At 38.8% G+C, this 66,243-nt stretch overlaps 2 protein-coding genes across 13 annotated transcripts in view; one reads left to right on the forward strand and one right to left on the reverse strand.

The window, feature by feature from the left end:
* RASGRP3 (RAS guanyl releasing protein 3) overlaps window positions 1–18,371 on the forward strand; it is a 93,348-nt gene extending 74,977 nt beyond the window's left edge. For 10 of the 12 annotated variants that reach the window (XM_006069507.3, XM_006069506.3, XM_006069508.3 and 7 more), the window contains 6 exons: window positions 2,878–2,993; window positions 6,400–6,547; window positions 11,839–11,875; window positions 14,058–14,183; window positions 14,522–14,886; window positions 16,415–18,371. In XM_006069507.3, coding sequence (XP_006069569.1) covers window positions 2,878–2,993; window positions 6,400–6,547; window positions 11,839–11,875; window positions 14,058–14,183; window positions 14,522–14,886; window positions 16,415–16,423 — 801 coding nt within the window. In that variant the 3' untranslated portion in view covers window positions 16,424–18,371. Of the gene's footprint in view, window positions 1–2,877; window positions 2,994–6,399; window positions 6,548–11,838; window positions 11,876–14,057; window positions 14,184–14,414; window positions 14,887–16,414 lie in introns of those variants that run through there. The other 2 variants (XM_044925820.1, XM_025260866.2) reach the window with 2 other exon arrangements.
* Window positions 18,372–40,396: 22,025 nt separating this feature from the next.
* FAM98A (family with sequence similarity 98 member A) lies at window positions 40,397–56,384 on the reverse strand. Its single transcript, XM_006069513.3, has 8 exons — window positions 56,219–56,384; window positions 52,808–52,956; window positions 50,529–50,663; window positions 46,796–46,980; window positions 45,693–45,773; window positions 45,040–45,156; window positions 42,330–42,497; window positions 40,397–42,239 (listed from the first exon to the last, which is right to left on the reverse strand). Exons 1-8 carry the CDS (start codon window positions 56,359–56,361, stop codon window positions 41,529–41,531), a joined length of 1,689 nt encoding a protein of 562 aa, XP_006069575.1. The 5' UTR covers window positions 56,362–56,384; the 3' UTR covers window positions 40,397–41,528.
* Between the last annotated feature and the right edge of the window lie 9,859 nt (window positions 56,385–66,243).

Genomic DNA, 66,243 nt, shown 5'->3' on the forward strand with positions numbered 1-66,243 from the left:
GGTTGACCCAGTTTTGATAGGTTGAGTACCACTAATTTAATCAAATAGGTGACTGGGTTTTACTTGAATTTCCATAATGAGTTTTATTCCACAAAAAATCTTATACTCTCAGGATAAATATGGGTATTGAATGATAAATTGTAAGCACTCCATAATAGTTAAATTTTAAGCAGTTTTGATTTAAATAAGTATTGAAAGTGAAACTTACAAAAAAGTTCAGTTATCTATGGATAAACTTATAATGAGTGCCAGTCATATTTTAATGAAGTAATTTGTTCATTTATACATTGTATACTTCCCAAAATACTCCTGAAGCAGCCTGCAACCTAAGGCAATACAGATAAAATATAATAGACACCACAAGGGAAAGAGAGAGAGATTCATTGCAGCTAGACTTGAAGTCAAGTATTTGCATACATGTGTTTGCAGGGAGAACTCACAATTTTTTTTTTTTAAATCTTAAGAGGGCAATAGAAAATTCTTTTTTATTTTTCTCTGATTATAAGGAAAGCCAGGGGGATTCTATTGGAAGTCCAGTGGTTAGGACTCAGCACTCTCACTGGCCCCAGGGTCAGTGCCTGGTTGGGGAATTAAGATCTCATAAGCCACGCGGTGAGGCCAAAAATAAAAAGGCAGAAACATTGTGAATATTAATGCATTACATAAAACATAGAAAGTAGAAAGTTTTACTTTCAGGTCTTGGTATTTCTTCTGCCTAGGGATAATCACTAATAACTTGTAGATGATCTTGTATGACTTTATTCCACTCCCTCCATACATACACACACACGCGCATGCATATATACATATCTTTGAGCAAACTTGTTTGGGAATTCTGAGTTCTTACATATATATATATATATATATATATATAAATCTGTTTCTAGACTGTACTGTCTCTACTGTTATAATACCATGTTGTTTTGGCTAATGTAGCTTTGATTTCTGATAAGGTACACTGTCTCTCATGACTCCTCATTTTTTTATTTGAAGATAATTGACCTTCTAGGTGTTCTAGGTATTTGACATTTCTACACATTATAAAATGATCACCATAAAAAGTCTGGTTACCAACTGTCACAATACAATGATATTAAAGTATTATTGACTGTATTCCCCAAGCTGAGCTTTCCATCCCATGTCATTTGCAACTGGAAGTTTTCACCTCTTAATTTCTCTTGCCTATTCTTCCATCCTCCCACTCCCCTCACCCCTGGCAACCACCTGTTTGTTCTCTGTATCTATGAGTCTGTTTCTGTTTTATTTTGTTCATTTGTTTTTTGAATCCTACATATAAGTGAAATCATATGATATTTGACTTTCTCTGCCTGACTTATTCTGGACAAGGCAATGGCACCCCACTCCAGTACTCTTGCCTGGGAAATCCCATGGAAGGAGGAGCCTGGAAGGCTGCAGTCCATGGGGTCGCTGAAGGTTGGACATGACTGAATGACTTCACTTTCACTTTTCACTTTTCATGCATTGGAGAAATAAATGGCAACCCACTCCAGTATTCTTGCCTGGAGAATCCCAGGGATGGGGGAGCCTGGTGGGCTGCTGTCTATGGGGTTGCACAGAGTCGGACACAACTGAAGCGACTTAGCAGCAGCAGCAGCAGCCTGACTTATTCCACTTACCATAATATTCTAAAGTCTTTCCATGTTGTCAAATAATGGCAAGGTTGCATCCATTTTTTATGGCTGAATCTATTCCAGTTTATTCATATATCACATCTTCCTTATTCATTTATCTATCAATAGACACTTAGGTTGCTTCCATATCTTGGTTATTGTAAATAATGCTGGAATGAACACAGGGGTGTATACATCTTTTCAAAAACAAATATTTTTGTTTTCTTTGGAAAAAATACACAAAAAGGAATTTATGGATTGTATGATAGTTCTAGTTTTAATTTTTTGAGGGACCTCCTTACTGTTTTCATAGGGGCTACACCATTTTATAATCCCACCAAAACAGCACATGAGGGCTCCCTTTTCTCCACATCCTCAACAACAGTTGTTGTTTGTTGTCTTTTTGATAATAGCCATTCTGACAGGTGTGAGGTGGTATCTCATTGTGGTTTTTATTTGCATTTCCCTGAGACGAGCGATGAGTGATATTGAGCATTTTTTCATATGTCTGTTGACCATCTGTAAATCTTCTTTAGAAAAATGTCTATTCAGGTCCTCTGCCTTAAAAAAAAATTTTTTTTTGGTCAGTTCTTTGTATGTTTTGAATATTATCCCCTTTTTAGATGTATCATTTGCAAATACCTTCTCCTATTCAGTATGTGGCCTTTCCATTTTGTTGACGTTTCCTTCCCTGTGCAAAAGCTTTTTAGTTTGATATAGTCCCAGTTGTTTGTTTTTGCTTTTGTTTCCCTTGCCTGAGGTCATTACTCCTCATCTTTAATAATTTTAGGCTATTTTCAACATGTTACTTCTATCAGAACTTTAGAATTAATTTGTTCATTTAAAACAAATTCCCACTGGGATTTTTATTGGAATTGCATTACATGTATACTTTGATTTTTGAGATAATTTAACATTTCAAGTTTCACATTCTATTGTCATGGTGTTGGTATTTGTATATTTACCAGCCTCACTCCTACTCAACCTAAAGGGCTTGGTTTAGACCTTGCTTTCTTCAGGAAATATTTTAAAATTTCCTCCCCACCTCCCTTCATAGCATTCTGCCTTTATCTTCAGCATTGCATTTACCTCATTATACCATAAAGGCTTCTCAATTTTGTTATCTCCTACTAGATTTCAAGCTCATTGATATAAAAAGTAATATGCTAATTATGCTTTCCCAATAACAAGTTCAGAGGCTGCCTCATAAATAGTCATTCAATAAATATTTGTCTTTCCTTTGCAGTCTGTGTTTAGGAACTATGACCATGACCATGATGGGTATATCTCCCAAGAAGACTTTGAAAGTATAGCTGCCAATTTTCCCTTCTTGGATTCCTTTTGTGTGCTGGACAAAGACCAGTAAGTTTAATTTTGTTATATTATAATGTAGCTGTCCTGAAGCAGAAAATTACTATCAAAGGAGAGCAGAGAAGTCTATCTCTAATTTATATCCTGAAAGCATCGATCCTAGTGATTTGATGAGATGTGTCTAACTTTTTGCTGATTTTTTTCTTGATGTCCATGAACATGACTGGTTGGATGGAATCACAAAGCAGATCACATCATTAGTGTTAAGTAAAAGTTCATTTGCAAATTAGCCCAGATCTCCATTTCACATATTACTGCTACTACTTAGCAGATGAACTATCCTCAACCCCAAAACCTCCATCAATAAAAGAATAGAGACTAGAGGGGGAAACAGTAGAAACAGTGTCAGACTTTATTTTTGGGGGCTCCAAAATCACTGCAGATGGTGATTGCAGCCATGAAATTAAAAGACACTTACTCCTTGGAAGGAAAGTTATGACCAACCTAGATAGCATATTCAAACGCAGAGACATTACTTTGCCAACAAAGGTCCGTCTAGTCAAGGCTATGGTTTTTCCAGTGGTCATGTATGGATGTGAGAGTTGGACTGTGAAGAAGGCTGAGCACCGAAGAATTGATGCTTTTGAACTGTGGTGTTGGAGAAGACTCTTGAGAGTCCCTTGGACTGCAAGGAGGTCCAACCAGTCCATCCTAAAGGAGATCAGTCCTGAGTATTCATTGGAAGGAATGATGCTAAAGCTGAAATTCCAGTACTTTGGCCACCTCATGCGAAGAGTTGACTCATTGGAAAAGACTCTGATGCTGGGAGGGATTGGGGACAGGAGAAGGGGACGACAGAGGATGAGATTGGCTGGATAGCATCACCGACTCGATGGACATGAGTTTGGGTGAACTCCTGGAGTTGGCAATGGACAGGGAAGCCTGGCGTGCTGCGATTCATGGGGTTGCAAAGAGTCGGACACAACTGAGCGACTGAACTGAACTGACTGATAGTTAGGGCTAGTATAGTAGAGTCTTCATCATCAATGGACCAGGGAGTAATCTTAAAAATCATCAAGTAAGTAAGATTTTTTTTTTTAGATTACATATGGTGTTCAGCTGCAGATGACAGGTACGGATAGCCAGAAAGTGTCCATGCTTTATTTCTTTGCTAGCTCAAATGCTGTCTTGAGAAACAAAGGAAAAAAAATGTTTCTCTTTAGCTTCAAACAATTTGTGAGAGATTAAGTAAATTTAGAGGCTAAAACCCGGATCATTAAATTTTTTTTTAATTGGCAAGAAACTCTGACATTAATAATTTTATCACTTCATGTTTAATTATGTGAGATTAGTTCCTAGTTTAAAAATAATCTGTAATGAAATACTGGATTTTATATTGGTCAAGTATCCAAATTATATCATATTAAAATCCTCTAATATTTGTGTTGGTGTGAGAAATTTTTAAAAAGTTAAACCTGTAAATGATTCAGCATAAGGAAAGCCTTGGCAATTTATCATCAACATCTTAAAACCTTAATCTATCTTCACTGTATAACTAGATCAGAGAAATACTTTAAAAATACTTATATACTTTTAAAATAAATTATTAGAAACATAAACTTCTCTTATTAAATCAAATTTAAATTATCTGCTAACTACCTACTTCTTCTCTGTTTCTTTCTGTCAGTAACATGTATGTAGAATATGAACTTAAAATCACTTTCCAGTCTTCATTTTCTTGCTCTGCCATTCTTTAGATGGAACTGAGTCTGTCCCAGTAAATACATATAGTTTTTCCTAAAAATATAATAATCTTCCCTAAAAATGAAGGTTTAAAGTATCCCTACATGATTTCCTGCCAGACATGCTTAGATATGTTGATTTTGAGAGGAAAGTGGACCATCCAGGAGAAGATTCTATCAGGTTGTTGACGATATGGCACCAGGATTCAAGAGAACAGTCAGGGCAGGAGACGTAGATTGTCAGGTCTTCAGTCCGGTGGTGTGAGCTGGAGTCCCAGGAGTGTTAGCACATTCTGATGGGAAAGTTTATTATTTTAATTAAAAAAAAATTCTTATCTTTTGGCCCCACTGCACAGCATGTGGGATCTAGTTCTCAGTCCAGGGATCGAATCCACACCCTCTGCAGAGGCAGCACAGAGTCTTAACCATTGGACCATCAGGGAAGTCCCTCTGATAGGAAAACTTAGAGGAACATGAGCATGGGGCCTGGGAATGTGGCTTCAGGGACTCCTCTCCCCACGTGCAGAAGCTGAAAGACATGGATCCTTCAGAAGAGCTAGAGAAGGAGGAGCAGAAGAGGCAGAAGGGAGCCATGGTTACATGGAATCACCGGGGAGCATGGAGAAGGGATGTCCAAAAGGGGGAATCCTGTCCCCATGTCACGTGCTGCCAGGAGGTCATCAAGTTCAAGGAATGAGAAAAGGCCACTGAGGATGTTAACTGTGACAGCTTCAGTAGAATGGTGAATTAGAAACCTGATTATTTGGAGGAAAAGAGTAATTGAAGGAAGTGGAAAAAATGTCTACTGAATACTCCTCCGAAAAACTTCAGGAGTAAGAGGACAACTTCAGGAGTAAGAGAGAAAAGACAAGTGTTGGACTGGAGGCAGGAGTAAGGAAAGACCTTTTCAAGGAGGAGACGTCCTGAGTGTATTTGTAAACAGAAGAATGAGTGGCTGACAAGATGGAGCAGAACTTAGAAGGAGTAGTGTCCTGGAGAGTCAGAGGGCGGGGTTGGCGGGGAGGTGGAGGTGGGAAAATGACCCCAAGAAAGGACAGATGAGAGATAAAGGAATTCTGAATCAGCACAGAAGGGTGTGATCTTCAACACATGCTGATGTAGCCAAAAGGCAACATGAAGTTCACCTATGTCAATGAATTTGATGGGGTCTTCCGGTAAACAAGGAGTCAGGGTGTGCAGTGATAGGTGGAACCAGAGGTTCTATGTGAAGAAGATCTGGGAGAATCACTCTCATGGTCTGTGTGCCAATAAGACATGAATGAAAAGGTTACCAATGGTAGTGATCTGGACAACATCAGGTGGAAAAATTTGAGAATGGTGGGTCCAGTTATCATGGTTTTATTCCTTTCTCCAGCAACCTGATTCTTGCAAACCCTCTTATGAGGCAAAGGCTAGGAAGGAGATGCCCTTCTGGAAGCTTGTTGGTAATGAAGAAGACTTTCTGTGCTACAGTGCACAAGTCACCCTCCCCCCCACCATACACACACACACACACATGCTCTGCTTACTAAGAAAGCCTTTGGGACTGAAAGCTGTCCTTTGAGGTCCTCTCCTTTTGGATGTGAACATGTGAACAGGATAGTGAATATTCCCACCTGCTTTGGTACAAAGGTTTGGGAGGCGAGTGATTTAAGTGTGGGAACTACTGAGTGGCGTGTGTTTAAAGAGCCCTCTGTTCTTGGTTCTCTTCGCAGGGATGGCCTAATCAGTAAGGATGAGATGATGGCTTACTTCCTGAGAGCTAAGTCCCAGCTACACTGTAAAATGGGACCAGGATTTGTCCATAATTTTCAGGAGATGACCTATCTCAAGCCAACCTTCTGTGAACACTGTGCAGGATTTGTAAGTCTGTTTTTCAGTGTTTTCACTTGTATGTAGTGATTTGTGCAGTATTCTGAGAATGTGGGAAAATGGTCCACTATCAGAGTCCATGGTCTGTCTTAGATCATGTACACCACGATGGCTCCCTGAAATGAAACATTCGATTAAAAGCAAGATCTGCAGCCGTCTATGGGGTCACACAGAGTCGGTCATGACTGACGTGACTTAGCAGCAGCAGCAGCAGGTTTAGCTACACTCTTTCTAGGAATTCAGGGCTGGCAAAGACAGGGAAGGTTGGTGAGGCCTATTAACTTGAGAGAGCAGTTTGACTGTTCATACCTGCCAGGGAAAGGTTCTGCCCAGTGAGTCCTGGCATTCATCACTAAGTGGGTACAACTAAGTGGGGGTATTTCTCATAGCCAGCTCCTCCCAGTTCTTATTTTATATGGTGTCAATCACTAGAAGTCTATCATGACATGGCTCAATAATTCATAGCTCAGAAAGGAAAGAAATCTTTTCAAAGATAAGGTGGTTATAATAATAAATAATATTTACTTGGCATTTGACAGGAATAAACTATTTAGAGACATTAGTGTAATTGATCCTCATAACTAGCCCACGAGGTGGGCATTTCACTCTCTCCACTTGTGTGTGAAGGGAGGGAGGTCCAGGGTGGATAGCCCAATTCTCCCCAGATTTCACAGCCAATAATGACTAGATCTGGGACTTAAATGCAGGTATTCTGGTTTACCTCCACCACTGCAATAAAGGAAGGTTATATACATCATTTCCCACATTTGATGATTCTTTGGCAATTAAGATCAGGTTTGGCCTTGGTATTCATCAAAGACCCTTGAGCTCTGAACATCTTCTAGTTGATATCCTAGTAATAAAAGATAGAAAATGTGGTACCTACACGAGGGTAGCCCAGCAGCCAGGTGAGTGGCATTTGTTCAGGTGCCAACTCAGTTTTGTTAGCTTCATGTCCCGCTGTGGACCCATATGAAATTCATAGCTGATATCATATAAGCTCCCACTAAATTATATTTTTCCCTTTCATTCTTTTTAAAAAATAGTTGAATATTTATTTGCTTTTTGTCTGTGTCAGATCTTAGCTGAAGCAGGCAAGTACTTCACGCCACACGTGGGCTTCTCTCTAGTTGTACCGCATGGGCTCAGTGGTTGCAGTGAGCAGGCTTAGTTGCCCTGAGTCATGTGGGATCTTAGCTCCTTGATCAGGGATTGAAACCTCATCCCCTGGACCACCAGGGGAGTCTTTACCACTGGACCACCAGGGGAGTCCCTCCCTTTCATTCTTGAATAACTGGCTTTGAGGAGCCGAAGGCAGGAGTTTCTATTCAAGCATCCCTCTGAGAATGGATAAATTAGAGGCAGTGGTTACATCAAAGATGGCCCCATGTGATCATAGCAGCTGCTATGGTCAAGGGGCAAGGCCAGCCTGACAGCTCTCTCCGCCCACCCCAGGGAAAGAGAGGTTCTCCTACCGGCTACGGCACTGGGATTGTGTCACCTGACCACTTGCTCATCAAACAAATACATCTCCTTTTTCATGTTTCTCTCTTCTGAGAGGAACTTTTGCCTGTGTCTAGACCAGAAAAATGCTCGAGTGGGATGGAACTGTGTGCAACTCTCTACTGCAGAGGGAGGCCCAGGGAATTTCTTTGGCCAGGGCCTAGCTCAGCCAAAAGTCAAGTTGAGGCTTCTGACCCTGGCATGCTGTGAGAGTTGGTAGGTGCTTATCAAATCTCAAGGTCGTATCTCTGCTCCCCAGTGCTTCTGGGTGTCTCTCCCTTCCATGGAGGCACAGGTTCTGTAGAAGCAACAAGGTAGGATTCTCGGAGCTTCCACACTCCCCTCCTCAACTCATCACAGTGCATTTGCTGCACTCGTTTTTAGAAGCAGCTGTGATCAGGTAGAATGCTCTGGACTTGGAGTCCAGAACCCTGAATCTCAATTCCGCCCTTAACTCTATGTCCTGACCAAGTTATTGATCATCTAGGAGTCTCTACTTTCCTCTTTGTAAGATAGGGTTAAGACTTACCTGTCGTGTTGTGATGATTAAATATCAGACGTTGCATGCCACAGAGCTCAAAGTAAATCCTTCTCTTCGTTTTTTAGTGTGCCTTGATCCTTTTGGAGTTTAATTGAAATGAACTCATTTACAGTTTTAATAGCCATTTTTACTTTCCAAAATACACTGAATTTCATTGCTACAATATGAGTTGATCTTTACACAGGCATATGAAGCAACAACAACAAAAAACCTCATTGGTTTTCAAAGGGATTTATAAAATATCATGTTCTAGATGGGCATTGAAGGGAATTATGGGGAAATAGAAGGAAATATTTTTTAGTGCCTGTACCACATACTTTTAAAATAAATTCCATTTTGAGGGTAAGGAAGGCAAACAGATACTGCTTGAAATACACTGATTTTAGAATTAGAATCCCAAAGCTGAAAGAGTTTTGCTAATTCCCTTACTTTGAACTCTGGAGAAGTTAAGTGACTTCCCTAAAGTCACATGGATCATGAGCAGCAGAATCATGACTCACATTCAGGTCTCCTGATGCTCAGTCCACTGCTCCTTCCACCACAAACAATCACTCCTGCAAGAGCCTGCGATCTCACAGTCAAAGGGCTATGGGAAGTATCCTCTCCTGTCCTTGGCTTGTATGCTGACCCAGAGCCTCTTTCTGCCTCCTGGTTCTTAAGTAAGCATTAGAAAGCAATGCTCTGACGTACCCTCCTCATGGGTCTCATGCTTGACTTTATCTTTTTCAGCAGTTCGGCAGTTTCTGCAGCTGTGCTAATAACATAGCTGGCTATTTGATTATAGCCAGATAATCAAATGCTTCTTAAACCTTATCCTCTTTTGTCCTAGATCAGTGCAAAACACCCAGGATCCATGGCATCCTGTCTTTCCTCAAGTGACACATTCTTCACCTTCTTCTTTCCCTACTGATTAGCTATGAGATCTTGTCAAGTGACTTCACCTCTCTGTAGCTCAGTCTCCTCGTCTATAAAAATGAGAAAATTATCATTACCTATCTCATAAGGATCTGGAGGAGGGCTTGGCAATCCACTCCAGTGTTCTGGCCTGGCGGATCCCCATGGACAGAGGACCCTGGAGGGCTACAGTCCATGGGGTCGCAGAGTTAGACATGACAAGCGACTAAGCACAGGGATATTGTGAGCATTAAATGAATTGCTACCCATAGCTTACTCATTACTCAGTTACTTTGTGAAACTGCCTTTTACATAGCAAGAGTTCACTCAATGCTATCACTGTTATTTTTATTACAAAGACCAAGGGCTCTGTGAGGAAACATTTTCTCATACCCACAAAGTTTCCCAGATGTGGGACCTTGCAAATTATTTGACTTCCTGCATCATGACACTCACCTTTTATAAAAGGGAAGAAAACTTGATTATCATAAAGATCCTTACAGCTCTGACAGATGTGATTGGCCTACCTACCCACTTCCTTTTCTGCAGTAACACCTCCCCATCCCTCTTCCAGTCATCCGAGACACCTGAGGCCTTGCTTCCAGTTAGTTGTCTTAATAATCCTTCCTGTCTCCGGGGCAAAATGTTACCCTGTCCCAAGAGACATTTGTAATGTTTTCTGAAGGAACAAATTACTTTTAAGGCCCAAAGGAATCACTCTCCACTGGTGGGATTTCCTTGTCAGAAAGAGACTAAGGAGCAACCTTCCTACCGCCTTGAATCAGCAGCCACTTACTCTTCTCCTAGGACCATGATGCTCACACTCAGGGCATTGTTCTCCTATAACACATTGTGCACAACACCCCCGTCAGTGTCAATAGCCCCTACCATCTCTGTTTCTATCAAAATGATTTTGTTAGGTAGATATCAGTCACTCAGCCTAACCACGAAGAGGTTACGAATGGAGTTTCTCCAACTTTAGGGCTAAGCCCATTTAGTTCATCCATGTTCCCTGCTCCTGAAGTCCCTGGTTCCCATATGCAAGTGCTGCAGGAGGCCTGAGAAAGAATGTGGGAAGTGCCCTTCTTCACGGAGGTTACAGCGAGGCAGAGGCTTGTGAGGACACTGTCACCACGATGATAATCCTCAGCTGCCTGGGCAGACACTCCCTTGTCGCTTCCTACATCCTACTTCTACCTGGGTTGGCACAGCCCTGGCACAGACCAAACACTGGGCACATGGAGAGAATAATGACATGAACACATGCAAGAGCTTTTCCTCTTATGTGTTCCATCAAGGCAGAAATGCTTCTCAGAAAATAACCAAGCAAAATTCAAATGCTTCAGTAGGATGGTTTGCTTGGGTTGCTTAATTTCCTGTGCTGTGTGCTTTGCTGTGCCTAGTCGTTCAGTCGCATCCCACTCTTTGTAACCCTGTGGACTGTAGCCCACCAGGCTCCTCTGTCTATGGGGATTCTCCAGGCAACAATACTGGAGTGGGCTGTCATGCTCTCCCCTGGGGGATCTTCCATCCCAAGGATAGAACCCAGGCCTCCCCATTGCAGGTGGATTCTTTACCGCCTGAGCCACCAGGGAATCCCAAGAATGCTGAAGTGGGTAGCCTATCCCTTTGTCAGGGGAGCTTCCCCACCCAGGAATCAAACCGGGGCCTCCCAAATTGTAGGTGGATTTTTTACCAGCTGAGTTACCCGGGAAGCCCTTAATTTCCTGTAGGGGGCGCCAAAGCAGTGTGAATTGGAAGGTTGGGAATAGATGTGTGTGCACGGCCATGTGTGAGACATACAGCTAGTGGGGACCTACTGAACAGCTCAGGGACCTCAGTTCGGTGCTTTGTGGTGACCTAGTTGGATGGCATGAGGAGGAAGGCTCAAGAGGGAGGGGATATATGTATATATATTATATAGCTGATTCACTTTGCTGTACAGCAGAAACAAGCATAACTATGAGTTGTAAACTAACTATACCCTAATTGAAAAAAAAAAAAAAAAAAGGAAAGAAAAGCAGAGGGATCTAGGGCTTCCAAAGGCAGAGGGACAAAATCTTTCTGTGAATTTTGCTGAGAGCGCATTACAACAGAGTCCAATAAATTCACCAGTATCAGCTTCCCATCCCAGCTCCCGTTTGGCTCCCAGAAAGAAAACGGAAGCCAAACTCCTGTTATTGCTCCAGCTGGAGTGGGCTGGGAGAGGGTCCTTCAGTCAGACAGGAAGGGTGTCAGGAGCAGCTACATCCTGTTTGTGCTCCACCAGTCATCACGCTTCCCAGGACTTCCTTCTCTGTGGCCTTGTCAAATTCCCTGACATTCTTTTGTCTTTTTGTTACAGCTCTGGGGCATAATCAAGCAAGGATACAAATGCAAAGGTACGTAAATGTTATTTTGTTAAAAATTTTAAATGTGACTTTTGGGGCAGAAGTCATAATTGTCTGATGGAAACTTTAAAGCTTTCCGCATTGGAGAACCAGAGGCTTTGGGGCTACTGGCAACTGAAGAGTTAATGTGCCCAGGAAAGGACTCCCTGACAGTTCATTTCCGACAGCCCAGGCTGGAATTTTATCCCAAGCAAACTACACTTATCATCCCACACACATCTAACCCCTATCTCTAAGATGTCCTGCTTATCATTAGCACACATTCAAGGTGGGAATTCTGAGGAGAGCAAGCCCAGTGGAAATACTGTATATAAGAACTTTGTCCTTCAAGGGAAAAAAAAAGAACCCATGCACATTTCTGTAATACATATACATCTCTTTCGGCTCTCACATAGCTAGTCCTGTCTCTACTAAATCACAGATGACGATGAGAGAAGAGGAGACACCTTTGCCCTTTTCAATCAGTTTGTTCATATACTCCCCCCATTTAATTGAAATTTACAGCAATTGCATAAATATATATTTAATAAATACAAATTATAGATACTTTTGTTGCTACTTGTAGATAAAAGATTTTACATATTATGTAATATGTATTATGCAGACTGTTCATACTGGTTCTTTTAAGAATCTGATAATGCTCTTGAAAAATATAATAAAACCACAGAGGGAAATGTTGTAATCACAGAATGCCTTCAGATTAATAATGTTCCCTGTGATGCCTTTTTTTCTCTGTCTTTCAGTATTTGGCTTTCATTTTACAAAGAGTAGGGAGCTTCCTTAAACCTCTATGGGAGTCACCCTTTAGTGCTCAGGGGAAAAAAAAAATCCCTTTAGTTTTCTGAATCAGTTGTCTTAGTCTAACTTGAATTGTTCCTTGATTTCAAGCAGCAAAGATACTGGTTTCTCCCCCTTATGCCCTAGACAGACAGATAGACACACACACACACACATACAATTTTATGAATATGAAAACCAATTAAACCCTAAGATCTCTGTTCATATGGTATTTTCTCTTAAAGATACGTAGAGTGAAAAGTCTAATTAAAACAGACCAAACATCATTACAATTTGATCTTTCCATGATGTCATTACAAAACCATTTGAAACTGGACCACTTAGGACTGGAGTCCCCAGGCTGCAGACCAGTACCTGCTGTCAGATCAGTGGCAGCATTAGCTTACAAATAAAGTGTATGGTATATGTAATGTGCTTGAATCATCCTCAAACCACCTTTCCTACCCCTGGTCTGTGGAAACATTGTCTTCCATGAAGAAACTGGTCCCTGGTGCCAAAAAGTTTGGGGACCACTGATCTAGAGGGAAACGGATTTGAAAATAATGAGAAAGCTCCTTTTTGGTGGCGAGAGAGAAATATACCCTTTAAAATGATCGTATCTGTCCAGTGATTCTAAGAGGAATGTAGAACTCTCATCCTAGGAAATAATTGTGCTGTTATCTTCCAAAGTGGCCCAAATTTTCTACCCCAAGTAGCAATTAACATCTACTTTCTTAACTAAAGCATCTCATGGGACGATCACAGGGTTGCTGCATGCCATTTCCAAGCCACAGCCAGTGAAACATGTTTATTGAGTGTAAGCCCACCTTGTTTTCTGTTTCTGTGCCAAGAAAGGAAGTGAAAGATGAAATCACTTGCTCTGGAAAAGGTTTGGGGACATGAAGAAGAATAGAAAATGCAGACAAATCCTGAATGGAGGGATGCCTTGCTATTAATAATGAGAGGCAGCAGCAGGTCCTGGGAGAGAGTAGACGCTGAGGCTTCTCACCCACATTCTGGCTCAGGGAGTGCATTTATGGGGACAGATCTCGGTCTGGAGAAAAGCCCCAGTCCCATGTAATTTACAACTAGTTTTGAGGACAAAGGCAACTCCTCCCCTCAGGCTGCCCCTGCTTGTTGCTCCCTGGCACTTTAATGAACTGTGTAGAAGAAACAACAGAACAAATAAAAGAGAACTTTAGGAACCCCAGGAAGGGAAGAGAGTCCTGCTGGCCCTTTTACTGCCCCTAGACACACCCTGTGGATCTGAGATTAAACACAGAAACAAGGGTGGGGGAGGGGAGTCCTGACAGCCCAAAGACCACCGTGGAAACCTGGTCTGCACCCAACACACGAGGTTCACACTAATCACCTGTGATGCTTTGGGTTGTTTCAGATTGTGGAGCCAACTGTCATAAACAGTGCAAAGACCTCCTGGTTCTGGCCTGCAGGAGGTTTGCCCGGGCACCCTCCTTGGGCAGCAGTCATGGGTCACTGCCTGGAAGTCCCTCGTTGCCCCCAGGTAATGTCCTCTACTTTTTTTCCTACTGTGATTTCTCTCTGTTCACCTTCCAATCCTGCACCTTGGGTGGGTTTTAGATCTAAAACTGGTCAGAGCCATTATTATAAACACAAAGGTCTTCTTCAGGATGAGCAGCAGTGGCTAAAAACCCTTGAACCCTGCATGCTCTCTCTGCTTTCAGGTCTCAATAACTGAGGCCAGTTTCACTCCGCTTCTGATCTGTTCCTCTAGGACCTTGCCCTTCGGACTCCTGTTGTCTGCAAACACTTTGACCGTTTGCTATGAAGCAGTCAGAGGTCAAATAATCACAACAATCACAGTAAGCTTTCCTCTTCCAGTGCAGGATGAGGTGTTTGAGTTCCCTGGTGTCACTGCTGGACACCGAGACCTGGACAGAAGAGCCATCACACTGGTCACAGGCTCCTCTGGCAAGATCTCTGTGCGGCTGCAGCGGGCCACCACCAGCCAGGCCACCCAGACCGAGCCTGTGTGGTCAGAGGCTGGCTGGGGGGACGCAGGGTCCCACACCTTCCCGAAAATGAAGTCCAAGTTCCACGACAAAGCAGCAAAAGACAAAGGCTTTGCCAAGTGGGAAAATGAAAAGCCCAGGGTGCAGGCTGGTGTGGATGTTGTTGACCGAGGCACCACGTTCGAACCTGACCAGGATGAAGCAGACATGGATGAGACCAAACAGGATGGTGAGGTCAGTGCTGGTCAAACCACAAATAAAATCAGAAGAGGGAAGCAGAACGGGACTGAGATGAGCGTTATAGCGAATCCACAAGGCACCCTGGTAGTTTTGAAAGCAGAGTGGTTGTGAATTAAGATATATCACTTTTGTTTTTTTAAAGACATACCACTTTTAGTCTTGCTGTTGGCTAATTATGTGACTCTGGACAAATGGTCTCTTCTCCTTGGACCTCAGTTTCATCATGTATAAAACTGAACCAAGGGACTTCTGGTGGTCCAGTGGTTAGAATTTCACCTTCCGATGCAGGGAATGTGGGTTTGATCCCTGGGCAGGGAGGTAAGATCCCACATGCCTCTTGGCCAAAAAAACAAACATAATGGAAACAATATTATAACAAATTCAACATAGGCTTTGAAAATGGTCTGCATCAAAAAAAACAAATCTTAAAAAAAAAAACCACACACATCTGAACTGAATGGGTTCTAAAACTCATTGAAGACTTTCCTGTCTGTGTACTGATGTGATGTCCAGGGACCCTTGTGTGTATCCAATATATCAGTTCACTATACCCACCAGCTTAGTTTTCCAACTAGAATCAGGGCGCACACTCAGAGAAGGCAGTGGAAGCAAAAAAGTTTGCAGACGGAGAATTGGAAACTCTTGCCCTTACTTAAAAAAAAAAAAAGGCTTTTGACAGCATCATGGGGGAGAGGGTGGTGAATATCAGAGGTTGTGGGGGCTTCAGGATTCTATAAGAGTCTTTGCCTCCACACAAAAATGATGCTCAAATCATCCAAAGCAAATTGGGACGCATATGGAATATGTTACAATAAGCTGAAAATATAAATTGTTTCAAGATGGACTTAGATAAATTTATTAGTCAACAGTCTATAGTGTATTAAGAAAAAGATTTGAGGAAATTGGTGTCATATTCCTAACCTTTAAAGCAATGTCATGGAAGGCAGCCATTGCCTCCCTACTGAATCACAAACAGAATATTAGGTTAGGCAGAGATCCTACTGGATCAAGCCGATGCTCTTTATTCTTATGATTGGACCTCCACATTCCACTTGTCATCAGATCTCAGCACAGTCTCCATAGTTATCTATGATGAGAAAAATGTCAGTGACCTTTAACCAAAATTCCTTCCTCATTGAAGACAGTAAGGATACCACACATGGTAGTCAGTCATACGAAGTTTACTGTAAGTTCCTGCTGAGCCATTGTTTCCCTCTTATAACAATAACTTCTAAAACAGCTTTATTGAGATATTATAACATTTCCCCATCTAAAGTATGTAATCCAGTGGGTTTTCGTCTATTCACAGAGTTGCAACCATCACCACAATCTAATTTAAGAACATTTACACCATGTGCTGGGTGGACTACATGGTCTTTTAATTCTCTCTAAATCATGAGAGCAGAAAATACTGGTCATTTGTGATGTTCCCTCAAAATTATCTGATAAATTGCTTTCTGGGGATAGTTTTATTTTACCAAGAGAGATCCCTTGGTACAGCAGGCTCTGATTCATGTTGCAGGATGGCTGACTTCAGCTGAGGACACTGAAGGCAATTGTGTTGGCATTTGGAAGGAGCAAGATAAGAAACTCTGAAGAACACTCCAACGCTCAGGAAGTTATCTGAAAAGATCCCTGGACATTCACTGGCTTGTGATGCTGTGGGATCTATGACGAAACTATGGGCCAGAGGATTTACCCTATGAACTATTTATTTCCTCCTCCCCTGCTCCTAGTGAGGTGCCACAGAGAGATGTGTTATGTCGTTGGTGATTTCCTCTCCGTTCTCTAGAGCCATTTATATACGGGTGAAATGGAAGCTTTTGGGCATGTACTTGATATTCATTCTCTAAACTCAGACTACTTTTCTGTGAGAATGTTCCTTCAGTGTTTTTATAAACTTCTGAGGGGGGTGTTTAACGAGGAGTCAATTTAATGGTCTTTTTGGGTGCTTTTTGGATGGGACCAGGACTTAACATTTTATTGAGAGACAAGGAAGCTCTTCTAGGCTTGGAATGCAGTGGTTCTTCTAATAATGATCTGTTGCAAGGAGAAGCTGTTTACATTGTTCTTACCATACAAAGTGAAACAAACCACACTTTTATAATCACATGTCTTACCAATTCTGCATCACTAGGTAGCCATGATAGATACATCCATGAAAACTCTCCTAATATTTATAATTGCCATGGGGAAAAATTCACTAAATGCTTGTCCCATCTGACTAGGTTTAGCCATCTTTCCTAAGACTGCTATTAATAAGTATCAATAGCAATTTTAAAAATAAATTCAAGTTTTAGGGAATAAACTTAAGGAGAAAAACAAACCATCCCTCCAACCACATACTGAAATATTTTAAAAACTCAACCAGCAATTTTTAAAACCTCAAAATAGTTTTAAGACTTTTGTTTGTTGAAAAAGAAAAAAAAATTTGGTTGTGAAAGAGAGCTGGCATGTTCTTCCTAAGAAATTGCCATCCATGGTTAAAAAAAAGAGAGAGAGAGAGACATAGAAAGCAAATCACCACAAACTGCCTCTGATTAACATTTCATTTAAACTTTTAAAGTATCAGGATTTTGAATATCTTCCTTTGACTCAGCATTACTAGACACGGGTCTGTTTCTTACATGATGAATTAGGAGAAAGCACTTGGTTCAAGATATTGAAAAATAGAGGTGGGTTTGAGCCTAGGGGTGAGGAGAATGACCTGCTACCAAGTGACCAGTCAGAAACTGGATCCACAGAGGCACACTGGTCTGCATCTGGAAGCAAGCCATGTAAGACTGAGTTTCTCTGGGGGGCAGTCGCTTCAATAAAGAAATGCCTTTCTTCTCACTTTCCATTAGGTAAATGAGGACAGTTCTGTTCAGGAAGCACTTGTTGAGTACCTGCTCTGGGCAGGTCCTGTGTTAGATGCACAAAGAGGAGCAACCCTTCATCTCTCCCCTTGGAGATGAGAGTCTGTGCGTGTTAAGGCAAGGTGGCTCTCGAAAATACTGTTTCAAATTTGCTAGAACTGACTTAACCAGGTCAAACAGATCCAGAGATCAGTTTGCAAAAATAATGCAAATTAAATAAAGTTATTAGGTGAGGGGTCATGATTAAGCTAGAAAATATAAGAACTCACCATTTGCAAGCACCTCAGAAAGCAAACAGCCATTCTCAGCATTGGTTCTATGTATATGCACTCTCTATTCCTATTCATAAATGCAATGAAATACATGTTATCAAAATTAATAACAGAAAATGGCAATTTAAGTACAAGAAAACTTTCTTGTGTGTATGTCTTGTTAAGGAATATTAAGACTTATTTTTCATCTCAAAGCAGTTATTTTACTTGCCATTTAGTTTGTGTTATTTTTGAGATTTCAAATATACGGAAAGTTTTATATGATCAGCCTTCCTGTGACAAAGATACTAAATGAAACTGGAGTAAAAACAAACCAAAAAAAATAATAAAACAAGCATATTTGTGTGTATATATGTATATAAATTATTTTGTATATGTGTGTTTATATATATACATGGCTAGTGGTTAGGATTCAGTGCTTTCACTGCTTCCATGGCCCAGGTTTAATCCCTGGTTGGGAATTGAGACCACTCAAGCCATGCGGCAAAAACAAAAACAAAACCAGTGAGTATTATTAGATACCAGCGGGCTTCCCTGATGGCTTAGCAGGTAAAGAATCTACCTGCAATGCAGGAGACATAGGAGACACAGGTTTGATCCCTGGGTCAGGAAGATTCCCTGAAGGAGGAAATGGCAACTCACTCCAGTATTCTTGCTGAAAAATCCCACGGACAGAGGAGCCTGGAGGGCTACAGTCCAAAGGGTCACAAAGAGTGGGACATACTTGAGCAAACACACACAAAGGAAATATTAGAAATGGCAATTGAGTCTTCATTGAAAGATGTACAAACTGGATTGATGCTTTTCCAGATCTGTCTAAACAAGAGTGATCCTAATTGATATTTTGAACACTTTATGTGGAGTGACTATTTCCTGAAGTAATGATGTCCCCAGATTTCCATGGTAACAGAGTCTTTCCAAAAATCAAACAAGTTTGTTATTTGACAATGAAGGCAGGACACCTACAGAAGGAAGTGCCAAACTGTTACTGATGGCAGGAAGCTTAAGCATCCTGAAGATAAATATCTGGGTTTTTGACCGAGGAGGTAAATTCAGTCAAATGAGATTCCCACAGCACACCTTTGGCATGCAATCCACAGCCAGATTTAAATCCCATCTCTGCCAGTTGTAGTCATGAGATCCTGGGCAAGTTATGTACATATCTTTGAGCCTCAGTTTTCACGTTTGAAAAGGAGAGAATTCACTACCTTCTTCAGCTACCTGTGTGTGTGTGTTCAGTTGCTCAGTCATGTCCAACTCTGTGACCCCATGGACTGTAGCCCTCTAGGCTCCTCTGTCCATGCGATTTTCCAGGCAAGAACACTGGAGTGCGTTGCCATTTCCTCCTCCAGGGGATCTTCCTGACTGAGGGAGCAAACCCTTGTTTCCTTCATTGCAGGTGGATTCTTTACCCCTAAGCCACGGGGAAAGCCTTCTACCTTATAGCGTTTTAAAGATCAAGTCTAATAATACATGTAAAAGTACTTTGTAAAGGCCTTATAAGAATATTATTTTATAGTCAAATAGGGTTCTTTTCTAAACTTGTCTTCAGACTACATACTTATATGACTGTTCTTTGGAGGCTCTAAATCCAACTTTTAACTAAATTTTGTGTCAAAGAATTAAACAAATATTCACAGGGTTTTATTTTTTATTCCTGGCACTGTGTGTGTATAGGGTCAGCTCTGTTCTGTTTTCTAACATTGGTTATTCTCACTCTGTTTGAAAATAGATAGATGAGATTATGAAACCAAATGGGTAAAATGTAAATAAGCTTAGAGAAAAAGATCAAAGTATAAAGGTGCTTAAGAGGTTGACCTTTTGAAAGAATTTATTTTACTACAGGGATACAAAAGGAAAATAAAACAACTTTTTAAATAAAAAGTATTCCATTTATTTGACATCTGCAATGTATTCCATAACTACTGAAGGTGGTAATGATAGGAAACTACTTGAATTTAAGGTTCATCAGAAAACTGCTTCCTCCATGCTTCATCCAAAGCTTGCTTGCTGAAGTTTAGAGAGTACTCAGACCTCAAACAAAAATATTTATTCTCTTCTTAAGAGGTTAATGGCAACCACGTTGGAATTCACATCTATTCAGAATCTAAGTGACTTGCAGTTTACACAAAATAGCATAAGGAAAGCATCACATGGGGCATTCTATAAAGCAGTGGACCCTAATGCTTCAAAAATAAAATGGCTTTAAAAAAAAAAGTAGAAAGAGGGATGGAGCAGTTATGGCTCAACCAAAACCCAAAAACAAATTGAGGTGTTGTAAACATTGATTGGATTCTGGACCGAAAAATAAATAAAGCAGACATTTTGGGGAGGGCAATTAAATATTTAAATATTTAAATTTGGGCAATTAAATGACATATGGAATGAATGTTATTAATTCACTCCAGTCTGAGATTTTGTGGTTATGTAGGAGAATGTCTCAGAGAAGGAAATGGCAACCCACTCCAGTCCTCTTGCCTGGAAAATCCCATGGATGGAGTAGCCTGGTAGGCTGCAGTCCTTGGGGTTGCTAGGAGTTGGACACGACTGAGTGACTTCACTTTCACATTTCACTTACATGCATTGGAGAAGGAAATGGCAACCAACTCCAGTGTTCTTGCCTGGAGAATCCCAGGGACGGGAGAGCCTGGTGGGCTGCTGTCTATGGGGTTGCACAGAGTCAGACACTACTGAAGCAACTTAGCAGCAGCAGCAGCAGCAGCAGGAGAATGCCTATTTTTAGGAGATACCTACTGAAGTAGTTAGGGATGAAGTATCAATATCTGCAATCTACTTTGAAATGGTTCAGTAAAAAGGAAAGCATTTTCTGTAGAGTGATAAAGCAAATGTGGCAGGATGTTAACAATTGTTATATTAGGTAGAGCGTTATGTAATAGGGAAGAACCTTTGTATTCTATTAGAAGCTAATCACTAAAGGGATGTTGCCTATAAGCTTAAATTATATATAATGGTGCATCTCTGGGAAACTTGCCTCCCAGGTAATGAGCATTAAGCTAAAATACCTTTGTTTAGCTCACAGGAAACAACCTGACCAGGCCTGCCTGTGAATGACTACAGGCAGGAAGAAATTAACATCCCTTTAGGAGGCTGACAGGAACCAGGAAATGTTTGACCTTACTTGTCCTCCTTTTAGTTCAAAAGAAGCCTGAATTCTAACTCAGGCAAGATGGTTCTTTGGGACATGAGTCCACCATTTTCTCAGACTGCTGGCTTTCTAAATAAAGCTGCCACTCCTTGCTCCAAAAACTTATCTTTTGATTTATTGGCCTGTCTTGCAGCAGGCAGTACAAACTTGGACTTGATACAAGTTACTACAAATTTTGTTGTAGTCAGTCAAAATCCTTGTTGCTCATGGCTAGCCAGCCCTGGTTGGGGAATTTTCAGGTAAGGCCTTAGCAGGTGCTGGGGTCCCTCGTCCTGAGGATCTTGCCTTTGAATTTCCCTGAGGCAGCACCGGCTGCCACAGTGTTTGGCAGTCAGAGCAAGGAATCAACATTTGGGAGCCAATGGGATACATACAGTATGCTAAGTCATCCTGGTGTAAACAGTTGGGCCTTTATTTCCTCTCTAGGGCTTTTTCTCTGAAAGAGTCAATTTATTTTGTATTTGAATAGGGTACCCTTTTGCTGCTGCTGCTAAGTCACTCCAGTCGTGTCCGACTCTGTGTGACCCCATAGACGGCAGCCCACCAGGCTCCCCCGTCCCTGGGATTCTCCAGGCAAGAACACTGGAGTGGGTTGCCATTTCCTTCTCCAATGCATGAAAGTGAAAAGTGAAAGTGAAGTCGCTCAGTCGTGTCTGACTCTTCGCAATCCCATGGACTGCAGCCTACCAGGCTCCTCTGTCCATGGGATTTTCCAGGCAAGAGTACTGGAGTGGGGTGCCATCGCCTTCTCCATGGTACCCTTTTGGAGAGAGGCAAAAGTGGTTGGACTTTTACCTGATTTATGAACTGGTTCATTTGTATCTTTGGATGCATTTGTGTGTATATTATGTATTTTGCTTGTCATGAACTTCCTGTCTTTAAAAATGGAGAATTTTAAATGATCAACTAATTTCAACTATCCCTAAAGCAAGTCTTCTGAGGCTTATTTTGAATAAGACAAATGCATGGGTGGGAGGATGATAATATTTTATTGTAACAATGTGTGGCCATAGTACCTGTTGGGATCTTCACAAGGGGTTTAGGCAGGGTTATCTTGGGGCCCTGTGCCCCAAATACTGTAACCTTTCTTGTATTAATTATGTCATTTATGGTCTACTGTGTTGTTGGTATTTGTAAAACCCCAAGACCAAACTTGAGGGTTTATTTAGGATTTTGTGTGTGTTCTTTGGGTTTTTCATTTTGTTTGGTATTGTTCTCCATTTACAGCCAAAGAAATTTTGTGATATTTAAGACTTTTACTGATGTCAAATGGAAGAAAGGATCAGGAAAAAAAAAAAAAGGAAAAAAACCTGTCTGTTCTTGTCCAAGAGTGGGACATCCCCAAGAAGAAGAGAAAGGTTCCAGTTGGCTCCTAAAATCACCAAAATCTATGAATAGAAGTGTCTTTTCCATAAATATTATTATAAAAGGGTATTGCCATCTAGAAAGGTTAGCTTGATTTCTCACATCTGCCAGAAACCCAATTTGAATACAATCTCTTTTGTAACTGATGGGCTTTATATTGCTGTACCTGATTCATGACTGAATATCTGGAATGGGAGCTTTAAGGTCCCTGTGTTTGTGTGTTTGTATGTGTATAATAGATGTGTGGCACTGCCAAAATTAATCTGTAAAAGAGCTCTATTTAATTAGTTTAAAGGAAATTAAGCACTTACATAAATACTCAAACATATAAGACATTGGCCAGAATACATTTTAGGTTCATAAATACTCAGTATTGAATTAATATCTGGTATACGCTAAGTTGCTTCAGTCGTGTCCGACTCTGTGCGACCCCATAGATGGCAGCCCACCAGGCTCTTCTGTCCCTGGGATTCTCCAGGCAAGAACACTGGAGTGGGTTGCCATTTCCTTCTCCATTGCATAAAAGTGAAAAGTGAAAGTGAAGTCGCTCAGTCGCGTCTGACTCCTAGCAACCCCATGGACTGCAGCCTACAAGGCTCCTCCGTCCATGGGATTTGCCAGGCAAGAGTACTGGAGTGGGGTGCCATTGCCTTCTCCGAATATCTGGTATATCTGATGTTAAAGTTATCTTGGGCTTCGCAGGTGGCTCAGTGGTAAAGAATCTACTTGCCAATTCAGAAGACATGGATTTGATCCCTGGGTTGGGAAGATCCCCTGAAGGATGAAATGGCAACCCATTCCAATATTCTTGCCTGGAAAATCCCAAAGGCAGAGAAGCCTGGAGGGCTACAGTCCATGGGGTTGCAAAGAGTCGATTGAGCACATATGCAATCATTAAAGTTACCTTAAGCTTTCTGGTTTGATTAATACAGACATGGTTTTACAGTTATGAATTTAGGTATAATACTTTTATTGTACATATGTTTACTAGAAATCAAATAAGACCTTATTATTCCTGTTACAAAATTTGTCAGCAAGAAAAATAAACGATATGACAAAGCTTTTAAGTAAATAGAGGTAAATGAGATAAGAGTTTTCCGTAATCTTTAGGAATATTATGTTTTGGGAATGTCTAACTAAAATAGTCTCTCCAGATTTTTGTAACTTTAAACTAAATTAAATGAAGAGAATTCATTGACTATCTGAGTCATTTCAAATAGGATAAAATAGTGGAACATTAATTGCTGGGCAGGTCTAAGTTTACCTACCTTTGCTTCTTAGGAGAGGAAGACCAAAGCATAAGTTTATCAATCAGTAAATGCTGATATGATAAACAGATACAGTCACTGTATTATTTTTAAAGCTTTTTTTGAAGATTTGTAATTTTAAAAGTTGTGAAACAAAGAAATCCTTACTACTTTTCTTACCAGAATTCATTAGAAAAGCAACAGTTAGAATAAAAAAAAAGCAAGCTCCATTTGCAGAGAAACTAGAAGAGATCTGAAATCTTAGGCCCAATAGAGGAAAGATAACCAAAAGCATCAGAGGTTGATGAGAGAGGCTTGTAGGAGAACATGAAGAGAAGCTGCAGTAGTAGAGAGGGATTCAGCAGCTAAAATATAGACAAAGGAACAACTAGCAGGCAGGAACAAATATCCCTCTCAGCATGTAGGGGCAGATTCCTTTTAAAACAGAAGCAACGATACCAGCAGGAGCTTCCTGGATCTGGTCTGGTTTTGAGAAGCAGTAGAGAATGAGCACACAGATGAAACATTTGTAAGACATGACCTGTCTATTATATAAAGAGACTATATATATATATTTATATTATATATTATATAATATTATTTATAACATATATACTATAAATAAATATTATAAATTATATAAAATATAAAAATGTTATATGTAATTATATAATATACAAATTAAAATTCCAGGGACTGTATAGTCCATGGGGTCACAAGAGTCCGACACAACTGAGCAACTGAACTGAACTGAATTCTAAGATAGTGAACTTTGTCATGGAAAAAAAGAAAATACAATTGACATTCCCTGCCAATTAACCTTTGCTAAATGAAGTTACATGCAAAACCTAGGATGATAAGACATTTCACCTGACCTGGATATTGTCCTGGCTTCATCCCAAAGGGAACTTCCTAAAATTTTGGATTACACACCCACAATTAAAAACAGTTGAGACAAAACAAAAACTCAGGGCTTACTAGAGGGGAAAAAAGGGATAGTTAAATGTGAGACCTCTCACTACAAAAACAAACAAACAACACTGTTAAAAGCTAAGAACTAAAGCCACTTAATGAATTCCTGATCCCAGAAACCATGATAATAATAAAAGCTTATTGTTTTAAGCAACTAAGTTTTATGGTGTTTTGTTACACAAAGTATTCTACTTGGTGATTACACCATAACTTTGGGGTTATTTTCTTTACTGTTCAGAATTTGTACTTCTATCAGATAATAAGATGCAAATGATTTTCTTCTCCAAGTTAACACCTGGGCCCTAATCCATAATAAATAGTATTATCAAACAAAGTTATATTCTCTTCGAAGAGTTTCTCAACCTCTGTGCTGTGGAAGCTTGGGCCCAGCTAATATTTTGTTGGGATGGGGTGGAGGCTGTCCTGTGCATTGTAGTATATGTCACAAGATGCTTGTAGCACTCTGTCTTCCCCACTTGTGACAACCAAAAAATGCCTCCAGACAGTTCCAAATGTCTTCTTTGGGACAAAACTGCTCTTGTCTGAGAACCACTGCACAGGCATCAGACTCATATGGAGGTCTTGCTCAAGCACAGATTAACAGACTCCATCCACAGAGTTTCATTTTTTTTTAATTGGAGGCTAATTACTTTGTTGGGAGAAATATCAATAACCTCAGATATGCAGATGACAGCACCCTTATGGCAGAAAGTGAAGAGGAACTCAAAAGCCTCTTGATGAAAGTGAAAGAGGAGAGTGAAAAAGTTGGCTTAAAGCTCAACATTCAGAAAACGAAGATCATAGCATCTGGTCCCATCACTTCATGGGAAATAGATGGGGAAACAGTGGAAACAGTGTCAGACTTTATTTTTTTGGGTTCCAAAATCACTGCAGATGGTGACTGCAGCCATGAAATTAAAAACACTTACTCCCTGGAAGAAAAGTTACGACCAACCTAGATAGCATATTGAAAAGCAGAGACATTACTTTGCCATCAAAGGTCCATCTAGTCAAGGCTATAGTTTTTCCTGTGGTAGTGTATGGATGTGAGGATTGGACTGTGAAGAAAGCTGAGCACCGAAGAATTGATGCTTTTGAACTGTGGTGTTGGAGAAGACTCTTGAGAGTCCCTTGGACTGCAAGGAGATCCAACCAGTCCATTCTGAAGTAGATCAGCCCTGGGATTTCTTTGGAAGGAATGATGCTAAAGCTGAAACTCCAGTACTTTGGCCACCTTATGCGAAGAGTTGACTCATTAGAAAAGACTGTGATGCTGGGAGGGATTGGGGGCAGGAGGAGAAGGGGACGACAGAGGATGAGATGGCTGGATGGCATCACTGACTCGATGGACGTGAGTCTGAGTGAACTCCGGGAGTTGGTGATGGACAGGGAGGCCTGGCGTGCTGCGATTCATGGGGTCGCAAAGAGTCGGACACGACTGAGTGACTGAACTGAACTGAGGGTGGAAACTGAGAACTTGTATTTCTGAGTTCCCTGGTGATGCTGGTGCTGATGCTGTTAGTTGAGTACTGCACTTGAGAATTGCTGCTCTAGGAAGTCAGCTAACCCTTAAGCAGGCTTGTTAAGACACTGCTCTAAAATGACATCCAAAGGACAACGCAGCCATTCTTTATTTCCAGGTAAGGGGTGAGCTTTCTTAGTAATTCTTTCTAAAGACATAGAAGGTGAACACAATTCTACGTAGTTATAAAGGTAAACACTGGAACAACACTCTAATCTGTCTAAATATTAGAATAAATACAAAAACCAAAGCAAAGAGAACTTCTATGACATTTAAAAGTTGTAAAAATAGAAAACAGAGCCTAAAATAAGACAGAACTAAGTTCAAATATATCTGTCATGTAAATATAAATGGGCTACACTCAACTATATTTTTAAAAAGATTCTCAGACTGATAACAAAGAAAAATCCAATTCTGTGATGTGCTTAAGAGACTTCTTATAAGTGATTCAGATGGTTGAAAAAAATTTTTTAACGCTGGTCATAAATATAACACAAAATTCAAAGCAAAAGGCACAAAAAGAGACAAAGGCAGGCTGATTTTTAATGCTAAAGGATACAATTCACAGTGAAAGTTTAATGGTTAAGTATTTTTGCACCAAATTACAGAGCATCAGCATTTATAGAATAGGAACTAAAGGTGATTCAAAGAGAAATACATGGAAATATACTAATGGCATAAGAGATTCACTGTCATCTGACTTGGCACATGATATATAAAGGACCAAGTACACAAAACATACATCGCTGGACTTGTGCCATCTGGTACAGTAGCCACCCACCACGTGTGGTAGTTGAGCACTTGAAATATGCAAAGTCCAAAGTGAGATGTGCTATTAGTACAAAATCTGTCAGATTTCTAAGTGCACAACAAAGAAGGTAAAATTTCACTAAGAAATTCTGTGTATTGATTATATGTTACAATATAATATTTTGATATAATGTGTTAAAATATTATTAATAATTTTACCATTCAAAAAAATTTCTTAACATAGCTACCATAAAATTTGTAAATTGCATATGTGAATTGTGTTATATTTCATTTGGAGAGTGCTGCTCCAGAAAAATTCTAAAAATTAATGAAGTAAATCTAAATAAAACAGCTAATACATATATGGTGCTTATTTGATTCTAGACACTATCCTAAATGCTTTGCATATGTTAATCCATTTAATCCTTGTACAACCCTAAGAAGTAGATATTATCATTATAGCTACTTTGCAAATGAGGAAACTGAGACATAGAGAAATTAAATAACTTGCCAAAGAGTCCAGTAAAAAATCTGGGATTTGGATACCGTTAGTCTGGCTCCGAGAGGAGCAACCCCACATCCAAGGAGCGGCGGCTGCATGGGGGAGGGCCTAGAGGAGCTACTCCACGTTCAAGGTCAGGAGAGGCAGCCGTGAGGAGATATCCCTCGTCCAAGGTAAGAGAAACCCAAGTAAGATGGTAGGTGTTGCGAGAGGGCATCAGAGGGCAGACACACTGAAACCATAATCACAGAAAACTAGTCAATCTAATCACATGGACCACAGCCTTGTCTAACTCAGTGAAACTAAGCCATGCCATGTGGGCCCACCCAAAACGGGCGGGTCATGGTGGAGAGGTCTGACAGAATGTGGTCCACTGGAGAAGGGAATGGCAAACCACTTCAGTATTCTTGCCTTGAGAACCCCATGAACAGTATGAAAAGGCAAAATGATAGGATACTGAAAGAGGAACTCCCCAGGTCGGTAGGTGCCCAATATGCTACTGGAGATCAGTGGAGAAATAACTCCAGAAAGAATGAAGGGATGGAGCCAAAGCAAAAACAATACCCAGCTGTGGATGTGACTGATGATAGAAGCAAGGTCCAATGCTGTAAACAGCAATATTGCAAGGAACATGGAATGTCAGGTCCACGAATCAAGGCAAATTGGAAGTGGTCAAACAGGAGATGGCAAGAGTGAACGTCAACATTCTAGGAATCAGCAAACTAAAATGGACTGGAATGGGTGAATTTAACTCAGATGACCATTATATCTACTACTGCAGGCAGGAATCCCTCAGAAGAAATGGAGTAGCCATCATGGTCAACAAGAGAGTCCAAAATGTAGTACTTGGATGCAATCTCAAAAATGACAGAATGATCCCTGTTCATTTCCAAGGCAAACTACTCAGTATCACGATAATCTAAGATTATGCTCCAACCATTAACACTGAATAAGCTGAAGTTGAACGGTTCTATAAAGACCTACAAGACCTTTTAGAACTAACACCCCCAAAAGATGTTCTTTTCATTATAGGGGACTGGAATGCAAAAGTAGAAAGTCAAGAAACACCTGGAGTAACAGGCAAATTTGGCCTTGGAGAATGGAATGAAGCAGGGCAAAGGCTAATAGAGTTTTGCCAAGAGAACGTACTGGTCATAGCAAACACCCTCTTCCAACCACACAAGAGAAGACTCTACACATGAACATCACCAGATGATCAACACCGAAATCAGATTGATTATATTCTTTGCAGCCAAAGATGGAGAAGCTCTATACAGTCAGCAAAAACAAGACCAGGAGCTGACTGTGGCTCAGATCATGAACTGCTTATTGCCAAATTCAGACCTAAATTGAAGAAAGTAGGGAAAACCACTAGACCATTCAGGTATGACCTAAATCAAATCCCTTATTATTACACAGTGGAAATGAGAAATAGATTTAAGGGACTAGATCTGATAGAGTGCCTGATGAACTATGGACGGAGGTTCATGACATTGTACAGGAGATGGATCAAGACCTTCCCCATGGAAAAGAAATGCAAAAAAGCAAAATAGCTGTTTGAGGAGGCCTTACAATTAGCTGAGAAAAGAAGAGAAGCGAAAAGCAAAGGAGAAAAGGAAAGATATTCCCATTTGAATGCAGAGTTCCAAAGAATAGCAAGGAGAGATAAGAAAGCCTTCCGCAGCAATCAATGCAAATAAATAGAGGAAAACAACAGAATGGTAAAAACTAGAGATCTCGTCAAAAAAAATTAGAGCTACCAAGGGAACATTTCATGCAAAGATGGGCTTGATAAAGGACAGAAATGGTATGGACCTAACAGAAGCAGAAGATATTAAGAGATGGCAAGAATACACAGAACTGTACAAAAAAGATCTTCACGACCCAGATAATCACGATGGTATGTTCACTCACCTAGAGCCAGACATCCTGGAATGTGAAGTTAAGTGGGCCTTAGAAAGCATCACTACGAACAAAGCTAGTGGAGGTGATGGAATTCCAGTGGAGCTGTTTCAAATCCTGAAAGATGATGCTGTGAAAGTGCTGCACTCAATATGCCAGCACATTTGGAAAACTCAGCAGTGGCCACAGGACTGGAAAAGGTCAGTTTTCATTCCAATCCCAAAGAAAGGGAATGCGAAAGAATGCTCAAACTACCACACAATTGCACTCATCTCACACGCTAGCAAAGTAATGCTCAAAATTCTCCAAGCCAGGCTTCAGCAATACATGAACCATGAACTTCCAGATGTTCAAGCTGGTTTTAGAAAAGGCAGAGGAACCAGAGGAACGGGGGAGTCTGCCGTCTCTGGGGTCGCACAGAGTCAGACACGACTGAAGCGACTTAGCAGCAGCAGCAGCAGTCAAGGCTATGGTTTTTCCAGTGGTCATGTATGGATGTGAGGATTGGACTGTGAAGAAAGCTGAGCGCCGAAGAATTGATGCTTTTGAACTGTGGTGTTGGAGAAGACTCTTGAGAGTCCCTTGGACTGCAAGGAGATCCAACCAGTCCATTCTAAAGGAGATGAGTCCTGGGTGTTCACTGGAAGGAGTGATGCTAAAGCTGAAACTCCAATACTTTGGCCACCCCATGCGAAGAGTTGACTCATTGGAAAAGACCCTGATGCTGGGAGGGATTGGGGGCAGAAGGAGAAGGGGATGACAGAGGATGAGATCGCTGGATGGCATCACCAACTCGATGCACATGAGTTTGGGTGATCTCCGGGAGTTGCTGATGGACAGGGAGGCCTGGCGTGCTGTGATTCATGGGGTTGCAGAGTCGGATACGACTGAGCAACTGAACTGAACTTAAGTCTGGCTCTAGAGTCTGTACGCTAAACCATGGTTAAAAATTAATGCATATACATATTAACTCTGTCCTCTAAAAACAGACTGTCTTTAGTTCTGTCTTCTTCAATGAAACAATTACAAAAATCAACCATAGTTAGGTCACAAGGAAAACATCAGTAAATTTCCAAAGTTTGGAAATAATAGAGATAAAACTTTATCATAATACTATAAAATTAGAACTTGATGGCAAAACTAGAAAAATAAATTCCCTAAATTCCAGAAGTTAAAACAAAAGTTACCTCTTTCAAATCTTTAAGAAGAAATTGAAGAATTTATAAGAAATGATCTTGAAGACACTATACATATGAAGAATTTATAAGAAATGATCTTGAAGACACTACATACTTCCTACAAGTTCCACATAAGCACTGCCCATAAGAGGAAAATATATCAGTCTTAAATATATGAATACATTAATATACAAGAAAGAAGAAAAATAAATGACTATTTAAATTTAGACCTAAAACAAAGGGAAAATAGAAAACCTAGTTAAAATGGATAATTTCTAGGAAAATACAATCTGCAAAACTTGACTTAAGAAAACAATAGTGGGCTCATTGAAGAGTTGCTGTCCAAAGTTATCATCAGACTCAGATAGTTCTACTAAAAACTGTTATCACACTTTTAAATTATAGATTAATTCTGTATAATTTACATAGTTCTAGAACATAATGAAGACTTCGAAAAACTTTAAAGTAAGTCAAACATAATACTGACATCAAAAGAAAACTGGAATAATATCATTTATGAATATCAAGGCAAATCTGAACTATTTTAAGTACAGTGCAAAAATATACAGGTTAGTACTAGGAATTTAAGAATTGTTCAGTATTCTTTTATCTATGAATATGTGATTAGGTTAAAATCTAAAGAGAAAATTATATGATCGTCTTAATAAATGCTAAATATTTGACAAAATTCAATACCCATTTTTATTTAAAACTCTTGAAAATAAAAAACAATTTAAAAAAAGATAAAAACTTTTGAATGTGATTAAAATGTATTTATCTCAACTGCCAAACCAGGAAGATACTTAGAAAACATTGTAAGCATTGTGAGTAAAGCCTTGCCGATGATAAGAAGACCTATAATCATTTATTATCTAACATTGCCTTTGAGAGGTGTTAAGTAATACAGAAGATAAAAAGGGAAATAGGAGTATAAATATTTTAAAGTAGGCAAAAACAATTACTGTGAAGTGACTACATTGAGACACTACAAGTGAATTAACTGAAACTTACTACAAACAAAAAGAAAAACTAATAATTGGGTATTAAATGAATAGAAATAACAGTCATTAATACAGACAGTAATCAGAAAATAAAAGACCTAATATACAAGTGACAAAATAGTTAAGATATCAAGGAGTAAACTTAATAAGAAACAAACAAACTAAGTTTTAAAGTGCTCTTGATAGACACAAAACAAGATTGAAATGCATGGAAAGGTACCAAGTTCCTGGAGAGGAAGGAAACATCGTTAAGATTTCAGTTTTATTCAAGTGAACCTTTGAATTCTTTACTGTGAACTTCAAAAAACACCAAGAGGATTTTTGTGTTTGTGTGTTAGCAAACTGATTTTAAAGTTTACAGAGGAAAAACATATACATAAATAGCTAAGAAGTATATGAAAAAAAGCAATAAGTGAGTACTAGTTAGCCCTGTCAGATATTAAAGCATAAAACAGTTTATTAAAAGGGTATGAATCCATAGAAAAGGACTAAGAAGTCCAAAACAGGAGAGATAATACAGTAATTAAGTATACAATAAAGTGGCCATCTCATTACATTTCAAAAACAGATATTACTCAGTAAATAATTTGAGACAACTGGGTAGCAACTTTAAATTTGGATCGATAGCTGAAAACTTCTATCACAATAATTTCCAAATGAATAAAAGATTTATTTTTATTTTTTTTTTTTGAATAAAAGATTTAAATGGAAAAAAAAATCAAACCACTAGGTAACTATGGAATGATTGTAAACTATGGAATGTGAACTATGGAATGATTATTTTAAATTGTTATCTTGGATAGTGAATGCCTTTTTAAACATGACCGTATCCAGAAATCATAAAAGAGAAGACATAAAAACCAGCTATGTAAAAAATAAATAAATCTGAGTGGCTGTTCCCAGCAAAAGTTTTCAAAAGATAAATTTAAAAAATGTTTTAGAATATTTGCAAGTCATACCACTAACACACAGTTTATTTAATATAAAGAGCTACAAATTCATACAACAAATTCAACATCCTGGTTTCAAATAAAATGGGCAAAGGAACTGGACAGGTAAGTCATACCAAAAGAAATCCAAAGGACTCATAAAACCGTATTACCCTCCTCACAAAAAAGAAATATAACCTTTTTAAAAGTTTTTAAACTACTATGCAATAACTTGTTTTACTACTATGCAATAATAGTTTTCACTCATCAGATTCAAAATTTTTAAATACTTTCTGGGCATGAATGTGGAGAAACATTCTATTCACACATCATTGCTGGTAATAATGTGTAGAATCTCGATTGAAGACTATTTTGGCAATACCCTTCAAAATTAGAACTCTATTTTCTTTTTCACAGTAGTTCCATGTCTGGGAACTTACCCTAAAAATAATGGTGATATAATAACAGTAGCAGCAGCAACCGACACAGCATTTACTCTATGTCAGGCACTCACTCAAGTAGTTTACAGAAAGGGATTCTTTGAATCTTTTCAATACCCTGAGCTCTTACAGATAAGAAATATAAGGCACAGAGAAGTTACATCACAGGCTCCAGGATGCACAGCTAGTAAAAGGTGCAGCCAGGCTTCAAATCCCAGCAGCATGTCTTCAGAATCCAGGCTGTTACTCATGACCTCTCAAGATACACTTGCACATAAGAGAAATACAAAGTGAGCATGTTTTTCACAACAGCATTGTTTGGAATGGGAAACAACTGGAAATAACCCAGTGTTCATTAATAAAGCTTTGGTTAAATAAATGGCTATATCCATATAATGTAATACCATTTAGATGTTAAAACAAAACTATGAAGTGATAATGGTCTCCAAAATAAATATTCAATAAAAATCAAAGTGAAAAATGGTATGTATTGCAGCCATCATTTGTGTACAAATGAGGGGAAAGAATGAATACATTTAATCTCTTTATGTTTAAATGAGAGCACATGAATGCACACACTCCTAACAAATTAGATGTCTGTGAACCAGTGGCTGAGGGGAAAAAGTGAGATTTCTACATTTCAAATTTTGATCCATGTTATTACCTATTCAAAAATTAAATAATCATAATAAAAGAATGGCACAGACCCTCCTTGGGCTTCCCTGGTGGCTCAGTGGTAAAAAATCTGCCCTGCAATGCAGGAGATGGACCCTGAGTTTCCATCTCAGGGTCAGGAAGATCCCCTGGAGAAGAAAATGGCAACCCACTACAGTATTCTTGCTGGGAAATCCCATGGACCCAGAAGCCTGGCAGGCTACAGTCCATGGGGTCACAAAAAGTCAGGCAAGACTTAGTGACTGAGCATGGGAGCATGGACTAACCCTCCTTAGGGTCTGTGTCACACAGGAACAAATTGAGGCAAGGTGAACAGTGACAAGTGTCCCTTTGCAACAAATTCCTAAGAATGACTACAGAAGAATGCATAGTTATGCTTTTAATAATCACTTAATGAAACACAAAAATTACAGAATTAGTTATTAGCAGAACTGAGACAAGAACCAATTTTTTTCAGCTCCTAATATAGTTCTCTTTCCAGTATATCACACTATTACCCTTATTTTTCCCATGGCTAAAATGACTTTAAAGGTGGTGTTCTATACACTCCAAAGACAGAGCTTATATTTTCAAATAGGGGCTGGTCTGGTATATAATATACAGGCAGAAATTTCTTTGGTTCAGGACAATGCATTAGAAATGAATTATTACTCAAACACACATGAAGACATTTATCAATCAGAAATTAGTTCATCAATTTAAGCCTTTCTGGTCATCTGTACTTTTTAAAGTTTTATCATAAGTTTAAATGTTTATTGTTTTCTGTAAAATGAAATGAGTATTGATAGTGATCAGAATACATATCTCATGACATGATTTGATAAAATCAGTTCTATTTTATTTAAGGCATAAAGACCCCTGAAAGTCACTTAACATTTTTCCCGTGAGTTTTAATCCAATGTGTCTCAATAGATTATGTAAAATAGTCTATTTATATATTTAAAAGAATCCATATGATTAACCAGTACTCTTTCGGTTGCTCTGAACTCAGTGTCTCTAGATGGGTCAATTTGTAAGAGGAAGATGTGGGATGTATTTTGGAATTTTTTATTTTTGCCAAGTGGGAGAACATTTTCTCAGCTCATTTTAGGAAAGAATACTTGTGAAAAATGAGGATTTTAAATTTATTCTCTTGCCTAAAGCAATGTGTTCAAGCAGCATATCCCTTGCAATGACTGTGTTTTCTTGCTTATTCCATTTTGGAAAAACATTATGCTAAATCACAGACATCAACTTACCTTCTTATTTTAGATTGATTTTTGATGGAAAAAAAAAATAGATGCTCACCTAGAAGGAACACTCAAAAGAGATATAAAAAGAATTCTGTAACATGAGCCAACGAGCAATGAGTCTCCTAATCTTCGACTCACTCCCTTGGTTTTCCTTGATGATGCTGTTACAAGGCTGTTCTAAACACACACTAAATACATTGGAAAAGAATTCTCGTGTCAGACCAAAAAAAAAAAAAAAAAGAACAAAAACCTAAAAAGCAAAAGGATGCATAATGACTGTCCATCATAGACTCTGTATGTGCAGGCAATTGGGATATTTTAGGCTGTTTTGAAATTGTAGAAGAGAGAGAATGCCATGTACTTCTTTGAAGTATTTGTTTCAAAATAAAACAGGAAGGGAAAAGATATATAATCTCTTAGGTTCTGTTTAAGGTGTTCCAGAGTATTACCTCTGTAGTGATAATTGCTAAACACTGAATGCCTATTACGTACCATACACTATGGTAGGCACTTAACACAGATTATCACACTTAAACCACATACTTGTCCTATGCAGGCGGGAACTGCTATCCAGATTTTCCAGATTGGAAGATTATGTACGGTTTGTTGGTGATGTTGTTCAGTTGCGAAGTCACGTCCTACTCTTCGCAACCCCGTGGGCTGTAGCCAGCCAGAATCCTCTGTCCACAGGATTTCCCAGGCAAGAATACTGGAGCGGGTTACATTTCCTTCCTTTCTTTCCTCCTCATATGTCCTTCAGGGGATCTTCCTGACCCAGGAATTGAACCTGTGTCTCCTGCACTGGCAGGCAGATTCTTTACTGCTGAGCCACTAGGGAACCCCAGTATGGTTTAACTAAATAACTTGTTCAAGGTCACAGAGCTAGTGTACCAGGTTCTGAATCCAGATTACCTGCCTCTAAGGTGTTCTAAATGAAATCGTTAGATAAGTATTTCTTGCAACCAGCCATTGCTTTCAAATTTTAATACAGATACACATTCATAGCTCTAGTTTGTTACAGAGAAAGTGCCTCTGGGGAAACATGTTTTCAATCACTTTTGTTTTTCCAGAGCAAGCACTTCAGTAAATGGATAAGAAGTTAACTGATAGCAGCCCTACAAGATATTAAGGGCTTCTCAGGTGGTGCTAGTGGTCAAGAACCTGCCTACCAATGCAGGAGACATAGAGACGCAGGTTCAATCCCTGGGTCAGGAAGACCCCCTGAAGAAGGGCATGGCAACCCACTCCAGTGTTCTTGCCTGGAGAATCCCATGGACAGAGCAGCCTGGCAAGCTACAGTCCAAAGGGCTGCAAAGAGTCAGACACAACTGAAGTGACTAAGCATATAGCACACACATACAAGATATTAAACTGTTATAGATCATCATCATTGTAAATAAGATTATCAAATAGCCCTTTCTCATTCCTTTAGGTTAGGGTTTACTTTCCAGTTGTTTCATTTGAAATGTTTAAATAAATTTCTGACAATTGAAGATTAGTTAGAATGAAACAAATTTTTCTGTAGTTTCACGTTAGTGAAACCTGTGACCCGACTTGTGACTGGTCTTCTATACCACACACCTGGTCTCTACTGAACCTTCAATTAAGTGAACAAATTATTTAAAAAAAAGAAAATACAGCACACACACAAAAAAACTAGTCACACTGATTTCTTATTCTTACTCTAAACAAAAAAATCCTGTAATTTTACTTCCTAAATATTTCCTGAATTTGTCCTTTTGCTCAATTATGCTATATTAATTTAAGCTCTAAGCTCCTGATTCCAATCTTTTCCTCCCTCCTTAAATTCTCTACTTCTTAGCCAGTGATTATTACATAGAATCCAAAACTGACCAGGCTACAAGCCTCAGCATACTAAGGCACATACATTAGGTTCAATTTACTTAGGAAAGTACATAGAGCCCTCCATAACCTGACCCCTGCAACCTTCCCAACTTCTCCAGGCAATTTCCACCTCATATGAGCAATTCTGACACTGTGCTAGCCTAGCTCCCTGGTACAATATTCAGTTTTTATTATCTTATGATACAATCATCTATTTCTGGCTCTGCCTCTGGACATTTTCCAAGGCAGGGACTTTCTGACCTTTGTGCTTCAAATACCCAACATGGTGCCTGAATAGAGCAGCATTCAAGTGTTTACTCAAGTGCAGGCCTCTCTTATTGAGGAAAGTATAGTAACTTAACATGTACTGGTCATTTTCATAGACTTTTCCCCTAAATATGTTGAATTTCTTTTCTTCTCCATTTCCACCCTAGGCTTCTGCATTTACATTTAGTGAGCAGTGAATGATTTATTATGGAAGTTCTCACGCCAACTGTTAAGTTTATGCAACGTCTTTAGCAACACAATTTTGCAGGTGACTCAAAACACCCAAGGTGAAGGAGAGTTTCAACACTGACATACATACCTGCTTAAACACTGATGTGAACCCTTGGAACACGTTAACCTATACAAATGTGGATGTGTAGCACTGAGCAACACATAGCATTTCTAGTGACTACCATCATGTTAGTGGAAAATGAGAGAAACAAGTAGGGGGAAAAGAGCTTTATATAATATTAGATACCCTGTGATGAATGTATTTTTAGATAAAATTGAATCAAATACCATCCAGGTTACCTAAAGGGGAGATGGTTTTAATAGTATACACACATTAAAAATCTACAATTATGTAAAGTTTAAAAATAAAATAAAATAAAAAAAATAAATAAAAATCTATTTTTCAAAATAGTGTAACACAGGCAAATAAAGTGTCCAAAATGGTAGGATGGGCACAACAAAAAAAAAATCTCAGTGTAAGAATGTAAATGACCTGGGCAGTGGAAAAACAACTAAGTATGCAGGTTTGAATAGCACAGTTGCTGCTAAGTCGCTTCAGTCATGTCCGACTCTGTGTGACCCCATAGACGGCAGCCCACCAGGCTCCCCCGTCCCTGGGATTCTCCAGGCAAGAACACTGGAGTGGGTTGCCATTTCCTTCTCCAATGCATGAAAGTGAAAAGTGAAAGTGAAGTCGCTCAGTCGTGTCCGACTCTTAGCGACCCCATGGACTGCAGCCTACCAGGCTCCTCCATCCATGGGATTTTCCAGGCAAGAGTACTGGAGTGGGGTGCCATTGCCTTCTCCTTGAATAGCACAGGTCCACTTAAATGTAGATTTTTTTTTCAATAAATACAGTGCTATACAATCTACAGCTGAATGCACAGTGCAGAGCGTCAGCAACCCTAACTCCCCCATTGTTCAAAGATCAGCGGTACATAGAAACAAACTTAAATGCTTTTCCTCAGCATGAATTTATTTAGCTCTATTCCAGTTGGATGTGTTGAGAAGAAAGGAATTTCCACCTCTACCCTCCTTGAGTTCTTGCGGACTAATAATAAAATTGACCTAAGACAGATTAGAAGAAGAAAAAGAAACAAATTTTAATTTCTGCATGCTGAGGCCTCACAGAAATGGAACCCAGCCAAAGAAGGCAGCTTTCATGTTTTAGATAAAAGAAAAAAAAATTTTTTTGTGAGGAATTAACAGGTCAAAAAAACTCAGGTTTTGGGCACTTAGTGAAAACTCTAAATAGCTTGGGCTTGGGGTAGTAAATTAAAGAAGTAACAAGGTTGTTTATATGGGCTTCTCAACCTGAATTCCCCATCTTCCACAAGTAGGGTATCCTTTTATCTTTAGGCGCATGGAGTATATGTTTCACATGAGACTCATTTCTTGCTTTCTGTGAGACAGAAAGGAGGGTCAGTGTCCCTCTTTCGTTGGCAGTTTCTTAATTTAAAATAATCAATATGCCACTGTGGTATATTTTGGGAGCAGCCAACAGACACTAGCTTGGTTTGGACCTAGAGCAAGAAATGCAAATGGTAGTGGCATATCTCTGGTAATTTTCACAGAAAATGCTGACATCCTGTTCTAGCTCCTGGTAGAGGTGGAAACAAAACACCAACAGAAGTGTACCGTCTGTCTCAGTCTATTAAGAAACAGTATCTTGAGACTTCCCTGGCAGTCCAGCAGCTAAGGCTCAGGCTTTCACTGCAGGGGGTGGGTTACCTCCCTGGTTGGGGAACTAAGGTCCTGCATGCTATGCAGTGTGGCCAAAAAATATATATATATATATATTTTAAGATTTCACACGTCAAAAATTCCCTCCTAAAAATTGTTTCTCCAAGAAATTCCTACATTCCCTATATCAGTAAGTCATTATTTTCTACAAGTAAAGGTTAAGAACGTATGTAAAATCAACACTCTAAATAAACCTAATAACTTTAATATAACAAAACTAACTAGTGGTTTGAAATATCCTCTTTCTAGAGCACTAAAATATATGTCAAAGAAAAGAAACTAAAAGACAATTCTTTTATGGGATTATAATGTGAAAATAAAGTTCTGATATGAAGCAGAAAAAGTGCATTGTCAAGAAATATATCATTTGTTTTCTTATATGCTCATACATGAAAAGTAATCACATAAAAATGACATAAGAAATGTAAGCTATTAACCATCAAAATAAATCAAAATTCTATTTGTCGAAGGAATGAAACATGTTCATCAAGTACAATGTGGAGTCTGATGCTAGAAAACAGATTAAAGCAAACACAAAGGTAAGTGTTAATACATTCTAAGATACTATTTTAAGATATAAAACCTTGACAATTTTATTTCTAATAGGAAATTCCTATACATACTAAACATATTTAACAGCATAAAGCAGAGACACTTAAAACTTTCAAGATAGAACTTAAAATCTTTAATGATAAATAAAAGTATGTTAAATTATCTTCAAATCTGAACACTTTAGAATGGTAAATTCCAGTTGAAAAATCTAATAGACAGGTAAAATTAACACAATGATCAAGGCTTTTTAAAATGGTTTAGGCAATCAAAAGAATGTGCTTAACAGCAAACAGAATATTTTTAATGGTAAGTTATGAGTTCTTTACTCTAAAAGGCCCAATTTAATAGGAAAAGGAAATACTATTTCTTCTTATAAATATATATTTTGAATTCACTTCATTCAAAATGTCTCTCATTCTAAGAATGGAGAAACAAACAAAAAAGGCCCCTAAGAGATCAGGGCCATTAAAGGACCTTTGCCTGACAGACCGTGTAGCAACAGCTACACCTAGTGGTCAGGGATGAGTAGTGAAGTTATCCAGCTATAAAGTGATAGTAACAGGTAAATTCGGAAATGGCTCTTTTTCAACTTACTTAGGGTAAGGCTTTATCTTTTACCACAAACTAAATGTTCCAAGGAAACACTTTAGAATCTTTGGGGAACAAAGGCCTTAGTTCATAAGCTTGAAGCAAGCGTCCAGAATCAGTTCAGTTCAGTTGCTCAGCTGTGTCCACGTCTTTGCGACTCCATCGACTGCAGCACGCCGTGCTTCCCTGTCCATCACCAACTCCTGGAGCTTGCTCAAACTCATCAGTTTAAAAAAAGCGGCTAAAATAAAACTCAAACCAAACAGAGAACATACAGATACTTTATTGCTCACCTTTCACACAAAGCACACCTCCAGCCGTTTTCTTTCACAGCTTGACAATATTTACGTGTACAAAAACCCAGCAAGAAGCGTCATGTAGATTTCAGTAAAGGTGAGTGTCAAACATCAACTCAGCCAGGCTTTTGTTTTCTGCAGCAATAATAAAGGGCCTCCTGCTCTAAGCAAAAGTCTGTCCTCTTACTCGGTAGTGCATTTCTTTCATTACAAAAAGTCTCCTGCCCAAAGCAAACCAACTTGTATCTGCTGAGCCAGTGGTATTAACTCGTGCATAAAACAAATTTCAGTTTGCTGTTTCTTCTAGCAGATTTCAAGTAAAAATAAAGTTGAAAGAGGAACTTGTTTTGAATGGATGCAGGTCAGTTTGAATTGCTAAACTTAACTAAATGACTACAGGTACTATAGGTTCACAACTTAGTCTGCTTTTATAATCTTTATGGATTTTGGCCGTGTTCAAGGTTTTCAGAGTTGAGCATATGGTACAGTATTCTGTCAAAAGGATAAGGCTACTGAATGTGCTATCTGCAGAAGAGCTCATTTAATAGGAACTGACCTTAAAGTTCTATCATGAAGCTAATGTTGCATAACCTCTCTGAAGAAAAAGCCAATCAGGGCAGAACTGTGCTTGGAAAATAGGCATTAGAATACTTTAAGGAAAACACATATAAATGGATCGTTAATATGAGGAAGGTTTCCTAGTTGTAAATCTAAAAAAATCTAGAAGAATTCTCATTTTTCAAAACTGCATATTGAAAACATGAAAACTACTTGTTCAAGTAATTTCCTCAGAAAAATACACATGTTCTGACTGTGGAATTAGTCTACTGGTCAGTTAAAGGCAGTTTTAATTACCTTTTAAGAAATTCTTCATACAAAGGAGAGATATTGTATGTGTTTCTCAAATAAATGGCATTATGTAAGTCCATTAAAAAAAAACCAAAGGAACAGTATTGTATGAAGACCTACAAATGCTTATGCCAAGCAGGAATCTGCCTGTCACCGGTGGTCTCACATTAATTCAAAATCAATGCTGAATTCAGGATTCTGAAACTAAGTTTCTATTACTTGAGCTCTAGCAAAATGTAAGGTTCTATGTAGCCTCAACTAGTATAATGTCTTCCCTGTCCAAATCCAGAATGATTATACTGGTAACCTCCATGCTGGAAGTGCTGTTCAAATTGCCCCCCTTGATGATAATTCTGGCTCCCTCTTCCTCCCCAACCTCCTCCTTGGCCAGCGCGTCCGCCTCGGCCTCCACGACCCCCTCTCCCTCCACGACCCCCGCCTCGATCACTGTGATGCCCACCATCTTGGTATCTATTGTCCTGCTGATATCCACCACCCTGGTACCCACTTCCTGTGTATGTAGTTGTCTGGAAGCCACCATAACCACCGCCCTGATAGCCACCACTGTGGCCACCGTGATAGCCGCTGGGCTGGAAACCCGAATCTCGATAACTGCCTTCTTGGTAGCCGCCCCCTCCCCCGCTCCCTCCATCTGTCCAGCCTCCTTGGTGCTTATTTCCTCTTCCTCCCCCGCGGCCACCGTGGTCATAGCTGCTGCCGCCGCCGCCGCGGCCACCGTGGTCATAGCCGCCGCCGCCGCCGCGTCCACCTCTCCCTCCTGCTTGCTGTTCATGGCCTCCTCGTCCTCCGTATGAGGAATGTTCATAGCCCCCTCTCCCGCCTCCTCGTCCTCCTGCTGGCTGCTGGGGGCCATCCTGCCTCTTCTGCCATGGTGGCATCTCTGGGGGTGGAGGTTCGATTTCATTGGGCCTACCTCCTCTGTCAGGAACTCTGCCCATCAACACCTATGGGATACGAAAGATATTTTAAATTTTAAATTACTTTATTTTAAAAACATAAATAAATGAGTTTGAAAGAAAAGGTAGTCTTGTCACCTTATTGATGGCACAGGCAGTCTTTTCTCTTATAGAGCCACTGCTCGTCCTTAAGATCTTTGACAAGTCTTGTCTTGCAGCCAAAAGGTGGGCAACAGAAATAGTACTTTTAGGAGACAAGACTGAGCGTTTTGGCTGGTAAACTTTCGCCAGTTTTTCTGTTTGACTCTGAAAGAAAGTGTTCAAAGACAAATGTTGGTTTTCAACGTGACACAGAAACATTGATACTAAAACAAGTTAAAGATTTTCGAAATGTTTGATGACAGTATTTACTAGGCTCCAAATGAGAGAAAAAGTTACATACTCACCACTGCTCCTATCTAGTGAAGAACTATCTTAGAGTATAGCTGTCTGACCTGCTGATACAATAAGGAATGATAAAGGGGACAGAAGAGGGTATGGAGATAAAGGGGCTTCCCTTTAAGACTGTGGAACAAAAAGGTTTCCCATGCCATTGGTCTCAAATGCCTTCACTTTATCTGTATCTTATATTTAAATAGATAAAATGAAGGCATTTCTATTATAAATAAGAAAAAGAGAGTCTACTTTATAACCATTTAGTAGAAGTACATTTAATGTATTTGTAACATAAGATCACAAAAGATGAATGAAAAAAGGATATAAAGAGCATTTACACAAGATAAAATAAAGTTCCAATAAATATAAAACATGTTTTCCAGACAGGATCAATAAATGCAAATTAACCTAAATGCGGGGAAACAACAACAAATTCTTACCTATTAAATTTTGGAAGCAACAGCCACCACTACAATACACAGGAAAATAGCACAAGAACAAAATGTAATTGCTCAGTCTGTTAGTGATGTGCAGGTACTCAAATATTGATGGTAAAAGTTTAAATTATCTTATGTGAAAAGGTGTAAAAAGAGATGTTTACTATGATTATATATGTAAAGAAGATAATGCTAAAAATGAAACAGCTATCGTGGTGAAGACAGTGGGATGAAAAAAGACTTTAAAAAAAATTTTTTTTTCTTTAATAATTAAAAGGCTAAAGAGATTAGCTTGTCTGGGAAATGTTTCCTGAATGTCTTATGTTTCATTTCCTTGTGGTCACTATTGTACCTACAGTAAGGGCTCAATCAATCTTTAGGTGAATAGAAACAAGTTTGAGAAAATAGTTTCATATAAGCTTCAAATAAAACTGATTTTATAATGCAATTTCAAAGTGAGATATAAATACATAAATTTCATTACATGAAACAAAAGTTCAAAGAGTAAACAGAAGCTCAGACACACTGCATCAGAACCCCAGAAGTAGAGTCCACTACTGGCAGTGTTAAGACCAGAGTTGCAGTGTTAATACCTTGGGTCAATGCACATCCATCCATCATTGCATGCTTTTCTAGCTGAAAGTTGCAGGTTTTTGTTTTTGAAGTACAGTATTATGCCAAGAGTGAAATGATTGTTATCATCAAAGATACTTTAAGAAAGGACTGTATTTCCTCAACAACAGGCCCAAAAGAGAACAATTTATTCCCTGTGTTACTACTGACTCACTGTGTGATCTCAGGCAAAACCTTCCATTCACTTGGGTCTCCATTTGTTTTTAGTTGCAAAATGAGGGGAGTTAAGACTGATCTCTAAGACCCTTTTCCAACACTAAGATATTGTAATTCAGTAAATATCTACCCCATCAATTTAGCAGCTAAATAGGACTATAGATCAGCCCTGGGATTTCTTTGGAAGGAATGATGCTAAAGCTGAAACTCCAATACTTTGGCCACCTCATGTGAAGAGTTGACTCACTGGAAAAGACTGATGCTGGGAGGTATTGGGGGCAGGAGGAGAAGGGGACGACAGAGGATGAGATGGCTGGATGGCATCACCGACTCGATGGACATGAGTTTGAGTGAACTCCGGGAGTTGGTGATGGACAGGGAGGCCTGGCGTGCTGCGATTCACGGGGTCGCAAAGAGTTGGACGTGACTGATCTGATCTGATGGTTTAAAGATTTTAGGTGAAACTAACATTTATTGTATTAGAAAGATAATGGGAGAACTAAATAAAAACCTTTTCTCAGTCAATTAAAGTTCAGGAAAAAATCTACTTTTAAAAATGAATCCACCATTAAGGGAACTTTTAACATTTTGGATCAATCTCCACATAAATTCAAGAATTAGTTCTATTTCAGGGTTCTAAGAAGGTCAAATTAACCAATTGTGCCAATTAATTACCACTTACTGATAAAATACTAGATAATTTAATAAATATCTGTTGGAATGACCAAGACCTTTACCTGGATTATCTTATTTAAGCTGTAAGAAAACGAAGTCTTACTGGATTCTCCAATTCTCTATAAATGGGTCACAATATCTGGTCCTCCAAAATCAGTATTTTAAATTTAATTAATTTAATTAGCAAGTTAAACTGTTAGCTTAAAGTACAGTAAACAAGTAATTTAAAATTTTATTATTTTTAGTAATTTTTAGCTACTCTACTTTTCTCTTACAAATGGATACTTCCAGTACGGTTTACAACATATAGCTTTGCTGAAAAATATTAAAAAACTGAAAAATAAATGTTTTCACTATTGCTGAATGGCTCCTCAGTAATTCCCTAAAGAAAAACCCCTACGTGTATCTCCTACTTATTTCTCTTATAGTCTGCACTATGTCTAAGCTGTGTTAAGTATGTTTAAAGATCATGTCCAGAAATACTCTGCTCTTTTCAGTGATTTAATGCGTACCTTAGCTCTGTCAGACCAGCCAAAAGACTGGACCGTGACGTCCAAACGTTTTATTAGCAGCTTTCTCCGAACTTCATATTCATTGGCCACAGCTTGGTTAATTGCTTCTATCTTTTCCTGAAACAAAATTAAAAAGACCAGTTAGAATTTAAATCTGCTTGACCCCCTATTCCAAAAGGGGAGAAACTGCTTCATTCACAACTGAATGCCCAGCACTCAGCACAAAATGATTTAGGTTATATAATAAACAGAATAATAAGTTATAATAAATTAATGAAATGACAGGCATAATAATGTCATCTCAAAATAGAACAAAGAATATGTAAGTACAAAATTCTCATTTAGTTTTCCTATAACACACTGTGTGGAGCTCAGCCCAGTGAAGCTTTTGGCTTGAAGGCAACCCATTTGGCAATTAGAAACATGCATCATACTGAACTTCAATTTAATCAGCTGTGTGAAATTTTTTACATATTATGAAAGAAGTACTTCTAACGTTACATAAAATTATTTTGGATAAATCTTAAGACTTACAAAAATGATTCTAAGGATGTCCACCATATTAGAGAATATAACTTCAAAGCACAAACATAAATATCCTGAGATAGGTAGATGGCTCCTTACAAAGTTTACTCAGGATGCTCACTACTCACCCAGTGGGCCGGTCCCATTGGCTTCTTCAATAAAGGCTTTCCCACATGATTAGGTGGAACTTTTGCTAATGTTTCCTTTAACTGACACAAAAACATAAATGAATGAATAAACAAATCTAAAAGTAAAACACATCCTCCTCATCTTCCCAACTCCCATCATATCCTGCCATCAAAAGAAGATTCCTGACAGAGGCAAAGGTGGAGGATGTTTTGAAATGTACAAGACCCACACGATAAAGACACTCACTTGACCCACTCCTCAGGTGTCTATGGAAGTATGAGTCCTTCACTGCACCTAGAACAGTGCCTGACAACAGTGGGCACTCAATATGAATTTGCTGAATGAATGAATGAACACACAAAAATATGGACTATGGATACACTGCTGCTCCCCGGTAGAGTTCAGCCAAATTTGTGCATCATGGTGTCCATTTACCCCACAAGGCAAATACACCAATTCTTAAGAGTCCAGCAGATATGCATATAGAGAATAACTCTGCTATAATAAGTATCATTCTCTTCTGTTCATTAATTTTTAATTGAAATTGCTTGTTCCTAATCAATTATATAAAGACTCTTAACTGTTGAAAATATGTGGTATAAAAACAATTCTGACTTATTTTCATGTACTAGATTATATTAGCAGTTAACATAACTAGTTTGTCAAATGAAACATGTAAGACTTAAAGTGACTGGATTAAAATCCCAAAACATTTACATTGTTTTCTGTCCAGTCAATGGGGAGAATGGTGGTAAAATTTAATGATACAGACCTTAAAATTAATTGTATCGAAGTTCAATGATAAAATAAGTTTTAAATGGACTTAAGTCCTAATTTTCTTTACATTATTTCTAGTTTATTTCAGTTTATAAATCAAGGTGCAAAGGTTCCTTTTTGAAAAAGAAACATGCTGATATGTTTAAAAAAATAGTAAAATACCAATTTTCCTTGTATCTAGGATTTAAAATGCAAAACTCATTTAGTAACAATCACTTAAAAATATGTACATTAGGTTCCCATTAAGAGAAATTAACTTGCTTCATTTCAAACAACTGTAGGACTATGCCTTTAATACACTACAATCTGGTACTAAAGGTCTTACTTTTTTTTCAATCCCGCTGAAGAATTGGAACATAGTTATATTGGCTGGAGGTTTGGACATTCCTAGAGCAATACATATGCCTTTCAACTCTTGAAAGACCTCACTACCGCCTCCTTCTTGAGCTTTTTTTGGAAGAGTATTCACACAGAGCATTCTGGCAGCTTCTAGTTCTGAGATGAGGTATGCTGAAGTAAACAAAATAAGATTTCAAAATGAGATACAGCTACAATTAATAGTCATAAGTCTGGAGTCACAACTCTATAGACCTAATGATATGTAATAAAGCTGCAAGAATGGATAAAAACAAGAAAGGAAAACCATTTTTTACCTGAAAATTATGTAACACATAAACTGGTTCTGTAATTCAGTATTTAACCAATATATGTTTAAAGCCTGATTTAAAAGCAAGCAATTCTTTTTTGAAACCAAAAGATCAAGGTAGATCACATCTTAAAATCTGATTCTTGTATTTCACTATTAAGGAACCTCCAGAACATGGGTTGGCATTTGTTAACAAATTGGCAAAAGATGGCAGGTGGCTAATTTTCAGCAACAGTTAAAAAAGTTATATATATACATATATCTATATTTTACTTCTCACAACTGATATATACCAGTGATATAACTATCTTGCCCTCTTACCTTCCACACTCAAGTAGTCTGTTTAAGACTGGAGTGAAAGAGTATTTTTAAGTAGTCAAAGCTTCACTGACAAGAGAAGGGGGACGGTACTAAATTTACAAACACCTTTTTCAGGCATGGTCTCCAGTAGCCTAATGTAACCTTCTGGCAGGTCACACAATACCCTCTTTCATCTATATTCTTCTTAATATTCCCTTTCCTCCTACATTCCTCATTCTCACCCCCTCCCCTGGGGGAAAAGAAAAAACCCAAAACTTTCTAATCATTTCTGGGTGGAGTCCTTTCATATCAGTATCATTCCCTTGTTTGTTGACTTCAGCCAGGTATAATGAGGGCTGCAATCTGCTTCAGGTAAATCAGTTGAAGGTAAAAATATTCAATCTTATTCCTTTTTTCCTTCCAAAGGACATTTATATTTTTAGATGTTTAATAATCATTTGGATTGTAGGATTTCAGGTTATGTGACAAAGTGAGAACCTTCTGACAATATTAGGAAGAGAGCTGGAAAAAGTCATTTTCTGGGCTCTTAAGCCCTACAGTAAGTATAAAAGAATGATCAGCTTGAATATCTCATTTCCTACATCCAAGGTGTAATGTGAGAAGTACAGGGGTCATAATTTTAGCAGACCATTTCTGAAAAGCTGCCAAATCCTATTCTAGAATAAACATAACTAAGTTTCTGGAAAGGTCATCCTAAATGGGTTTGATAGAATCTTAACATGATCTGTATACCAAACTGCATGAGTTAAAAGATCAAAACAGTAAAACCCCACTGCCATGAAAATAATCAACTGTTTTTGCAAATAAGGTTTTACTGCAACGTGGCCACACTCTAAAATTCATTTACATGTCATCTATGGCCACTTACAGGCTACAACAGTGGAGTTAAGTAGTTGCCAGAGACCTTATGGCCCACAGAGCAGAAAATATATACTATGTGGCCCTTTAAGAAAAAGTTTGCCAACCCTTGCTCTAGAAAATCATATATATGATTTAATAAATTGGTCTCTAAATTTGGGACAACATAGCTCAGGCATTCGCAAAATTAGTTTACCAACACAATTACCATCAAAAGCATTAACTGTAACTGGTGTGTTCATAATATCAGAAAAGGCACAGAAGATATAAAACACAACAAAAAAAGATTATCTCTACTGACAATCTAATTAGAAATAAAGAATATATGCATACAAAGATATCAGACTTATTATACCTAAGGGAAATATTAATATCCTGACAACCACAAAGGCCAATGAACAGCCACAACAGTTCTTAACCTGACAAATTAGAGTTTTTCAGCCACTATAGACTATTAGAGAATACACTATTCTGTTTTACTAACAATTCTAATGAGGTTTAGGACACAATGTATTAAAAGATTCAATTCAGTAAGGTAGGGTGCTGCAAGAAGTAAGTAAAATTATAGCACTGAGATGTGACAACTGATACTTGGAAAGATGAGAAATATTTATACAGAGTGAAAAGAGAATGAGTACATGTACATAAATGCATATTAGCATGAGAGAGGATACAAACCGGGGAATATTCAGAAAGAGGAAAGAGCAGAAGCAAAGATAAAGAGAAGGAAGAGAGCAGTGTGTATGTATGTATGAAGAATTCCAAAAGCAGAGTAAGCTTTAGTTGATTTAGTCATTTAGTTGAGGAGCAAACAGTTGTATATTCTTGAAGAGCTTTTGAGGTAACAGCACATTAAAATATAATGATGACCCTGAGTCCAAAATAATAATGTTCAGAACAGTCTGCTTAAGAAACAGGAAAGAGTTAAAGGCATTTTTATAAAATATTTATATTCCAAGTGGTTTTTTATAAGTATCAGGAACAGAAAGACCAAACTCTGAGCTCTCTGGAAGAATTAGCTAATTCAGGGTCCTTACTGAGCTTTCCACACAGCTGTTGTCTTCCTATGTAAGATAACATATTCTAAGTGCCAAATATCAGGTATTGGTAAGGATAAGCAGTGCTACAAAGGAAGATTCAGTGAGTATACTGTGGCTGAGCCAGTTATTGAAATTATACAATTTGAAGGATAATGAATTCATGTATAAGAACTACATGCCAGCAGTATCAGTATCGGAAGCAATATCTAACAGTATGCACCCATCCACCACCCCTATACCCACCTAGTAATAATCATTTGACAAAGGGGATGTTAAAGTGATTTTAGAATACCTTAGTTCCTAAATTTAATGGCTATGAACACACGCTTTTTAAAAAACTAAACATTCAAAATTGGAGTTGAATCATTTTTCAGAAGCCAAAGTTAAGTTGTAAAGACAAACATCTGAAAGATGCTCTGACTGTGTTTGTCATAATAAGAACTATAATATTCACTTAACCAAAGCTTAATCTAAATGTGTCTCAGAATGCTACAAAAATTCTGAGTTTAAGATGACTGGTGGTTATTTATTGGAGAGTTTACATAAGCCAATAAACTTTGTGAGTCTACTTACTGTTTCTCAGGGTGAAAAGAAAAATAGTAGTTAGTATATTAAAAAAAATAACATAGAAGAAAATAACTTTTCATAAAAATTTACTTCCCAACTGATCAGTAAGTACAGGAACAATCCAAATAGTATTCTAGAAATGCTTACATTGTAATTTGACATCTTTACAAACAAAATCGAAATCCACAAATAATTACCCAGCCACAAAGAAATAACAACACAAAATACTTTAAATAATTACATTTTCCATTTACTGTGCCTAGAATGGTTACTGTCCACAAATTAAAAAAAAAAAAAAAAAAAAAATCTTCATTATTTCCGTAGTATCTTCCTAGTTGATTTTAGTGTGCTTCTGGTCTAGAACACTGATGTTTGGATGATGCCACACTTGGATAACCCTCTAGCACTACTTTTGGTCATGTTAGGTGAAGAACAGCAGGCTGAGCACCACACTGAATTTAAACTGTAAGAGTAGCGATTACAAAAGGACACTGCTACCAGTGCATGAACCCACCATTAGCTTCTTAGTCAGAAATTTTAAACAAAGTTTTCTTTCAACCTGTTTTATTAGTCATGGAAAACATAAACAGAAAATAATAGCTACATTCTAGTAGCCATGAACTTACTGAGCAAAAGGAGGCAGTTCTTCTGAATGAGAAGGCGCTTGGTCACATCCCCAGATGTCAGTGAAAGATATGGACAGTTCATCTCCCCTAGTAGCCCACTCACCTCAAGCTGGAATTCTTCAGCTTCACTTGGGCCTTTTAAGAATTAAAATAATCTTATTTAACAAAAATTACTGTTTTCCCCATTGGCATAGTAATTATCTATAAATTGAAAATTTTAATAGTATTTTCCTAACAAAAGTTCCTTTCTATTCTAATCCATCCTTTCTCACACAACTGCCTATTTGCTTTCTTAAACAGTTTTCATCAGGTTACTACCTTTAATGGATTCCTAAGTTCCACCTCATCCAATCTAATTTTTTCTGTTTGCCTTTAAAGATTCTTCATAGCCTCTCTGCTTGTCCTTTCTGGTATATTGGTAGGAGTAATTCCTATTACTTGTATATAGTAGTTACCCACAACCTCCAGAAATTTTCCCTCTAGTTGTGCCAGGCTGGTCTCCTCACCATCCTGGAAATGGTCAGTCTCATTTCTACCTACATGTCCTAACTTAAGTGACTCCCTGTGATTGATAGGCCCTCTATCCTCTCCTCCTCAATTAAATCCCAATTAATTAAATCAATTAAATGATATCATCAAAATCCAATGGTCTTGCTCCTTGATGAAACCTTCCTCAAAGCCTGCTACACTCACAGTTTCTTTCTCTGTGAACCACAAAGTGAACCATTTAACTACTGTTCTAATCTCCATTTGTTTCAGTTGTGTCTAAAATTCCCATTTGAAGATGGTGAACATGATTTGGATTTCTGTATTCTCCTAACATGTCAGATACAGCATTTACTTGGTGAACCAAGAAAAAGCAATGCTCTTCTTCCTTACTGTTTTGATAGTACTCTATCCAGTATGGCAAAGGGGTAAAATTTAACTATATACACTTTGAGAGAGTAACTTGATTTGACTCCATTTTCTCACCTATAAAATGGGAAGAATGCATTATCAGTGTTTTGCAAGCTGTGTTCTGTGAATTCTAGAGTTTCAAAGAACTCTGTTAGAGGCAGCTGGAGAAGAGACATCTATGCTCAAAGTACTTCCTCTCAACTTCAACTAGAACACTATACTTTCACCTGTTTTGTATTGACTTCTGTAGGTTTTCATCTGAACAGGGCTCCTGGTTATAAACAGTTACCGTCTAGTATTAAGTGTTTTCAAAGGCACCCACAGCCTCTGAAATGTCAGGGAAACAGGCAATGTAAAGAACACTGGCTCCCAAACCTGACTGCTGGGGGCTGAAGCCTGCCTGCATCTCTTACTGGTTGTGTGACCTCGGGCAAGGGACTTAACCTTTGTGCTTCCTTGTTTGAAGTATAAAAGGAGGAATAAAAGCAGCTTGGTAGGGTTGCCCTGGGGCTTAAAAGAGTTAACACTTGTAAAGTGCTTAGAATATGGCTAGTGCTCAGTAAGTGTAAGCTGTTGCTACTACTTTTACACTATACTCTCCTTAATAATTACAGTTGGATGCAACTAACTATACACATTAAATATGCTAAATACGTAAGAGTAAAGCTCTTCGAATGGGATTCTGTAGGAGGGGATTATGTGCATAGTTTTCCACAAGGGTGGAGTAGCAAGTGAGCATTTTTCTTTGTTTCCTATTATGGGTTTACCTATGATAGGAGGGAACCAGGTTGTGGAGTGTCAGGTCCCAAGCTTTTGATTCTTTCACAGCATCAAAATTAGTGCTAAAGCAGTAACAAAATTGGCAAATATCAAACAGCGCTCCACACCACAAATCTGACGATGATGGATCTGATTGTGATGCACCTACTGATACATTCCTATGACACAGAAAGTTCCTTAATAAAGTGTTTTTTCTCCTCATGTATAACAGAATTATAATGTATTTACATGTTATATATACTTCTGGAATTTGGTGGTCCTCAGAGAAAAACACCCCAATTTCTAGTTTTGGCCACCAATTTAAGATCTTATAATTTTTACAAAGAATGAAAAGTTCTTATATATTGTCTCCATTTTTTTGTATCCCAGTAAAAGGGTCTTTTCAATTTCCACAAACAGCTGTATGACTACATTCTGGTTTTCAACTTCAGAATCACCTTATCTATAAAAACAATGGAGGGGGAGAAAAAGCATTGTTTCCTTATGAATTTTTTTTTTACATTTATAAAGAATTTGAAATTTCAGCTGTAATACTGATAATGTTCACTCAAAATACAAACTTCATTTTTATATTTGCACCTAAAACTGAAATGTTTACTTACTGTTAGTTGCTTGCACATTTTCTTCTAGTTTACAGAGCACTCTTAATTCAGACACCAACCAAGCACAGAGTTTGGTAAACTCAGGGGAACTGGCTCCAGCAGTGACGGCCTGAGACAGAGCTCCATCTTCTAACAATGGACCCTTGTAACTGGTGAGTAAGAAATTACACTTCAGAAGAACATAAAATCACATCTAATATGTTACAAATACAATGTATTCACATTTTGTTTAATTAAGCAATGATTTAATAAAGCTACAATGACCAATCTCTAAACTTGCATATATAAATAAACCATTAAAAAAACAAGCTAATCCCTTCAAAATATGTGAATACTGAATAGACTCACATTTACTAGTAAATTATGTCAACCTCTGTACATTTACCGAGAGCTCACAGTACAACAGTTTGCTTTCTCACTTTAACTGAATTAGCATTAAAACTAGATTATAAGTGATAAATTATACTATAGTTTGGGCTTCCCTGGTGCTCAGTGGTAAAGAATCCACCTGCAGTGCAGAAGACACGGGTTTGATCCTTGGGTTGAAAAGATCCCCTGGAGAAGGGCATGGCAACCTACTCCAATATTCTTGCCTGGAGAAACCCACGGACAGAGGGGCCTGGTGGGCTAAAGTCCATAAGGCTGCAAAGCGTCCGACATGACTGAAGCGATTGAACAGGCACACGTGCATGCTGTAGTTTACTATTTGAGAAATAAAACTTAGCTTGTCTTTTCTAGAAGATATTCCAGAAATTAATTAGAGATTTTAATGATTGTCTTTAAAAGCAAAAACCTGCCAATTATTATCTTCTATATTTAATGACAGTTAAAATTAGTAAGACGTACTAGTAGCAGAGAAATGCCAAGATTAATTTAATAATTGCTGGCAAGTTGATGTTTGGGTGAACTGGTGCAAATGAATCCCAATCCTTTGTAAGGGATTCAAATACAATTTTAAAAAATTATTTAATGTTTAAATATTCATAAAAGACAATAGTAACAACGAACCTCAATCTAGAAAATAGCTAGAATTAAGTATTTTGTCATTCTCAAAGTCATTTTAAAATATACATTTTTCAGAAGGTTATTTTATCTTTTAAAAGTAATACTGATAAATACTTATTAAATATGCTCAAGATAATTCGATATTTAGAGGTACAGAAATGCCAGAGAAATAACATTCAGTTCTTTTTAAAATATAACTATATGCTTACATATTTAATGGGACAGAAGAAACCTTACACAAAAAAATGAGGTTATATATAGTACAGTCTGGCATCTAGATTTAAAATCAAATTATTATTAGACAGTGAAATAAAAAAAAACCGGGCCTAGAAACTTCTTCTCCTGTTACACATTTAAACTTTATTAATTTTTCCCTGCAAGTAATTACTGAATTCCTACTGTGTACCAGGCTAATAAATGATTGTCATTTATTTGTAATTGTTGTTGTTTTTCACTCACTCAGTCACGTCCAACTTTTTGTGACCCATGGAGTACAGCACACCAGGCTTCCCTGTTCTTCACTATCTCCCAGTGTTTGCTCAAACTCATGTCCATGGATGCCATCCAACCATCTCATCCTCCATCACCTACTTCCCCTGCCCTCAATCTTTCACAGCAAATCCTTGAAAAGTACATGTCATTTAATTGAGGCTAAATTTTAATGGCTGAATGCCATCAAACTAGGCAGTTATATGTTAAAATTTATAGTCAAATTTTCAGAGTATCCCACGGTCTACATTACAACCCATCTCCATGATTTATTTAACTAGTTATTATAGTGACAATGACTTTTATACTACCCAAGAGAAGAAAAACATAGTTAACAGAGAATAAAAGAACAATAATGGGAAGAAGTGGCATCACTTAATTGTTAAGGGACCTCTATCCACACAGAGCGACTATATTTAAATAAGGTTCACCTCCATCCTCTCTCCTCCTTAAGTGTTCTTCCAGGAAGCTTAGGACTTTGTTTCCTTTTCCAGTTTTCATTCTCCACTTCCTCTCCTTTTCCTGGTTCTCCTCAGTTCTCTCCACAGCGTTATTTTCACAGTGTGAACTTCTCTTCTACCTCACTCTCTAACCCTTAAGTGCTCAGACCAACACTGTCAACAGACCAAGTGTTCCTCAAAAATGTTTACTGAATGGTTTCATGTCTTACATCCAGCAGTTTAAAGTTTGAGAGATCCACCAAAAAGACACCATTTCACCGAGTGTGACTTTTCCATAGGCCCTCATCAAAGAAATAAGCCACCTAAAGCCTAGAATATTCATGAAAATTCAGAGCAAGTTCCGGAGAAAAGTACAATGACAATTCACGTTGACAGAAAAAAAGATGATAAGCACTACCATTTCCTAAAACTCCGTGCCAGGACAAGTCACTTAAACAGGCACATGCTGGGAAACCTCATGGTATCCGTTCCTAAATAAGAAAGGTTTTCCACAGCAAGGTAGAATCTAGGGGAAGGTTTTGGTAACGTTACTTTATAAATATAGTTACCTAAATCTGTTTTTCTTTTCTTTCTTTCCTTTTTTGGGGGGATACCATATCTTTAAGCAAATATTTAATCATACAGTTTGTTTCTGGAACCACATTTAGCCCAAGAAATTCTAAGTTCTCAAGTTTTAATTGAGCACCCTGAACCGGGTGACCCAGTGAGATAAGAAGCCCTATTTCCAGCTTCTAGATACTAATGAATTACAGTTCGGTAACCGTCATGGGGAGAGACAAAATGCACAACAAAGACACAGAGACTTGGTCAGTGAAGATGCCCCGAAGGGAAAGGGCTAATGGGGCTCAGTGAAGCAGGGTCAGAATCAAGGGAAACTCCCCATGATTCCCAAGAAGGTGGCGACAGGTTAGGTGCACAAGTGAGCTGGCAGGAGGAACGGACGCAGCGCACAGACTTGTGGCTGAGGGAAGCCTGGGTGCATGCAGACATGACTGGGCAAAGGAGAATTTTTTTTTGAGAGAACTGGGGTGGTGTAGGACTAAGGGCTCAAGACAGGAGCAGGAAGTTTGGAGGACAAGTAGGAAAACAGAAAATCAACTTTGGCAACCTCCAGAGTGAGGGGGTAGGGCAGGAGGATAGGGAGCAAGGAAAGGAGCTCAGGGAGGGTGGTGGCGAGAGCCAGAACCCAGACAATGACACGCATGACTGACAAACGCTGCGGGTAACTCGGCTGCAGGGCGCACAGGGCAGGCCTAGGGGCGTCGTAGCTGGAGGACCCCGACCCGACAGGGCAGGCAGTGGACGTAGCATTGGGGTCCCGGAGCTACAAGGAGGCGACAGCCAGGAGCCACGGGATGCGGCGCGGAGAGGCAGGTGTCTCTGACTGAGGCGGAGAAGGAGTTCCTGGGAGGTCTGTAATGTGGGGTTTGGGAGACCGGTGCACTGGCAGTCTTACCCGAGATCTTCCAACGACTCCAAGATGTCAGTCTCCATGAGGTCACACTCCATGCTACTGTGGTATTCAAATTTCCGAGTCGTCAGGCTCCCCTCTTCGCCGGCAACGCGTACACTCGCGCATGCGCTGCTTCTCCGGAACATCCAAGTCAACAGCTGGCGCCTCAGCCCCTGCACTGCGCATGCCTGGAGCGTGCGCAAGAAACTTGGTTCCGCCTGTCGCCCTGCCCCGGCCTGCTAAAGGATGGCCAGGCGACACCTTTTGCACATGCGTAGTGCTGAATAGTGAAGCCAGCGGCCCCAAGAAGGGCAGAAAGTCTGGCTGCGTGGCAGCTGGGCGTGGGGACTTAGGCGAGGCGGGGAGCGCGCTAACTTTTTCTAATTGGTGTACGCATGTGCGAGTCATGGGGCGAGGCAGGTGGGGGAGGATCGTCGAGGGTGGGGGTCCCAAGATTTGGGTGAGTGCTGGCTGAGAATGAGTCTCTGGGTCTCAAAGAGTCACCAGAGTGGATGTCTGCAGCCAGCTGGCATTTTGTAGCTTTAGCTGTGGGTCATCCGTGCGCTCCCAGAGAGTTCCTTAGCTTAGGGGTAGACGGGCCAAGTGCCGAGAGAATGGAAGAAGACTGGATTTCCTTGTGGCTGCGGTAGTTGTATTTCAGCGTTACGGAGGGGTCGACTTTCCCTTGACACGGATGAAGAAAATTGTTTCATTCCCTCCCTTTGCGTTCTTGACTTCTTAAGCCCTTCCCAGACACTAAGCATCTTCTTTTAAAGCGGGGAGGGAGGTAAGAGGAGGTCTTCATTCCATATCAATCTCAAGTAGACTAAAATATCTTTAAATCCACGCAGTTTTGAAAGTAAACACATTTTTTGTTGTACTATTATTGACTTGGCAGAATGTGACACGGTTCACAGTTGGTTGTTTCTTGGCATGTACTGGTTGGGTATGTGCTGAGAAATTATTGAAAAACATGAGAAAAATTGTATTCAAAGCGATGATATATTTGGAAAATTATATTTAACTATAAATTGGCATGTGGCACACTAGGTATTTAATTAAAGAGTTTTCACACTGGTACTAGTAGATTTAATTTTGCAATTCTTAAACGTTTTCGTGTCTGATGGATAAATGCTTCCCACCCCTAATAGTAATTTTTAAAATTCTTTATTTTGCACCATCTGGAGTGGAGGGAAGGAATTAACATTTATTATGTACCCACTGTGTTCTTGACGTAGTATTAATGCAAGCACAGTAAGTCTATATGAGTATTACTCCCATTTTACAGATGAGGATACTAAGGGCTAGGTGAACTTAATCGTCTGTCAAAAATGGTACCACCAATAAGGAACTGGCTTTTGAAATGGAGTTATCTCTAAATCCATAGTTCTTACCTGAGTAGTCCAATAAGGATTTACAAGCAGGATATGAAAGGAGGAATATCTAGCTAGTTGAATAAACAGATTATGTATGATTGTGTATCTTATATGTAATTACCTTAACAATAAAAATGGAATGATTATTCTCATTGGGTTGTTGAAGGTGCTAAAAAGTAATTCTCAGTGCAAAATCAGTTTAAGGGGAAAAAGGTTTCATTCTTGACTCACTTTTCTTCTTTTTATAATTATTATTTTATTTATTTGTTTGTTTGGCTGTAGCCTTCATTGCCATGTGGGCTTTTTTCTCTAGTTTCGGTGATCGGGGCTACTCTTTAGTAGAGGTATGTGGGCTTCTCATTGCTGTGGCTTCTCGAACATGACAGGCTCTAGGGTATGCGGGCTTCAGTAGTTGTAGCTCCTGGGCCCCTCAGGGCTTCAGTAGTTGTAGCTCCCAGCACAGGCTCAGTAGTTGTGGTGTAGGGGCTTAGTTGCTCTGCAGCATATGAAGACTTCCTGGTCAGGGATTGAGCCTGTGTCTCCTGCATCGGCAGGCATATTCTTTACCACTGAGCCACCAGGGAAGCCCTTGACTCACTTTTCAGTGTAAGTTGTGACAAATACTATTAGTGAGTGAACAAGTGATGACTCCTCTACATATATTATTTCTCTCTATCTAATGCAAACTGTTAGAGTAAATGAAGGGTAGCCAACATTAAGTTTTTTTTTTTAATATTACATAAAAGAAATCTATAAGGGACTTTACTGCAATACTTTTAAGAGTAAATATTGCTGTAATTTCGGTAGGATCTAATAGGACTCTTTTGCATTTTATTTTGAAAATTTTATATTTGTATTGTAACCTGGATATCTAAGGATGTCATTTGAGCTGAATTACATGAAAAAACTGATCTGGGAGGAGGGAACCCTGGTTTTTGCCTCAGTTCAATTTAAGAGTTTTCTTTAGAGTTTTCTGAAGTCCATCAGATTATCTTTAAGAGATAAGTTTTCTGTTTAGAAGGTGTTCAACTAGAAATGATGAATAATCGTAGTTTGAAGTCCAAACTTTCCAACTATCCTTGTAAAGAGTAAATATATTCTATACTTGTGGGGAAAAAAATGTAACAGGGAAAATGGAAATGAAAATTGAATTTAGTTTTCAGAGGAACATCTTTTTATGTCACTACCTTAAAGATGATTATAGGTGAAGTTCTGACTTATGTAGTAGTTAAATTATTTGCGGCTGAGATTTGTAAGAGTTACTTTTAAAATCCATACAAGGGTAGTTTTTATAATGACAAATTGCTACTAATTAGAATATAAGATTTGTCATAGAATGGTTTCTCAAAGCTGGTTAAACAGGCACCTAAAATTAAAATTGTTTCCCCTCAGTTAAAAGAAGTTGAAAAATTACAGCATTTTCCACTTTTGATGAATTTGCCCTTAGAATGACTCTCCAACAGGAGAAAATAAGAAAAACCCTAGATTTGCTTATGTTGCTCATGAAATTAAAGTTTGTATATGGTATTTAATAAATAAAGTCCCTTTCAGAATGCATACTGAAAACAGTACTCCCCTTCCCTAAATATTAGCATGTAGAATTAATCTTGTAGAGTCTCAAATACTCTTATAAGTATGCCTTGGAGAGGTTGCAGGTTTGGTTCCCAACAACAGCAATAAAGTGGATATTACAATAAAGGGAGTCTCATGAATTTTTTGGTTTCCCAGTGCATATAAAAGTTACATTTACACCATACCATAGTCTATTAAGTGTGCACATTATGCCTTTAAAAATGTACATCAGATCAGATCAGTCGCTCAGTCCTGTCCCACTCTTTGCGACCCCATGAATCGCAGCACGCCAGGCCTCCCTGTCCATCATCAACTCCCGGAGTTCACTCAGACTCACGTCCATCGAGTCAGTGATGCCATCCAGCCATCTCATCCTCTGTCGTCCCCTTCTCCTCTTGCCCCCAATCCCTCCCAGCATCAGGGTCTTTTCCAATGAGTCAACTCTTTGCATGAGGTGGCCAAAGTACTGGAGTTTCAGCTTTAGCATCATTCCTTCCAAAGAAATCCCAGGGCTGATCTCCTTCAGAATGGACTGGTTGGATCTCCGTGCAGTCCAAGGGACTCTCAAGAGTCTTCTCCAACACCACAGTTCAAAAGCATCAATTCTTCGGCGCTCAGCTTTCTTCACAGCCCAACTCTCACATCCATACATGACCACAGGAAAAACCATAGCCTTGACTAGATGAACCTTTGTTGGCAAAGTAATGTCTCTGCTTTTGAATATGCTATCTAGGTTGGTCATAAGTTTCCTTCCAAGGACTAAGTGTCTTTTAATTTCATGGCTGCAGTCATCATCTGTAGTGATTTTGGAGCCCAGAAAAATAAAGTCTGACACTGTTTCCACTGTTTCCCCATCTATTTCCCATGAAGTGATGGGACCAGATGCCATGATCTTCGTTTTCTGAATGTTGAGCTTTAAGCCAACTTTTTCACTCTCCTCTTGCACTTTCATCAAGAGGCTTTTGAGTTCCTCTTCACTTTCTGCCATAAGGGTGGTGGTATCTGCATATCTGAGGTTATTGATATTTCTCCTGGCAATCTTGATTCCAGCTTGTGTTTCTTCCAGTCCAGCGTTTCTCATGATGTACTCTGCATAGAAGTTAAATAAACAGGGTGACAATATACAGCCTTGACGAACTCCTTTTTCTATTTGGAACCAGCCTGTTGTTCCATGTCCAGTTCTAACTGTTGCTTCCTGACCTGCATACAAATTTCTCAAGAGGCAGGTCAGGTGGTCTGGTATTCCCATCTCTTTCAGAATTTTCCACAGTTTATTGTGATCCACACAGTCAGAGTCTTTGGCATAGTCAATAAAGCAGAAATAGATGCTTTTCTGGAACTCTCTTGCTTTTTCCATGATCCAGCAGATGTACATACCTTAATTTAAAAAGATACTTTACTGCTAAAATATGCTAACCATTATTGAGCATTCAGTGAGTCATAACCTTTTTGCTGGTGGCAAGTCCTACCTTGATGTTCATGGCTGCTGACTAATCAGGGTTGTGGTTGCTGAAGTTTGGGGTATGTGTGGCAATTTCTTTAAATAAGACAATAAAAAAGTTTGCCATATCAATTAAATCTTTCACAAATGATTTCTCTGTAGCATGCAAAATTGTTTGATAGCATTTTACCCACAGTAAACTTGTTTCAAAACCAAAGCCAATTCTTTCAAGCCCTGTCATTGCTTTATCAACTAAGTTGATGTAATATTCTAAATCCTTTGTTGTCATTTCAGCAATCTTCACAATTTTTTCCAGGAGTAGATTCCATTTTAAGAAAACACTTTGCTTATCCATAAAGAGCAACTCCTCGTCTATTATAGTTTAATCATGGGATTGCAACAATTCAGTCACATCTTTGGGCTTCACTTCTAATTCTAGTTCTCTTGCTTTTCCCACCACATCTGAAAGTACTTCCACTGCAGAAGTCTTGAACACCTTGAAGTCACCCATGAGGGTTGAAATCAACTTCTTCCAAACCCTTATGCATGTTGATATTTTGACCTCTTGCCATGAATCACAAATGTTCTTCATGGCATCTAGAAGGGTGAATCCTTTTCAGAAGGTTTTCACTGTACTTTGCCCAGATCCTGCAGAGGAATTGCTAAGTCAACCACAGCCTTACAAAATGTATTTCTTCAACAGTAAGACTTGAAAGTTGAAATTACTCCTTAATCTATGGGCTGCAGCATGGGTGTCATGTTTCCAGATATGAAAACAACATTCATCTTATTGTACATCTCCTTCAGATTTCTTGGGTGACCAAATTCATTTTCAATGAGCAGTAATATTTTGAAAGGAATCTTTTTTTTTTTCTGAGCTGTAGACCTTGATAATGGGCTAAAAATATTTAGTAAACCATGTTGTAAACAAATATACTGACATCCAGGCTTTGTTATTCCTTTGATAGAGCACAGGGAAAGTAGATTTAGCAAAATACTTAAGTGCCCTAAGATTTTTAGAATGATAAATAAGTATTAGCTTCATAAAGTCACCAGCTCTTAATCACTAACAAGACAGTCAGCCTGTCCTCTGAACTTTTAAAGCCAGGCATTGAATTCTCTCTAGCTGTGAAAGTCTTAGATGGCATCTTCTTCCAGTAGAAGACTGTTCCCTCTACACTGAAAATCTGTGGCTTTTGCTAGCCACCTTCATAAATTATCTTACCTAGGTCTCCTGGATAACTTGCTGCAGCTTCTACATCAGCACTTGATACTTCACCTTGCACTTTAACATCATGGAGATGACTTTTTTCCTTTAAACTTACAAACCAACCTCAGTTCACTTCAATCTTTCTTCTTACCTTCCTCATAGAATTGAAGAAAGTTAGGGCCTTGCTCTGGATCAGGTTTTAATTGAAGGAAATGTGGCTGATTTTACCTACCCAGATCACTAAAACTTTCTCCATATCAACAATAAGGCTGTCTCACTTTGTTATCATTAGTGTGTCACTAAAGTAGCATTTTAATTTTCTTCAAGAACTTGCCCTTTGCATTCACATCTTGGCAAACTGTTTGACACAAGTGGCCTAAATTTTGAACTCTTGTGGCTTTAAATGTGCCTTCCTCACTAAGCTTAATCATTTCAAGCTTTTGATTAAAGTGGGACATACGTGACTCTTTCTTTCATTTGAACATTTAGAGACCGCATTATAACACTTAGAGGCCCACACAATAAAGGAAGGATTATCAACAGAAGGATTATTAACTGGCCTAATTTAATTAGTCTTGTGTTTCAGAGAATAGGGAGGCTGGAGGAGGGAGAGAGACAGGGAACAGCTGGTCAGTGGGGACAGTCAGAACACACACAGCATTTACTGTTAGCGATGGCACCCCACTCCAGTATTCTTGCCTGGAAAATCCCATGGATGGAGGAGCCTGGAAGGCTGCAGTCCATGGGATCGCTGAGTCGGACATGACTGAGTTACTTCACTTTAACTTTTCACTTTCATGCATTGGAGAAGGAAATGGCAACCCACTCCAGTGTTCTTGCCTGGAGAATCCCAGGGACGGGGGAGCCTGGTGGGCTGCCGTCTATGGGGTCGCACAGAGTCGGACACGACTGCAGGGACTCAGCAGCAGCATAGTATATGAGCATAGTTTCTAGAGCCTCAAAGCAACTACAGTAGTAACATCAAAGATCACTGATCACAGATCATCTTAACAAATAATAATGAAAAAATTGTTATCTGCAGGAATTACCAAAGTGTGACACAGAGACACCCAGTGAACAAATGCTGTTGGAAAAATGGGGCTGGTAGACTTGGTCAAGGGGCTTCCCAAGAAGCTCAGTGTGTAAAGAACCTGCCTGCAATGCAGGAGAACCCAGAAATATGGGTTCGATTCCTGGGTTGGGAAGATCCCCTGGAGTAGGGCACAGCAACTCACTCCAGTATTCTTGTCTGGAGAATCCCATGGACAGAGGAGCCTGGCAGGCTACAGTCCATAGGGTTGCCAAGAGTCAGACGCAACTGAAGCAACTGAGCACAGCACAGCACAGACTTACTCAAGGCAGGATTGCCACAAACCTTCAAGCTGTAAAATGGTGAAGTGCAATAAAGTGAAGCACGATAGAATGAAGTAGGCCTGTTCATTAATTAAGAACACTTTTTTTCAAAATCATGCCCCTGGCTATGTTAGTATGTTTTCTAAACCCTGGCTATTTTTGAAGAATATTATAGAGTTCAAGAATAATATCTTGCTTATAATTAAACTGAAAAAGATATAGATATACATATAGATATAAATCATATTGATATATATATATGGATGTATATATAGAGAGAGAGAGAAAGAGAGAGAGAGTGCAACAGGTTTTTCCAGAATAAAATCTCCAAACATGATTTTTTTTTCTTTCCCAACAACTCTTCAGCCTAGCTGCCATGTTCTACCAACCCATGAATTAGGCACATGGTGAATCAGACAGACACTGGTCTAATTTGGATGTAGTAAGAGTTTATTAGACTCTAGCACAGTAATGATAAACTAGCATCCATATCAGCCCCATAGTTGTAGGGCATTTTGGCCTGAAAAATAACTTGAAGAATTTTGAGTCATTATTAAAGTTTGGGGATACTATCTAAAAATTTGGGTTTCTGGGTTTTCTTGAAAACATAAATCAGATGACTTGGCAGCACCAGGTCCTTCATGCCAACAAGGCAGCAACTGGCTTGGGTTGAAGAGGCTGCCCCTTCTATATGTGACATGAGCCTACCTGTTCTTTGCGGGTCCTATCACTCACACAGTATATCATATGCATGTGTATCCAGCAATTTACTTTTTCCCCTGAGGGTTTGAGAAGTTCAGTTTTATTCTTTTACTTCTTAATCATGTCGACCACGTTTCCTACCCTCCCTCTCAGATAGGCCTCTCCTTCTTCCTCTGCCCATGCTAGTATAGGGGAAGAAAATTTTTTCCTCTACCCTCTTAGGTTTATGAATGGGGCCTACAAATTAAACTCACAAGACAGTTAACAGGAGAAAAGGCATCCAAATTTTTATTGATATTATTATTAATGCTCATGATGCTTCACAGAAATAAAGTGAAAACTCCAAGAAGATGGTTGGACTTCGGAGTTTATATACCACATTTAAAAAAAATTATTTATTTTTAAATTAATTTATTTATTTTAATTGGAGGCTAATTAGTTTACAATATTGTAGTGGCTTTTGCCGTACATCGACACGAATCAGCCATGGGTATACACGTGTCCCCCATCCTGAACCCCTGAAGGATAATTGCTTTACAGAATTTTGTTGTTTTCTGTCCAACCTCAACATGAATCAGCCATAGGTGTACATATATCCCTTCCCTTTTGAACCTCCCTCCCATCTCCCTTCCCATCCCACCCCTCTAGGTTGATACAGAGGCCCTGTTTGAGTTTCCTGAGCCATACAGCAAATTCCCATTGGGTATCTACTTTACATATAGTAATGTAAGTTTCCATGTTACTCTTTCCATACATCTCACCCTCTCCTCCCCTCTCCCCATATCCATAAGTCTATTCTCTATATTTGTTTCTCCATTGTTTCCCTGTAAATAAATTATTCAGTGCCATTTTTCTAGATTTCCCCATATATGCATTAGAATATGATATTTATCTTTCCTTTTTTGACTTACTTCACTCTGTATAATAGGTACTATGTTCATCCACCTTATTAGAACTGACTCAAATGTGTTCCTTTTTATGGCTGAGTAATATTCCATTGTGTATATATACCATTACTTCTTTATCCATTCATCTGTTGATGGACATCTAGGTTGCTTCCATGTTCTAGCTACTGTAAATAGTGCTGCAATGAACAATGGGATACATGTGTCTTTTTTAGTTTTGGTTTCCTCAGGGTATATACCTAGGAGTGGGATTGCTGGGTTATATGGTGGTCTTATTTCTAATTTTTTAAGGAATCTCCATACCATCTTCCATAGTGGCTGTATCAATTTACATTCCTGCCAACAGTGCAAGAGCGTTCCCTTTTCTCCACACCCTCTCCAGCATTTATTGTTTGTAGACTTTTTGATGAGAGCCATTCTGACCTGTGTGAGGTGATCTCTCATTGTGTTTTTGATTTGCATTTCTCTAATAATGAGTGATGTTGAGCATCATTTCATGTATTTGTTAGACATCTGTATGTCTTCTTTGGAGAAATGTCTGTTTAGGTCCATTTCCCACTTTTTGATCGGGCTTTTTTTTTTTTTTTTCTGGCATTGAGTTGTAAGAGTTGCTTGTATATTTTGGAAATTAATCCTTTGTCAGTTGTTTCATTTGCTATTATTTTCTCCAATTCTGAGGGTTGTCTTTTCACCTTGCTTATAGTTTCCTTTGCTGTGCAAAAGCTTTTAAGTTTAATCAGGTCCCCCTTGTTTACTTTTGTTTTTATTTCCATTACTCTAGGAGGTGGGTCATAGAGGATCTTGCTGTGATTTATGTCACAGAGTGTTCTGCCTATGTTTTCCTCTAAGAGTTCTATAGTTTCTGGTCTTAAATTTAGGCCTTTAATCCATTTTGAGTTTATCTTTGTGTATGGTGTTAGGAAATGTTCTAACTTCATTCTTATACATGTAGCTGTCCAGTTTTCCCAGCACCATTTACTGAAGAGGCTGTCTTTGTCCCATTGTATATTCTTGCCTCCTTTGTCAAAAATAAGGTACCCATAGGTGTGTGGGTGTATTTCTGGGCTTTCTCTCTGGTTCCATTGGTCTATACTTCTGTTTTTGTGCCAGTGCCATACTCTCTTGATGACTGTAGCTTTGTAGTATAATCTAAAGTCAGGAAGGTTGATTCCTCCAGCTCCATTCTTCTTTCTCAAGATTGCTTTGGCAATTCAGGGTCTTTTCTATTTCCATATGAACTGTGAAATTTATTGTTCTAGTTCTGTGAAAAATGCCATTGGTAATTTGATAGGGATCACATTGAATCTGTAGATTACATTTGGTAGTATAGTCATTCTAACAATATTGATCCTTCCTACCCAGGAACATGGAATACCTCTCCATCTGTTTATGTTATCTTTTGATTTCTTTCATTAGTGTCTTATAATTTTCTGTGTACAGTTCTTTTGTCTCCTTAGGTAAGTTTATTC

This window comes from Bubalus bubalis, chromosome 12, assembly GCF_019923935.1.
Source record: "Bubalus bubalis isolate 160015118507 breed Murrah chromosome 12, NDDB_SH_1, whole genome shotgun sequence".
Classification (NCBI taxonomy): Eukaryota; Metazoa; Chordata; class Mammalia; order Artiodactyla; family Bovidae; genus Bubalus; species Bubalus bubalis.

Excerpts from the sequence above, each read along its gene's own strand:
- FAM98A (XM_006069513.3), bottom strand. The coding sequence starts at position 56,361 with ATGTTCCGGAGAAGCAGCGCATGCGCGAGTGTACGCGTTGCCGGCGAA. Across the intron at positions 45,774-46,795 it reads TCAGCGGGATTGAAAAAAAA|TTAAAGGAAACATTAGCAAA; the intron begins GTAAGACCTTTA and ends TTTTTGTGTCAG. Across the intron at positions 45,157-45,692 it reads CAATGGGACCGGCCCACTGG|GAAAAGATAGAAGCAATTAA; the intron begins GTGAGTAGTGAG and ends ATTTTGTTTCAG.